The 72089-nt window shown below is 41.4% G+C and overlaps 3 protein-coding genes across 3 annotated transcripts in view; 2 read left to right on the top strand and 1 right to left on the bottom strand.

Moving 5' to 3' along the window:
* Nucleotides 1-13457: 13457 nt before the first annotated feature.
* Nucleotides 13458-31575, top strand: LOC131721947 (macrosialin-like). Its single transcript, XM_059015329.1, has 6 exons — nt 13458-13638; nt 17967-18463; nt 19252-19371; nt 21508-21571; nt 26356-26523; nt 29460-31575. The coding sequence occupies exons 1-6, from the start codon at nt 13587-13589 to the stop codon at nt 29597-29599; spliced, it is 1041 nt and encodes a 346-aa protein (XP_058871312.1). The 5' UTR covers nt 13458-13586; the 3' UTR covers nt 29600-31575.
* A 1186-nt stretch (nt 31576-32761) lies between these two features.
* LOC117404597 (mannose-P-dolichol utilization defect 1 protein) lies at nt 32762-43736 on the top strand. Its single transcript, XM_059015330.1, has 7 exons — nt 32762-32940; nt 34438-34503; nt 35669-35801; nt 36784-36869; nt 38947-39065; nt 40521-40631; nt 40718-43736. Exons 1-7 carry the CDS (start codon nt 32850-32852, stop codon nt 40838-40840), a joined length of 729 nt encoding a protein of 242 aa, XP_058871313.1. The 5' UTR covers nt 32762-32849; the 3' UTR covers nt 40841-43736.
* A 26146-nt stretch (nt 43737-69882) lies between these two features.
* The window catches only part of LOC117967912 (transcription factor Sox-19b-like), an 11242-nt gene continuing 9035 nt past the window's right edge, over nt 69883-72089 (bottom strand). The window contains exon 2 of the mRNA XM_059015448.1: nt 69883-71790. Within this exon, the coding sequence (XP_058871431.1) occupies nt 71544-71790 (247 nt within the window). The 3' untranslated portion in view covers nt 69883-71543. The remainder of the gene's footprint in view (nt 71791-72089) is intronic.

Below are 72089 nucleotides of genomic sequence, written 5' to 3'. Positions count from 1 at the left end.
AGATTTCACATTTTAAAATGAAAATAAACGTTTGCTATCAGGTGATTCTTTCACAACCGCGCATTTGAGATAGTTTGTAGTTGGAATTATTTTGTCAGCTACAATCATTTTAAACACCGAAGAGAATGTTTAAAAAGAAATTTCTGTTTTGTGAATGAACAGATTCCATCTGACAAAACCTTCCACTTTTATATTCTTCACAGTGTTTGTACCCTTATATACCCTTAGTTATTTATCCAAAAAAAAAAAAAAAAAAGATTTGACATTGGAGTAACTAGATATACAGAGAAAACTGCTTAAACTTTGTATAACAACAGCGCCATCTACTGCATAGAGCATTGAACTGATTTCATGGATGTTTGAGAAGGAAGCTGTGAACCACACCTTTGTGCTTTTCTCCCAGGCGGACCATTGGAATAACCAGACAATCGAGGAGTTTTTTTCAGGGAAGTACCAGCGTAGAACTCAAGACAGGTGTTGAGAAAGTGTGGTGGCCTCTGTCACGCTTTCAACAGCCAAAACAGAAACCATTGACAGCAGGTTTCCTCATAAGGAAGGTATATTGAAAACTAATGCAAGGGTGATTGTAGAAGTCACAGTTTTGTTATTTTTCTGCTGAGTCACATGGTCCCTGACAGCAGAACCCATGACACACAGCACAGGACAGGAAGCACAACCACAGGCCAGTATGGTCATGACTCATCAGGCGCTAAGCAGTTTTTCATCTACTTTATGTAACTGTAGCTAAAAACAGTTCAGTAAAATGTCTCTGCCACACATGCATTCATTATGCAGGCCTCAAATGTGTACTTTTGAAGGAAACATATTCTAGATTATTTCAAAATATGACAACTGGTACTACAGTGAGGAAAAGAAAACTCTGTATGCAGACTGTACTGAGTGGAGTTGTCCCCATCCCTTCGCTGGCTTCTTTCCTGTCAATATATTTATATTTATTGCATTTATATAGTGCTTTTTATACAAAAGTATCACAAAGCACTGTACAGAGCATAGCAGAGAAAAAGAACAAACTGTACACAATATATTTTACTGTAAAGGTTCCCTCACTGATTCACTGTTTTCAATAGTAAAGACAGAGCCCTGATTTAGTCCTTTAAATTTATGTGATCGCAGTTTAAGATAACTGAGTTTGTGTCTGTTTTCTAGCAACACCTCTGTTTGATATTCAATCAGCAATCCAAACGGATACTTTATGGTTCACATCGACCCCTTAGACTAAATAATGACTCATAACTTATAGGCAGATTTTCCAAGCTTTTTGCAGTCACTTTATATAAATACTGAAAATACAACTGGATCTATTGCAGATTAAATTGTAGTGTGTTGGCAGTGAAAGAAAACACAAGGAGTGAAAATAGAAGTTTTAAAATAAGGTAAAAAATAAAAAGCAGTATTTATTGAATACATATGAAATGATAAATGACCGCCTACACACACGGTATCCAAGTTTATGACTAGTTTTGCACTACCTTGGATTATCTTCCCTAGAGTAACATTATTTAGTGCTAATCAGGGTTTGAGAAACCAGTCATTTCATGTTGATTTACCATGTTAACAGCAAGCCTCTTAAGAACATAAGAAAGTTTACAAACGAGAGGAGGCCATTCGGCCCATCTTGCTCGTTTGGTTGTTAGTAGCTTATTGATCCCAGAATCTCATCAAGCAGCTTCTTGAAGGATCCCAGGGTGTCAGCTTCAACAACATTACTGGGGAGTTGGTTCCAGACCCTCACAATTCTCTGTGTGAAAAAGTGCCTCCTATTTTCTGTTCTGAATGCCCCTTTATCTAATCTCCATTTGCGACCCCTGGTCCTTGTATCTTTTTTCAGGTCGAAAAAGACCCCTACCTTTTAGAATTTTGAATGCTTGAATCATCTAGCCCTTTCGCAATGTGTTCGGGTAGAATGTGATACACAACGCGCGAGTGATCATTTCTAAAGCCACTTCCTTCAGAGATTCAGCTTTTAGGAGTCTTATCAGAAAAAGACCCAGTGTTTGAAAAATGCCCTTTTTGCCAGAATAGTCAGTAAGCCTAGTTAAACAGAATATCACTAGATAATTATATATGACAGGATATTGCTAGAGAATGATAGTTAACAGAATATTGTTAGAGAATGATAGATAACAGGATATTGCTAAGGCTGGTCTGCTTGCTTTACAAGGCTTTGGTTAAAATGTGAGACCACTGTGGCTTCCAGCCCCAAGCTTTTGGTTGTTTTACATTCTGTGTCAGATCTTTCCATTGCAGCTTTGAACTGCGGGGAGAGTTTGCAGTGTGAACCGCAAACAGGGGCTTTGTAGACAATTCTGCTATAAATAATGAAATAGCTGCAGTGTCTTCTATGGGTATACACTAGTGTGCAAATGTATTAGAACACCGAGATCTGTTATTTCTATCTTTTATACACCCGCCTGCATGAAAACCTCCCGGTGTGAGAATTTCAATTTCCGCTCAGTAATCAGTGACAGGCTCATGTGTGAAACTGTTAGACCACTTTGTGCTTTAATTAGGCATCTTAAACAGCTTCTAAAAAGTCAAGTATGTTACCATTTATGGCTGTGTTCCTTTTCTCTTACTATTTTATAATTGCATGTGTGGTCTATTAAAGTCATCTATTAAATGAAATCACTAATGTGCCTATTTTTACAATTTGGTTTGATTTCATATGCACAACAATTCAAAACAACAGAAGCATGGGCTGTTCTAATAAACGCGCACACTCCTGTAAGCATGCTTGCTACTTTTCAATGTTTATTGTTCAGGGGCTCACAAAATACCATAATACTGGGGTTCTTCATTGGAACCCCTTGTTAATTATACAGCAGATTTCTGCTTTCAGTTCATGAGTCATCATAGTAAACATGTAGTTTTATTTTAAAACATGATATCTGGTAATATACTTGGTTAAAGAAATCTGTTTGCAAGCCATTCATAGGGTTGCACCTCATTGGTTACCTGGAAGGTGGAATTGCTCAACCCCCTTCAAGGCCTTCTTTCCCATTAACCAACCAGCTGCTTCCCCTATTGACTGACATGCTTTCAGCCAATAACCCAGAAGACACTGCTGAAGTTAAATGACCCAGGAAATGCAGCCGTTCCTAAAAATAAGACATACAAACTGAGAACTTTCTTTCAACTGGTGTAGTACCAGATATTATGTTTTACAATAGAAATGTGGCAAAACTCCACATTTGAGACCTAAGTAGCTAACGGAAGTGAACAGCAGGGAAGCTTTGAGGAATTATTGTATTATCTACAACTACTTGAAGTGTATCTAGATTCTAAATAAATATTTCCTAGCACAACTTAGACTTTTTATCTCTGTATGAAAAGCTTGGAAAATCTGCCTGTAAGTTTTAAGTCATCTCTTTTCATTCTCTAAGGGGGCTGTATGAACCGCAAACTATCCGTTTGGCAGTGCTGAGCGCAAAACTAAGAAAGGTGTTGCACAGAGCACAGACTGAGCTCAAGTTAGCACAGCCAAGATAGACAGACCCAACTGCACAGAGCACAGACTGGGCTCAAGTTAGCACAGATAGACAGACCCAACTGCACAGAGCACAGACTGAGCTCAAGTTAGCACAGATAGACAGACCCAACTGCACAGAGCACAGACTGAGCTCAAGTTAGCACAGCCAAGATAAACAGACCCCATTGCATGAGCGTCAATGACCTAGACTCTGAAATGTATTCATTTGTTGTATTTTGTGCTATGGATAAAATATGTACATTACTGAAGCATAGAACACATAATGAACCAGCCCCTTATTAAAGCACAGAGAAGATAATGAACCAGCCCCTTCTCAAACTGCTTTGTATCCCCTGGTAAAAGCACAGCAAACTATGAAGCAAATAACAAAGAATATATTGAATGGTAAGATTGCATACTACAAGATAATGTGGTAAACTACAAAATAGTGATCTGATATGTGTGACAGAAATGTGCAGTTCTGCACTGTGTCTTAAACTTCGGTCTGACTGTGGGTTTCCTGTTTCCTGTTTGCAGTCACATGCCTGGGGTCTGCAGAGTTCTCTGAGTCACAGATAAGCTGCTGCTGTATCACCTCACTGAACACTCACTAACCTTTCATCCAAATAAACTTCTAACAAGACCTTTGTTTTTCAACTCTATTCCCAACTCTCCTACTGGAAAGATTCCAAGTCTCCTCCCCACCTAAGCTATAGGTTCGGCTGGCTACACTTTCACCCACAGTCCAAGGCTCAGACCAAAATACTAGGCCGGAACTTAATGTTTATGATATTCTCAGAGTTTCCAGTGTTCATCTTAATAAGTACCTCTCCTTTCAGAGGAAAAAAGTTTAAGTCAGGTGCGCCTTTCTAAAAGCTTTACCTCACATGTTATTTCTTATTTTTACAATTTATAATTGAGTCTCAGTCAATGGCAATTAACTTCCTCACTGAGGGATTTAAAAACCGATCGGAAGCAAATCCTGATGCTGACATTTTTACTGGCGCACTGTAAACTGACACTGAAAATACACAAAACCAGCAAATGCAACAGATTCATCACATGACCTTTCCTTAGACCAAACTTAAGAGCTGCCGCTGTGCATACTGGGAAATGTAGTTCTTTGTCAAGTTTAATCAGAGGTTACATCTTGACCAGGACTACAATCCCACAATTCACAATTTGTAAGGAAACAAGCAAGGTGAAATCAATTATTTTATGTCAAAATGATAAAAGAAAAGGTATGACAAACCATCACAGATAAAACATGAGTGGTTGTATAGCATGTTTAAAGATATATTTACAAGGTTTAGAATACATTATATATAACTGTTTCATGTGAAGACATTTTAAACAGAGCAAACAATATAATACCTGTAAATCTTATCTAATATATATATATATATATATATATATATATATATATATATATATATATATATATTGCCATCACATGAAAAATACAAATTAAAAGTTGAATTACAATTGAATTTGATTTTTTTTAATGGTCATTTATTTGAAGCTGTTGGAGAAGAATATTTATTGAACGTTCCTTGGAGATACTTCAGTTCTACACAGTGACTCCCTAAAGTTGCATGAAGGAATTAGTCACCATTAAAAAGACGCCAGTCACAGGAAGAGCTGTGATTGGTGCACCAATGTGAGCCAATGACACGAGCTTCTGGAAGTTTTATTTAAAAAAGATAAATGGCAAACATGTTTAGTTTAATGTCTGGATAACTATATATTTAAAAAAATGTGCTGAGGAAGAGCTAGTGTCTAAAAAAACAAAAACATTCAGAATTGTATTTTCTACAAGGACTCCCAGAAGCAGCCCTGTCTGTCGTCTGAGTTCCTTCAACAGGAAGAGCAGCCTGGAAAAAGAGTGTGAGAAACCTTCACCAGTTTTATGACTTACAAATGCTATGAAAAAATACCATTACAAATCAAATACACGTTTAACCCAATGTGTGCCTCTTTCACACAGGGAAATGCAAGATCTCTAAAGCGATGGTAATACATAATAGATAAGATGCACTGGAATTATTTGTTAGCAATATGTTAGATATATGTACTTTAAAGGCATGCTCATCAAGGTCATAAAATCAATTGTTACCTTAATGTGTGCCTCTTTCATATAGGAAAATGAGGTTCTCGAAGTGAGGGTAAAGCATATTGTATTTACTGGGTTATTCTATTAGCTATATGAACTTTAACTCAAGTGTACATGTCAGCTTCACCATAACAGAAGTGGATAAAATGCCCAATGGTTTCAGGAACTCCCACCCAAAAGGAAGCCATTGAAAGCTGTACAGAATGGCCAGTTACTTGTAATTCTCTCTCGCTAGTTTTTAGGAAGTTATAAGTTGCACTTTCATCATATGATCCATCCAAAAGTTGTGTCTTCGACACATTTTGTAAAACATAAGACTGTGTCATCTGCTTCGTATCTGACTCCCACCAAGGTCAGTATCCAGCTATCAGTTAACTTAAAGTGAATGCAGTCAACCAAGTAATCCCATGACTCTTAGCTGTGCATATTCTTTATATTATTATTATTATTATTATTATTATTTATTTCTTAGCAGACGCCCTTATCCAGGGCGACTTACAATCGTAAGCAAATACATTTCAAGTGTTACAATACAAGTAATACAATAAGAGCAAGAACTACAATAACTTTTGTTCAAGCAACAAGTGTGACAAACCACAATTCAATAATACAGCAGATAATAGTGATAGATACATCAGGATATGATTAAATAGTGATAGTTACATCAGGATGTGATTAAATACAAAGTACTACAGGTTAAACACTTGGCAGATTACAGTATTCTGAAGTACAGGATTAAATGCAGTAAAATAGGGGGCAGATAAGAGCAAAATAAAGCACATTTACATGAAGGGTGATAGTGTCCCAGGATACAAACAGAGGAGTTCTACAGGTGCTCTTTGAAGAGGTGAGTCTTGAGGAGGCGCCGGAATGTGGTCAGGGACTGGGCAGTCCTGACATCTGTAGGAAGGTCATTCCACCACTGCGGAGCAAGGGTGGAGAAGGAGCGGGCTCTGGAGGCAGGGGAGCGTAGCGGAGGTAGAGCTAGTCTTCTAGTGCAGGCGGAGCGGAGAGGTCGAGTGGGGGTGTAGGGAGAGATGAGGGTCTGGAGGTAGCTGGGTGCAGTCTGGTCAAGGCATCTGTAGGCTAGTACAAGAGTCTTGAACTGGATGCAAGCGGTGATCGATTATATACAGGTCTCAAGTGTTTCACAGGTTATTGCAATCATGTATTTGCATTTTAAAACTTTAGACCGGGTACCACTTTAGGTTAAAGGAGGTTTTCAGTATCCATGTCTTATTCAAAGGAAATCTGTAGCACAAGTGTGTTTTTCCCTTGTGTGGCTCCTGCTAAGAGCATTATTTGTCAGGCTTGCTAACTATTCCAGCAACAAATGGCTTCTAAAAAGACTTCCCAAGCGTGATTGTGGAGATGTAAGGTGGGGAAGCATTTTTGCGTTGCGCTCTTCACGGAAGCCCATGGGTGAAGCAGTGTGCACTGAAGCTTGTGCAACATCGATATGCTTCCCCACCTCACCCCTCCATATTTTAGTCAGTAGTCAGTATGCTTGGTAAATAATTCCTGTCTGTGCCATGTTGCTGGTCATTACTGGGAATTCCACAGGAGCATGGGCTGGGCAGCTCATGCAGGTTACAACACCAGCAGCCATTCCGAGAGCCCCGTGAAATTATATTTTTCAGGATTTTTTTGTTATTTAGTTGTATTTCTTTTTATTACATTTACATTCATAAAATACATGTTATTACATTTAGATTAATAAAATAACTCAAATGACCATATACAAATATTATTATTATTATTATTATTATTATTATTATTATTTATTTCTTAGCAGACGCCCTTATCCAGGGCGACTTACAATTGTTACAAGATATCACATTATACATTATTTCACATTATACAGATATCACATTATTTTTACATACAATTACCCATTTATACAGTTGGGTTTTTACTGGAGCAATCTAGGTAAAGTACCTTGCTCAAGGGTACAACAGCAGTGTCCCCCATCTGGGATTGAACCCACAACCCTCCGGTCAAGAGTCCAGAGCCCTAACCACTACTCCACAAATCCTTTGATTTTGTTTATTTTCGTTTTACCCATTGGTTTTGTTTTATTTCCGGTTGTTTCATATTTATGAAAAACACAGGATTACCCAGTTCATTAAGTGGTACTGAAAACTGCTCATTCGAGAAATCATATTTTAAGTTTGAAAATGCCAGAAATTGGTTTTAAACTTAGTCCTGCAATTTCAACGACTGCATCTATGCAAAACGGGTCCACTTTGAATGTTACATGTAATGGGGTGTGTGATTTATTCAGTTTTAGGTAACAATATGTGCTGTAATCCATTTGGGAGGCTTGCATATTTGAATTAGCATTTATTTAATCATTAAAAAGGTAAAAACCAGAGAGGTATGGTACGGCTTATTTAAAACATGGCAAACCATGAGAAACCACGGGAAAAAACAGGAAAATTACTGTTGTAAACCTTTCTAATGGATAGCTGGTCTGCACACTTTGAATCATTCAGTAACTGTATTGTTCTGCTGACAAACCTGTCTCTTGTAACCTTTTGTGTCCCAGAAATAGTGCTGTCAAATTGATATTGGGCAGCAGTGTGGAGTAGTGGTTAGGGCTCTGGCCTCTTGACCAGAAGGTTGTGGGTTCAATCCCCAGTGGGGGACACTGCTGTTGTACCCTTGAGCAAGGTACTTTACCTAGAGTGCTCCAGTAAAAACCCAACTGTATAAATGGGTAATTGTATGTAAAAATAATGTGATATCTGTATAATGTGAAATAATGTATAATGTGATAACTTGTAACAATTGTAAGTCGCCCTGGATAAGGGCGTCTGCTAAGAAATAAATAATAATAATAATAATATGAAAGTACTCAAACTGCCTTGAATAATGCTGAGCAGCTTCCCCCACCAGAGAACGAGATAAGAACTCACATACCAGCAGTCTGAACCACAATAGATGCTGTGAATAACCAAGTGACTGAGTGTAGTGACTCCGACCAACAAAACAGGAACAGAAAAAAAGAGGCTGTTCGACCCATCGTGGCTTCTTCTATTATATTAGTCATTAAATTAACATTGGAGACAGTAAGAAAGACTTCTAGTCGAAACATTTGTCATTGTACCAAGGAGTGCCAACCCAGGCTTTCAAATCCTTGGGCCAGATATTCAAAGATTTTGCAAATGTATGCAACGAATCTGCTTGCATTGTGAATATTTGCATATATTTACAGGTCTGTAAAATTCAAAATAGCAAAGTAGGATACTACGCTATTAAAGAAGTCTGATCTCATCTAATGATACAAAACACAGTGCTAGAGTAATTGTATAGTTTCCAAGATGTTTTATACTGTTTTCTGTCACACATTGAATTGTTTTCACCCATCCTCTGATAATGCAATGCTGTTTCAACTGTTCCAAAGGATATAGATGATATTAAAAACATATTATGATTTGAAATTTGAGTTGAAGAAATAATCTGCCAAATCCAGTGGTGGAGGACCGGCCTCAGAGCAGATCTCTTTAACAGAGAACGGGCGTCCCAACAATTCCCAGAGAGGCTGTGGAAGGCATTGGAGGCCATGACATTATTGGGAGGGCCTTGGGCACAGCTAAACCATCAGTGCCACCAAAATCTGTTTCTACTGGACCAGTATCTGAAACCGAGAAGCTAAACTTACCTGGGACATCAGCATCCTCCAGTATCTGAAACCGAGAAGCTAAATTTATCTGGGACATCAGCATCCTTCAGTGTGTGAAACTGAGAAGCTAAACTTACCTGGGACATCAGCATCCTCCAGTATGTGAAACTGAGAAGCTAAACTTACCTGGGACATCAGCATCCTCCAGTATCTGACACTGAGAAGCTAAACTTACCTGGGACATCAGCATCCTTCAGTATGTGATACTGAGAAGCTAAACTTACCTGGGACATCAGCATCCTCCAGTATCTGACACTGAGAAGCTAAACTTACCTGGGACATCAGCATCCTTCAGTATCTGACACTGAGAAGCTAAACTTACCTGGGACATCAGCATCCTCCAGTATCTGACACTGAGAAGCTAAACTTACCTGGGACATCAGCATCCTCCAGTATCTGACACTGAGAAGCTAAACTTACCTGGGACATCAGCATCCTCCAGTATCTGACACTGAGAAGCTAAACTTACCTGGGACATCAGCATCCTCCAGTATGTGACACTGAGAAGCTAAACTTACCTGGGACATCAGCGTCCTTCAGTATGTGAAACTGAGAAGCTAAACTTACCTGGGACATCAGCATCCTCCAGTATGTGAAACTGAGAAGCTAAACTTACCTGGGACATCAGCATCCTCCAGTATCTGACACTGAGAAGCTAAACTTACCTGGGACATCAGCGTCCTTCAGTATGTGAAACTGAGAAGCTAAACTTACCTGGGACATCAGCATCCTCCAGTATGTTAAACTGAGAAGCTAAACTTACCTGGGACATCAGCATCCTTCAGTATGTGAAACTGAGAAGCTAAACTTACCTGGGACATCAGCATCCTCCAGTATGTGAAACTGAGAAGCTAAACTTACTTGGGACATCAGCATCCTCCAGTATCTGAAACTGAGAAGCTAAACTTACCTGGGACATCAGCATCCTTCAGTATCTGAAACTGAGAAGCTAAACTTACCTGGGACATCAGCATCCTCCAGTATGTGAAACTGAGAAGCTAAACTTACCTGGGACATCAGCATCCTTCAGTATCTGAAACTGAGAAGCTAAACTTACCTGGGACATCAGCATCCTCCAGTATGTGAAACTGAGAAGCTAAACTTACCTGGGACATCAGCATCCTCCAGTATGTGAAACTGAGAAGCTAAACTTACCTGGGACATCAGCATCCTTCAGTATCTGAAACTGAGAAGCTAAACTTACCTGGGACATCAGCATCCTTCAGTATGTGAAACTGAGAAGATAAACTTACCTGGGACATCAGCATCCACTGTTGGAGCTGCATATATGAAGACACATTTATACATATTTAATAATGAAATTGTATATGTAGTGACAGTATGTATTCGTATTTTTTTTTTCAGTTCTAGCATTGGCAGGGATTGTGTTCACATGACCAGATCTCAGTTTGTCATATCCAACAAGTTTCAGTTCTGCGATATAGAAACTTAACAACTCCACCTGTCCCTCCCCTGGCATCAAAGTGAAACTTTTACTGATATCTGAAACCCGCTGGCACACTGCCAGATGACAGGGCCTGCAGCTAACAAAATAATTCAACAAATCTAGCCTGTCCTGCACTTCCATTCATTATATACAGTAGGGTTCTAATGTACAGTTTTGAAGCAGACACACGTTATAGTAAACATATCTTTTTAATGTTCAGAACATCTGGCTTTACACTTACACTTTAGGCCAGGAAATCTCAGTTTGCAAGCCATTCAATTCCTGTCATTAACCAATCAGATGCTTCCCCTACTGACTGACATGCTTTCAGCCAATAACCCAGGAGACGCTGCTGAGGTGAAATGACATAGGAAGTGCAAGTGTAACAGATATCCTGAGAATAAGGCATAGAAACCAAGGACTTTCTTTAATCTAAAGTAGTATAAGTTATCATAAAAAATGATAATAACATGGTTGCTATAACATATTTCTTACAAGACTGCACAGTGAGACCTATGTAGCTTATGGAAGTGTTAAACAGGTCAGATTTGAAGAATTATTGTGTCATTGGATTAATTTAGAGCTGGGTAAATACAAAGCCAAATGGAAAAATAGATGTAATGCTCAACCAAAGAATATGAACTTATCATTAGGTTGTGGATAAACTCAATCAATCTAGAATTAATGCTCAGAACACGTCATAGGTTTTATTCAAGGCTATATTATAAGTTGTATGTAAAACTAGAAGTCAAGCAGACCAGCGTTTGGGCTCTAGTGCCTTCATCAGGGTTATTGAAACTAGAAGAGACTGAGTAAAGCAGACCAGCGTTTGGGCTCTAGTGCCTTCATTAGTGTTACTGAAACTAGAAGAGACTTAGTCAAGCAGACCAGCGTTTGGGCTCTAGTGCCTTCATTAGTGTTACTGAAACTAGAAGAGACTGAGTCAAGCAGACCAGCGTTTGGGCTCTAGTGCCTTCATTAGTGTTACTGAAACTAGAAGAGACTTAGTCAAGCAGACCAGCGTTTGGGCTCTAGTGCCTTCATTAGTGTTACTGAAACTAGAAGAGACTGAGTCAAGCAGACCAGCATTTGGGCTCTAGTGCCTTCATTAGTGTTACTGAAACTAGAAGAGACTGAGTCAAGCAGACCAGCGTTTGGGCTCCAGTGCCTTCAGTGTTATTGAAACTAGAAGACACTGAGTCAAGCAGACCAGCGTTTGGGCTCCAGTGCCTTCAGTGTTATTGAAACTAGAAGACACTGAGTCAAGCAGACCAGCGTTTGGGCTCCAGTGCCTTCATCAGTGTTACTGAAACTAGAAGAGACTGAGTCAAGCAGACCAGCGTTTGGGTTCTAGTGCCTTCATCAGTGTTACTGAAACTAAGCATGTCAGTAATCAACAGTATATACAGAATGTTGTAGGATAAGAATTAGAAATTAAATGTTATTCTCAGATATGTGCAAAAATGTAAGAGTGACATACAGATGGACAGACAGACAGACACCTTCCTATAGCCTGAGAACCTGCTATTCTCAATAACTGTATATGGATTAACAGTCTGCAGTACACTAATCACAATGTAAAATGCATGGCAACATGTTGGCTCTAACAGCATTAAGTGTTTTTTGTATGTCGGAGACAGCAATACGAATGTCAAAGTACAAACTGTTCTTTTTTTCTCTGTGATTCAGTGCTAGAGGTTTGATTCAGTGACACTGTTTCAGTGCTAGAGGTTTGATTCAGTGGCAGTGTTTCAGTGCTAGAGGTTTGATTCAGTGGCAGTGTTTCAGTGCTAGAGGTTTGATTCAGTGACACTGTTTCAGTGCTAGAGGTTTGATTCAATGGCAGTGTTTCAGTGCTAGAGGTTTGATTCAGTGGCAGTGTTTCAGTGCTAGAGGTTTGATTCAATGGCAGTGTTTCAGTGCTAGAGGTTTGATTGAGTGGCAGTGTTTCAGTGCTAGAGGTTTGATTCAGTGACACTGTTTCAGTGCTAGAGGTTTGATTCAGTGGCAGTGTTTCAGTGCTAGAGGTTTGATTCAGTGACACTGTTTCAGTGCTAGAGGTTTGATTCAATGGCAGTGTTTCAGTGCTAGAGGTTTGATTCAGTGGCAGTGTTTCAGTGCTAGAGGTTTGATTCAGTGACAGTGTTTCAGTGCTAGAGGTTTGATTCAGTGACACTGTTTCAGTGCTAGAGGTTTGATTCAGTGACACTGTTTCAGTGCTAGAGGTTTGATTCAGTGGCAGTGTTTCAGTGCTAGAGGTTTGATTCAGTGACACTGTTTCAGTGCTAGAGGTTTGATTCAATGGCAGTGTTTCAGTGCTAGAGGTTTGATTCAGTGGCAGTGTTTCAGTGCTAGAGGTTTGATTCAGTGACACTGTTTCAGTGCTAGAGGTTTGATTCAATGGCAGTGTTTCAGTGCTAGAGGTTTGATTCAGTGGCAGTGTTTCAGTGCTAGAGGTTTGATTCAATGGCAGTGTTTCAGTGCTAGAGGTTTGATTCAGTGGCAGTGTTTCAGTGCTAGAGGTTTGATTCAGTGACACTGTTTCAGTGCTAGAGGTTTGATTCAGTGACACTGTTTCAGTGCTAGAGTTTTGGTACAGTGACAGTGTTTCACATTGCTAGAGGTTTGATTCAGTGACAGTATTTCACAATACTAGAGGTTTCACTTTGACTCATAGAAAACCGCTGAGACACAACGTTTGAGAGGCACTCGTCAGCTGCTTTAGCAACAGCAGTTTCATTTCCTCAGCTCAGTTGCTCCCCTCAGATTCAGAGACAAAGACAGACTTTGACAGTGGAATATTAACAGTTATCAAATTCAAATTGGTTAATAAGTGGATTGTTCTTTTAAAATGAAGACTACAGGAACCATGCTTCTCTTTCTAGCACTGGCAGCTATTGTTGGCAAGTATTTTATTAAATTAAATTAAAATTATTTCTTTTTTACATGGGTAAAATTGAGTCAAAGATGGCTGCGCTATGTAAACGTTTACTGTAGTGAAACCACAGCAAAAGCACGATGAAGCCCAGAGAGGTATGATAAGGCATATTAATAAACATGGCAAACCAGGGGAAACTGTGGTAAATGTGTAGTATAACCATGGGAAACGCAGGGGGAATCTGAAAAATTACTGTGCAAATTTATCATGGTAACAAGTTATTTCTTAGACATTTCACCCATAACTATTAAACACTGACTGGTGCTGAATTTAGAAATAAGAAAAGAAATGTAATACATTGAATGAGAAACATTTACACTTGAAAACTTTGAAGACACTGAAAAAGACTACTATTTGAAATATTTGTCATTAAATGTTTCTTAGAAATGGTCTCAAATGCAATCATTTTTTGGGTTCCATTTATATGGTACATTTATTTAAAGTTTTTTTCTTGTTGATGTTTCTAGTTTTACAAAGGAGATTGCTAAAGTCATTTTAGAAATAGCTTTGGTAAATCCAGGTTGTGGTGACATGTCATAAATAAAACACATCAGAACGAGGTTTCTAAAAGTCATTAGGCTAAAGAGCAAGTTACGACACTGTGAAAGAAAAATATACTGGCCAGTGCTGAATTTGTTCCTCATTTTTTGGTGCGTTTTAGTTTTATGGAACAATTTGCTCTCTTTAACGGGCACATAAGGACCTTTTTATTTTATTGTGTTACATTTTGACCACTTTTTAAAACTTTTAAATTGCATTCCCTGCCTCAAGATGGCTTCCCATGTACCCTCATGGACCTCTCAGAACTACATTTCCCATCATCCTGGTAAATCCATCTCAGTTACATATGTGAGCAGGAGGTTGATGGGAAATGTAGTTCTGAGAGGTCCATGCGGGTACATGGGAAGCCATCTTGAGGCAGGGAATGCAATTTAAAAGTTTTAAAAAGTGGTCAAAATGTAAAAAAAAAAATTGAAACAATACACACACCTTACGTAAACAGTTTTAGCAACACATGGGAACATGTAACACAATAGTAGTGGCCTAATTCACTAACCTCTCATCGCTTGTTAGAGAAGGAAACTACTTATACAATTCTTAATAAACTCAAATGACATATATAATATGAACACGACATTGCAATGGTAGTCTAAGGTTGATAAACACAACTGCATATACACTGGCCAATCCTATTGGGTCCTGATCACAGCTTTGACATGACTCCACAAGGTGCTGGAAGGTGTCTCGATGGATCAGTCATTAATAACGGTACGATTTTGTCACGGTAAAAATATGTAAAGAAATCATGGCACTGTCACAGCTTAAAATAGACCATTTATGGAATGATCACGGCAAATATTTGAATCGATATTCATTAATATAATATATCGTAATATTTAATTTTCGGACAACCGGAACAGGATTACGTTTACCTTTTTTATTCCATGACCGATGTAGTAATAATAATAATAATAATAATAATAATAATAATAATAATACCATTCTTTATGTAGCGTTATCACAAGACTAAGTATGAGCACTTGAAATGTAATTTTTGTAATAAAGGATCTGGTTGTAAATTGAGAATTGTACTTCAATATCCTTGTCGTTAATGTCTGTTTAAACACAGCTGTGCTATTGGTGTTACAAGACGTACCGTTCATTAAAAGTTTACCTTTGATGGGGCGTGCGTCACCCCTGAGCACATTGTTCTGATAAGAAGGATCGTTCTGCATCTGCAGTTACAGGTGCTGTTGCATTCTGGGTATTGTTGCAATTCTCCATAGCGAGCCCATCCTCCATTAGGTTTTGCATTATCAAGGGTATGCAGAGATAAGTTATCTACACAAAAGGCTTCGGTTTGAAAACTGTGCTTCTCTTTCAAAGCTGCTCCCTCCACATTGAGACCCACTGAATGAATGGGTGTGCGTGGTGGAGAAAGTGTATGCCACTATTTTGTTAGCTACAATTACTTTATGTGTTAGGTTAACCAGGACTTTTTTAACAGTACACACTGGGACTGAATTGAAAGCGATTTGAAATCAAACTAGTTCATTTCCACCAGCAGCAGATCCATTTCAATTGTGACTGTCTGTCTGTCTGTCTGTCTGTCAGTCTGTCAGCCCCAGTTAGGACTGCAGGCTGGCATAACTCGATCTCTCCACACTGATGGTGAAAGTTACCCAATGTGTATCAAATGGCACTTCCATTGAGATCAATGTAGCTAATGGAAGGGCAAAACAGGAATTATTTTGTTAACTGTGGTCACTTTAAGACAATGCAATGTTAATAACTAACAGTCTAGTTTCACCTTTGCCCTTGATATTTCTGTTCTGGCTGGGACACACTGTGGCTTTGAGTTCAGTTATTTGGAGTCATTTTGCAACGTGTTCAGTTGAGGACCATGACATGTACCAACAGTATGTTGAGATTAGTATAGAATAAGAATGAGCAATTTGATAAGCAATTCTCTGGATATGTGATATATAGATGGATGGATGGATGGACAGACACCGCTCTAGATCCCCAGAATCTGTCATAATCAATTATTTATGCTAAATAATGTTAATACCAAAATGCATGGCAATTTGGATAAGTGGTTCTCCACATCTATGCAGACTGGACAGACAGACAGACAGACAGACAGACACCTCCATAAGTTATTACATTCTGGGGATATACGGGTGTCTGTTTGTCTGTACAGCCATCTGTATGTCACACTTATATTTATTAATCATGTTAATACAAAGCTTCATGATAATTGGATAAGCAGTTCTCTAGTCATATGTAAATTTGTGACGTGCACGCGTATGACAGCCTCCACTATATCCATCAAAATAGTTATTAAAACTCAGAAGTGTGTGCACAACAATATCCGGTCAGGTTTTTGTCTCAGATCTCCAGTTTTTAAAGAAAAACATGTTATTGGAAACATGTCTTTTTTATGGCATTTTATTCAATAGTACTCTCACGTAATAATTGTCAAAGCTCCATTTGTTAATAGTGTGCTAGAAACTGTATCATACCTGCTACAGAACAACCCCCTAATCCAATGTAAATGATTAACCTTCATCCAATGCAAATGCTCCACTAGTAATAAACAGATAAAACCAGATAACATAGCAGTAAAAGTTTCCTGAAACAGTGGGTGGTTCCCACTGATGAACATTGTGAATGTGGCCAGATCCAAGCGATGAAACACCTACTACAGCTGAAGCCTACGCCTTGCTCAAGGACAGACCTGGTGGAATCGTCTGACACTGGCCAGCGGCGCATCTAACAACGATGCTCAAATCTGATGTGAAGACTAGAAGAAAAAGACTATTATCATCACTCTCGCCATGTTGACCTTCTCTTATTTCCACCTGCATTTCAAACCAAACATGCATGAATAACAAAATAAAGAACTCCTCTTTAAAGCCCCATCCTGTTACAATCTCAAAACAATACTCTTTAAAGAGTAAGTAGCGGGGTTGCGAAAAATATAGCGTCATATGTCCCCACGTGTTGCTAGAACTGTTGAAATAATGTACCTGGAATTTTTCTTTTCATTGTTAACATCCTGACCATTTTATACTTTATAATTTTCAAGTCTGTTTTAAAGCACTTACTCTTACCAACTCATCTAATGATAAAGACTGAGTAAGTGGCGATGAACTCAACTTAGGAGTTAACTACCTGAGTTTTAATTGTACGTCCCACACTCTTTGTAGCTAAAGGCAAAATAACCTCGAAAAGAATGGCAAGATGATCAGAGATATTAACTAAACCACGAGAAATGACTAAATCTAAAGTTTACAGTCCAAGAGTCCGATTTGTTACATGACCTTAATGCTGGTCTCCTTAGGCTGTGCCTTCTCTCAGGCAAAGTTAAAATAAAGCTCTTGACATCTGCTGGTGTTGCAAAGTGATGCTGGGTACCGTTAACCAAAATCTTCAGGATCACTGGGTAGAGCAGTGTGTATTGCATTCCTTTTTCCTGGAGAGCATTGCTTCACATTCAGTCCTGCCGTTCTCTGGAGCAGCCCTCAGCACAGTGTCCCGTGTAACTGTGTACTGTAGAAATCACCCCTCTGCCCCAGGCCTTGGGCCGAGCGACATGGCTTGTAAGCAGAGATTTCTTTAAAGCCATGTGTCATGATTTAAATTTCTATAACACGTGTTTCTTTCAAAACTGCATATTTGAGACCTGTATAAGGAATTGAATTGTAGGGCAGGGAAGATTTATGGAGTTATCTTAGTTGTCACTGGAACGTGATTTATCATTTTTAAAATGTCTTTCTATTTTTACAGCTCTCTGTGCATCTGAGGAAGAAAACCCAAGTTGGCCACATCATAAAAAAGCAGCCACGATGTCACCAGCTAAAGAATTTACCAGTCCTACCCAAAGCACCACTATACCAGTGACCAATCACACAACCCATGCACCAACCACCAATCACACAATCCCAATGACCAACCTTACAACTGCCGCACCAATCACAAACCACACAACCCACGCACCAATCACAAACCACACAACCCACGCACCAATCACAAATCACACAACACCAGCAATCACCAATCACACAACCCCAATGACCAATCATACTACCCATGCACCAATCACCAACCACACCACTCCAATGATCACCAATCACACCACAGCTACTACACCCGCTCCAAAGCCAACTCCCCCTGCAGTCCTGGAAGTGGGTGATTACAGTGTGAAGGAAGGGAAGGTTGTGTGTGTCAGAGCTAGGTTGGCGATACAGTTGAAAATTCAATACAACGTTACTGGAGGAAAACAGGTAGGAAAAGAAACTGATCAGTGTGGGAAACAGCAAAAATGCCTCAAAATGGGGATCTTTTGTGTTCATAAAATTTTGCCTAAAAGTGACTGACAAAAATAAAATATTTACTGTAATATTTGCTTATATTAGATTTTACATGTTTTCTACATCCATTTTTAATGTGAGTGCCACTATGACATCTTTAAACGGTATCCTTTTTTAATATGTCAAAGCTCCTGACCGCTTAGCCAAATCACCTTAAAGTGATTGTAGCTCAAAGATAATTCCACTAGCTTCCATTAGCTTCATAGGTCTCAAATGTGCAGTTTTGAAAGAAACACATGTTATAGCAAACTTGTATTTTCATTTTAAAACAGCCATCTAGTACTACACTAGGTTAAAGAAAGTTCTCAGTTTGTTTGCCTTGACCCCAGCAGTGTCTTCTGGGTCATGTTACTGGCTGAAATGTCATGGCTTGTTAACCTAGTGTAGTACCGGGATGTCGTGTTTTAAAATGAAAATACCTGTTTGCTAAAAACATGTTTTTCTTTCAAAACTGCACATTTGAGACCCATATAAAGAATGGATGTGCCTAGCTACTTTAACACATATCAAAAAGCACATATCACATGGTATTTGAGTAATTGTACAAAGAACCAATCAGAATGATTGCAAACATGGAAAGGTCCTGTTTTGAGGGTAATGGTCTGTGTCTAGGATACTACTTGAAATGAGTCTGGCTTTTATTTCCTAGGAAATCTTTTAAAAAACAAAATGAATAAAGATATTCTCTTTTTTTTTTTTAGTCATGGGGCACGTTTATTGTCCAGCCGAACAAAACCGCAGCTTCAGGCAAATGCCAAGATAAACAAGCCACACTTAAACTGAACTTCAAGGAGGGGTCAATCACCTTCTTATTCCAAAAGGTAAGAAAATAATAAAGCACAACACCCCACAGTAAAAGCACAGCAAAGTGTAAGAAAGCACAGAGAGGTGTGGTAAAGCATAGGGAAGCATTGTAAAGCACAGAGAGGTGTGGTAAAGCATAGGGAAGCACTGTAAAGCACAGAGAGGTGTGGTAAAGCATAGGGAAGCATTGTAAAGCACAGAGAGGTGTGGTAAAGCATAGGGAAGCATTGTAAAGCACAGAGAGGTCTGGTAAAGCATAGGGAAGCATTGTAAAGCACAGAGAGGTCTGGTAAAGCATAGGGAAGCACTGTAAAGCACAGAGAGGTCTGGTAAAGCATAGAGAAGCATTGTAAAGCACAGAGAGGTCTGGTAAAGCATAGGGAAGCATTGTAAAGCACAGAGAGGTCTGGTAAAGCATAGGGAAGCATTGTAAAGCACAGAGAGGTCTGGTAAAGCATAGGGGAGCATTGTAAATCACAGAGAGGTCTGATAAAGCATAGGGAAGAATTGTAAAGCACAGAGAGGTTTGGTAAAGCATAGGGAAGCATTGTAAAGCACAGAGAGGTCTGGTAAAGCATAAGGAAGCATTGTAAAGCACAGAGAGGTATGGTAAAGCATAGGGAAGCATTGTAATGCACAGAGAGGTCTGGTAAAGCAAAGGGAAGCACTGTAAAGCACAGAGAGGTCTGGTAAAGCATAGGGAAGCATTGTAAAGCACAGAGAGGTCTGGTAAAGCATAGGGAAGCACTGTAAAGCACAGAGAGGTCTGGTAAAGCATAGGGAAGCATTGTAAAGCACAGAGAGGTGTGGTAAAGCATAGGGAAGCATTGTAAAGCACAGAGAGGTATGGTACGTAATAAAAAAACAAACCATGGTAAACTATGGTAAATGCATCGTATTACTATGGGAAAAGCACAGGGTAAACCTGACTGCGGTAAACACAAGGTATAGTAGCAGGATCACACCGGAACCCAGATCTGTTACTTTTTGTCTTATCACTTCCTGTACAGCGGGTCACATGCATAAATACCATTATATTTTAAAAAGCAAAACTATTCTAATGAAAAAGCTTTTGATACAGCTAGATAGAGTTTTGCGTAGGCTACAAAACTGTCCCTGAGGGTCTCCCCTGGTAAAGGCACGGCCGCGTGGTGTGCAGGGGGAGTCGCACAGTCAGGGGAGCGCAGGGGTCCCCGAGGGTCCATCCGGGCCCGGTAGCTCACATCCACTGTGGAGCTCCTGGGTGCAAAGAGCTGATTATCTTGGGGACTGAACTGGTTCTCGAGCTATTGTGGGGAGTTGCTCCAGTGAGGGAGTGGAATTGGACTAAAATGGGGGGTAAAATAAATGTTTTTTAAAAAGAAACAAAACAATATACTATAAAAAGAATATTAGTAAAGATTAGGCATCTGTCTGAAGTAAAAACAACAGTGAGAATTTATTTTGTATACTTCCTCTTAACTAAATATTCTGCAATTTATTCTGAAATTGTAGCACATTAACTTAGACCACAAACCTTGATACGAAATTGAATCTGCCAACTGGGGAAGTTATTTGTCATATATTTATTTAAAATATATAATAGCTTTCCTGTCATGCAAAACCTTTATTTAAAAATAAAAATGGGAACAAAATATTCTCACCAAAACACAGGTGCAAAAATACAGTTTCAACAGTTAAAGCTGAGGGACTGGGAGGGAGGGAAGCAGTGTGGCTCTAGTGGAGCTGAGGAGGGACTGGGAGGGAGGGAAGCAGTGTGACTAGTGTAGAGCGGAGGGGCTGGGAGGGAGGGAAGCAGTGTGGCTCTAGTGTTGAAAGCTGAGGGGCTAGGAGGGAGGGAGGGAAGCAGTGTGGCTCTAGTGTTGAGAGCTGAGGGACTGGGAGGGAGGGAGGGAAGCAGTGTGGTTCTAGTGGTTAGAGCTGAGGAGGGACTGGGAGGGAGGGAAGCAGTGTGGCTCTAGTGTTGAGAGCTGAGGGACTGGGAGGGAGGGAAGCAGTGTGGCTCTAGTGTCGAAAGCTGAGGGGATGGGAGGGAGTGAAGCAGTGTGGCTCTAGTGTAGAGCGGAGGGGCTGGGAGGGAGGGAAGCAGTGTGGCTCTAGTGGTTGAATAGAAGTAGAGGGACTCCTAACTAACATTTTTTTTGTCACTGCAGGACAATAACAATGTGTTTGTGAAATTCATCAAGGCTGAAGTCAATTACACATTTACAAATACAGGTACGTCTCAGCATTCAATATGAAAGGGATTGCAAATCTCTATAAAAAAAAAAATATCTTCATGCTAAAAGAAAGTTTCACTGACAAACATTTCAGCTAGAAGTCTTTCTTAGTGTCATCAAAGTACATTCTAAGGCCAACATTTCGATGAGAAGTCTTTCTCAGTGACTGATGTTGAAATGGTTTTGTATTCAATCCTTATACAATCTTGGAGACTGCAGCCCGGATTGATACAGTGTGAATGTTCTCTTACTGCTCACATTAAGAGGAGTGTGTGTGTGATAATTATCCACAAATGGGACTTTAAGCTTGCAGAGGTGAGAGTGACTAGTTAGTCATGCAGGCAACATTGGAATGTACTGAAAATGTTGGTAGAAGAGGGGTATAGTGTGAGGTGGGAATAGTGTGTGGTACAGGGGGGATAGTGTGTGATACAGGGAGATAATGTGAGGTGGAGATAGTGTGTGGTACAGAGGGGATAGTGTGAGGTGGGAATAGTGTGTGATACAGGGAGATAATGTGAGGTGGGGATAGTGTGTGGTACAGGGGGGGATAGTGTGAGGTGGGGATAGTGTGTGGTACAGAGGGGATAGTGTGAGGTGGGAATAGTGTGTGGTACAGGGGGGATAGTGTGAGGTGGGGATAGTGTGTGGTACAGGGGGATAGTGTGAGGTGGGAATAGTGTGTGGTACAGGGGGATAGTGTGAGGTGGGGATAGTGTGTGGTACAGGGGGATAGTGTGAGGTGGGAATAGTGTGTGGTACAGAGGGGATAGTGTGAGGTGGGGATAGTGTGTGGTAGAGGGGGGATAGTGTGAGGTGGGAATAGTGTGTGGTACAGGGGGGATAGTGTGAGGTGGGAATAGTGTGTGGTACAGGGGGATAGTGTGAGGTGGGAATAGTGTGTGGTACAGAGGGGATAGTGTGAGGTGGGAATAGTGTGTGGTACAGAGGGGATAGTGTGAGGTGGGAATAGTGTGTGGTACAGAGGGGATAGTGTGAGGTGGGAATAGTGTGTGGTACAGGGGGATAGTGTGAGGTGGGGATAGTGTGTGGTAGAGGGGGGATAGTGTGAGGTGGGGATAGTGTGTGGTACAGGGGGATAGTGTGAGGTGGGGATAGTGTGTGGTACAGAGGGGATAGTGTGAGGTGGGAATAGTGTGTGGTACAGGGGGATAGTGTGAGGTGGGAATAGTGTGTGGTAGAGGGGGGATAGTGTGAGGTGGGAATAGTGTGTGGTACAGAGGGGATAGTGTGAGGAGGGAATAGTGTGTGGTACAGGGGGGATAGTGTGAGGTGGGGATAGTGTGTGGTACAGAGAGGATAGTGTGAGGTGGGGATAGTGTGTGGTACAGGGGGATAGTGTGAGGTGGGAATAGTGTGTGGTAGAGGGGGGATAGTGTGAGGTGGGAATAGTGTGTGGTACAGAGGGGATAGTGTGAGGTGGGAATAGTGTGTGGTACAGGGAGATAGTGTGAGGTGGGAATAGTGTGTGGTACAGGGGGATAGTGTGAGGTGGGGATAGTGTGTGGTACAGGGGGGATAGTGTGAGGTGGGAATAGTGTGTGGTACAGAGGGGATAGTGTGAGGTGGGAATAGTGTGTGGTACAGGGGGGATAGTGTGAGGTGGGGATAGTGTGTGGTACAGAGGGGATAGTGTGAGGTGGGAATAGTGTGTGGTACAGGGGGATAGTGTGAGGTGGGAATAGTGTGTGGTATAGGGGGATAGTGTGAGGTGGGGATAGTGTGTGGTACAGAGGGGATAGTGTGAGGTGGGGATAGTGTGAGGTGGGGATAGTGTGTGGTACAGGGGGATAGTGTGAGGTTGGAATAGTGTGTGGTACAGGGAGATAGTGTGAGGTGGGGATAGTGTGTGGTACAGTGGGGATAGTGTGAGGTGGGGATAGTGTGTGGTACAGGGGGATAGTGTGAGGTGGGAATAGTGTGTGGTACAGGGGGATAGTGTGAGGTGGGAATAGTGTGTGGTACAGGGGGGGATAGTGTGAGTTGGGGATAGTGTGTGGTACAGGGGGGATAGTGTGAGGTGGGGATAGTGTGTGGTACAGGGGGATAGTGTGAGGTGGGAATAGTGTGTGGTACAGGGGGATAGTGTGAGGTGGGAATAGTGTGTGGTACAGGGGGGGATAGTGTGAGGTGGGGATAGTGTGTGGTACAGGGGGATAGTGTGAGGTGGGGATAGTGTGTGGTACAGGGGGATAGTGTGAGGTGGGAATAGTGTGTGGTACAGGGGGATAGTGTGAGGTGGGGATAGTGTGTGGTACAGGGAGATAGTGTGAGGTGGGAATAGTGTGTGGTACAGGGGGGGATAGTGTGAGGTGGGGATAGTGTGTGGTACAGGGGGATAGTGTGAGGTGGGGATAGTGTGTGGTACAGGGGGGATAGTGTGAGGTGGGGATAGTGTGTGGTACAGGGGGATAGTGTGAGGTGGGGATAGTGTGTGGTACAGGGGGGATAGTGTGAGGTGGGGATAGTGTGTGGTACAGGGAGATAGTGTGAGGTGGGAATAGTGTGTGGTACAGGGGGATAGTGTGAGGTGGGAATAGTGTGTGGTACAGGGGGATAGTGTGAGGTGGGAATAGTGTGTGGTAGAGGGGGGATAGTGTGAGGTGGGAATAGTGTGTGGTACAGAGGGGATAGTGTGAGGTGGGAATAGTGTGTGGTACAGGGAGATAGTGTGAGGTGGGAATAGTGTGTGGTACAGGGGGATAGTGTGAGGTGGGGATAGTGTGTGGTACAGGGGGGATAGTGTGAGGTGGGAATAGTGTGTGGTACAGAGGGGATAGTGTGAGGTGGGAATAGTGTGTGGTACAGGGGGGATAGTGTGAGGTGGGGATAGTGTGTGGTACAGAGGGGATAGTGTGAGGTGGGAATAGTGTGTGGTACAGGGGGATAGTGTGAGGTGGGAATAGTGTGTGGTATAGGGGGATAGTGTGAGGTGGGGATAGTGTGTGGTACAGAGGGGATAGTGTGAGGTGGGGATAGTGTGAGGTGGGGATAGTGTGTGGTACAGGGGGATAGTGTGAGGTTGGAATAGTGTGTGGTACAGGGAGATAGTGTGAGGTGGGGATAGTGTGTGGTACAGTGGGGATAGTGTGAGGTGGGGATAGTGTGTGGTACAGGGGGATAGTGTGAGGTGGGAATAGTGTGTGGTACAGGGGGATAGTGTGAGGTGGGAATAGTGTGTGGTACAGGGGGGGATAGTGTGAGTTGGGGATAGTGTGTGGTACAGGGGGGATAGTGTGAGGTGGGGATAGTGTGTGGTACAGGGGGATAGTGTGAGGTGGGAATAGTGTGTGGTACAGGGGGATAGTGTGAGGTGGGAATAGTGTGTGGTACAGGGGGGGATAGTGTGAGGTGGGGATAGTGTGTGGTACAGGGGGATAGTGTGAGGTGGGGATAGTGTGTGGTACAGGGGGATAGTGTGAGGTGGGAATAGTGTGTGGTACAGGGGGATAGTGTGAGGTGGGGATAGTGTGTGGTACAGGGAGATAGTGTGAGGTGGGAATAGTGTGTGGTACAGGGGGGGATAGTGTGAGGTGGGGATAGTGTGTGGTACAGGGGGATAGTGTGAGGTGGGGATAGTGTGTGGTACAGGGGGGATAGTGTGAGGTGGGGATAGTGTGTGGTACAGGGGGATAGTGTGAGGTGGGGATAGTGTGTGGTACAGGGGGGATAGTGTGAGGTGGGGATAGTGTGTGGTACAGGGAGATAGTGTGAGGTGGGAATAGTGTGTGGTACAGGGGGATAGTGTGAGGTGGGAATAGTGTGTGGTACAGGGGGATAGTGTGAGGTGGGGATAGTGTGTGGTACAGGGAGATAGTGTGAGGTGGGGATAGTGTGTGGTACAGGGGGGATAGTGTGAGGTGGGGATAGTGTGTGGTACAGGGGGATAGTGTGAGGTGGGAATAGTGTGTGGTACAGGGGGATAGTGTGAGGTTGGAATAGTGTGTGGTACAGGGAGATAGTGTGAGGTGGGGATAGTGTGTGGTACAGGGGGGATAGTGTGAGGTGGGGATAGTGTGTGGTACAGGGGGATAGTGTGAGGTGGGAATAGTGTGTGGTACAGGGGGATAGTGTGAGGTGGGAATAGTGTGTGGTACAGGGGGGGATAGTGTGAGGTGGGGATAGTGTGTGGTACAGGGGGATAGTGTGAGGTGGGGATAGTGTGTGGTACAGGGGGATAGTGTGAGGTGGGGATAGTGTGTGGTACAGGGGGGATAGTGTGAGGTGGGGATAGTGTGTGGTACAGGAGGATAGTGTGAGGTGGGGATAGTGTGTGGTACAGGGGGATAGTGTGAGGTGGGCATAGTGTGTGGTACAGGGGGGATAGTGTGAGGTGGGGATAGTGTGTGGTACAGGGGGATAGTGTGAGGTGGGAATAGTGTGTGGTACAGGGGGATAGTGTGAGGTGGGAATAGTGTGTGGTACAGGGGGGGATAGTGTGAGGTGGGGATAGTGTGTGGTACAGGGGGATAGTGTGAGGTGGGGATAGTGTGTGGTACAGGGGGGATAGTGTGAGGTGGGGATAGTGTGTGGTACAGGAGGATAGTGTGAGGTGGGGATAGTGTGTGGTACAGGGGGGATAGTGTGAGGTGGGGATAGAGTATAAATTCACACTGCCAGAACACATCTTGTTATCATTGAGTTGTACTTAATAATTGGAAAGCATCATTTTGTGTTTGGCAATGTAAAACATGCATTCTGACATATCTGGGCTGGCTGGGTTGTGTGTCTCTGACTGTGTGATGTCATTTCCTGTCACAGAGTCTCACTTCTCGGCTTCCAATAACTCTCTGTCTGTGTTCGGGGCTGGGATTGGACGCTCATACAGCTGCAAGAACCAATCGGTGATGATCAATTCCGGATTCTACCTGGAGACCAGCCAGCAACAGGTTCAGGCCTTTAACATCACCAAGGGAGACTTCGGACCAGGTATTAGAGTTTCCAGTGCATATTGAACAAGAATATCAGTAACATCTACCCATCCCCCATCGCCACGGCTGCAAATTCAACTAGCGCTATCAGTATGAGGAAGGTTGATGGCCATAATGTATACCAGCAGTATGTAGAGAATATGACATGGTAATGACATGCTTAAAGTAATTATAACAAAAGAATGCCATACATCAATCAATCAATCAATATTCATTTTATATAGCGCCTTTCATAGAGGACCACCATCAAAAAGTGCTTTACAAGACAAATTAAAAACCAATGCATAATTATTATTATTATTATTACTATTATTATTTATTTCTTAGCAGACACCCTTATCCAGGGCGACTTACAATCGTAAGCAAATACATTTCAAGTGTTACAATACAAGTAATACAATAAGAGCAAGAAATACAATAACTTTTGTTCAAGCAAAGTACAAGTGTGACAAACCACAACTCAATAATACAGCAGATAATAGTGATAGTTACATCAGGATGTGATTAAATACAAAGTACTACAGGTTAAACACTTGGCAGATTACAGTATTCTGAAGTACAGGATTAAATGCAGTAAAATAGGGGGCAGATAAGAGCAAAATAAAGCACATTTACATGAAGGGTGATAGTGTCCCAGGATACAAACAGAGGAGTTCTACAGGTGCTCTTTGAAGAGGTGAGTCTTAAGGAGGCGCCGGAATGTGGTCAGGGACTGGGCAGTCCTGACATCTGTAGGAAGGTCGTTCCACCACTGCGGAGCAAGGGTGGAGAAGGAGCGGGCTCGGGAGGCAGGGGAGCGTAGCGGAGGTAGAGCTAGTCTTCTAGTGCAGGCGGAGCGGAGAGGTCGAGTGGGGGTGTAGGGAGAGATGAGGGTCTGGAGGTAGCTGGGTGCAGTCTGGTCAAGGCATCTGTAGGCTAGTACAAGAGTCTTGAACTGGATGCAAGCGGTGATCGGGAGCCAGTGGAGCGAGCGGAGTAGTGAAGTAGCGTGGGCGAAGCGAGGCAGAGAGAACACCAGGCGGGCAACAGAGTTCTGGATGAGCTGGAGCGGACGGGTGGCGGACGCAGGGAGGCCAGCCAATACATTAAATACAGTGAAAAACGTGATACATTAAATACAAGGCTAGGATGTGAGAATTCTAAAACATTGTGGATGCGTCTGTCATATAGAATCATAAGAAGATACAGTGAAAGATCAGGAGTAGCAGAGACACAAAGCTAATAACAGAGATCAGGCTTAAAGAGCATGGAAAGCAAGAGAGAACACATCTACCCATGCTGCACTTCCACAAGCTACATAGATCTCAAATGTGCAGTTTTAAAAGGAACACATGTATTTTCATTTAAGACGTGATTTCTGGTACTAAACTAAGTCAAAGGAAGCTCTTGGTTGCTGTGCCTTATTCTTAGGTGATCTGTTTGCACTTGCACTCCCTGGCTCATTTCACCTCAGTAGGCGTCTTCTGGGTTAAAGCATGTTACTGGCTGAAAGCATGCCCATCAATAGGGGAAGCAGCTGATTGGCTATTGACAGAAAAGAAGCCAGTGAAGGGGTGGGGACAAATTCACCCTCCAGGTCAAAGTGCAAGACAGAGTTTCTTGATCATGTTTTAAATGAAAATACATGTCTGCTATAACATGTGTTTCTTTCAAAACTGCACATTTGAGACCTATACAATGACTATATGTGCAACTATTCTGTTAGCTACAGTAACTTTTATCACAATGTTCTGCTATCAGTATGATGCTTGTTATTTCGGAGTTTCCATCCTTCCTTGGTTAATTGCCATGTCTTTGAGTTGAGTATTCTTCAGTATTGTGCAGTATAATTACGGCTTCGATTTTAACCGATAAAACCCGATAAAACGCCCTAGATAGAAATAAAATGATATTGATGGATAGACAATAAACACCTGAAAAACTGTGAAATGGTTAATCAATTCACGTTGACTTTACCCTTTCCCCATTAAAAAATAAAATCTAGTACAAAAATAATAATAAATACATTTCCCAGTGCTGCTGGGCAATGTCCCGCCCTCCTGACTTGCATCTATCATTGATTCGTTCTGAATACTTTAAACCTGCCCCAACTACTGAGTGACAGCACATTCCTACATTTCTATTGGAGACTCCGCTTGCAAGATTTAAAATGAGATTACAATCAGGGTGGAAGCTTGTTAGCGGGATTTCAAGCTGTATTATAGTTAAGATACAGAGGAATTAAAACAGAATTGTGGCGAAATGTACAATAATGCCTACACACAAAAACCCCACAAGAATGTGCCCGTGACCGTAGGGATTTCGTTGTGGAAGACAGCAAAGGAAAGAAGGTTCAACTTATATGTGCAAGTACTGTTGAGTTACTATACATATTTTACAGAAAAAAAAAACGCTGAAGCATTTTGGAAAGTAACCAAAAACACTAATTTCATACAGTATATCAAAAACGAAAGCCCCGAAAAAAAACGATTTACATAAAACTCGAAAATAGCTAAAAAATAAGCACCGAAAAATACAATTAATAAAACCTGAAAAACAGAAGCCCTAAATACAATGTAGGAAGCCACACATTTCAGGAATGTATTTATATACATGGAAATATGACAAATATAAACATACTGTCGATTTCTTAAAATAAAGTGTCCTATTACCAAGGCAACAAGGAATATCATTTAGTTGTATTATGTTTGAGGGGCTCTGTTGCTCTTATGGTATATATCTTGGAGAACAGACGTCCACGTTCTAATCATGTGACCTTTCAACGCCATCCATATACAGCAGGCTAATCTTCAAAAACTTGAATATCATAACTCTGTGATTAGTATGCAGATTCTACAGGTGATTAGTTGATTTGTCAGACATCATTCATGATCTATAGGAAATGCATGTGTTCTTTTTTTTACTTTCTTCATTAACCCTTTGCTGTGTTTCTAGCTGACTTCTGTCCTGCAGACAAACCCAATTACACCATAGCCATTGCAGTGGGTGTGGTCTTAGCCATCCTGATTGTCATCGTCATCATCGCTTACCTCATCAGCAGGAGGCGGGGCCAAGCTGGATACCAGACTCTATAAGAAGGATGCCACCTTGTGTTCATGAGTGGCAACTACAGTCAAATACAGTGAAACCTCTATAATATTAAAAAGAGTTGTACAATTGTAAGGATAATATTACACAAAGTTTTGTCTGACTGGCAGTGATTCAAATCAAATCAAATTGTATTTATAGCGTGCCTTTCATACATACAAAGCAACGAAATCCATTTCTATAAGGATCCAATCCAAGTGCAATCTGTTTCTATAAGGATTCCAAGATCCACAAAACTGGCAACAGTTAGACAATAACATTAAAAAACAGCCTAACAAAGAATATGTTGAAAATAGCAATTGATAAGAGATTGACAAAAGCAGCTGAGTGATCTCAAAACTGTGTCAAGTCAGGTCTTAAAGATCCCAGTGATTCAGCATCATCAACATGTGTCCCCTGGTCCAGGCTTCTGTGTTTAAAGTATTGCTGGTGGTTTTTCAACTCCTGTTAAGATTTTAAAGACTTCAATCAAGTCTAATTCTTCTTTGTTCTAAATAAATAGGTTTCCTCAATCTTCACCGTTCATTCCTTTTAGCCCCGGGATTAGTCTGGTTGCTCTTCGCCGGACTCTGGGTCGTTGTTTGTTTTTTTTTGTAAATTCTGTTTTGATGATTTAAGCTTTGTGAATCATTTCCTTTCGAATTGCAACTTTGCAACTGCAGTGAAATGAAATCTTTTTTTGGGGGATAATTACTGTGTCACTGTAAATTGAATTAGAATTCAGGGTCACACTTTACATTAGATGTCTCTAATTACTGTTGATTTACATAGTAGTTATTTAGTAAACACATGTGTGCTTATACATCATTACAATGTTATTATGCATAGTTACAATGTACTTAATATGCAAATCTTTTTGCACAATATATATAAGTACACAATCAGAAAAGGGGTTAGGTTTAGAGTTAGGGTTATAGCATGCAAAAAGATTTACACATTAATTACATTGTAACTATGCATAATAACATTGTAATAACATGCATTTACTAAATATGTCAATGCAAAGTAATTAAAAACACTTTGTTACTGAATTCAGTTATATTTCATTTTGTATTTGCTTTTTTTTTATTTTTTAGTAAATAGCCCAGTTGCTGTCAATGGGACCTTTGTGATGTTTGTTTCTCCAAGTTGAACCGTATCGTTTTATCACAAGATAACAGGATTTGGAATCTCAATTAAAGTGAATGGAGCGATTCTTATATAATCCAATGTAATGTATAGAAATATGTTATGGATATTGATTGTAAAGGGATAATTGGTATGGGTATGAAATATCCACCCTTATAAAAGCTTCCCATAGTAAAAACACAGCAAAGTGTAATACAGCATATTGAAAGCATGGTAAAGGATTAGCCATGTAAATCACAGAGAGGTACGGTCAAGCATAACTCAAACCATGGTAAACTATGGTAAATAAATAGTATTACTATGGGAAAAGTATGCACAATGACCATGCACATTTACTGTGGTAAACTTGTATAAGTATTTTTCTTGTTTAGATTTTAATTAATTTTCTGGTTTCATTCATCACAGCCTGGTGGCCTCTATGGAGCTCTCTGAATCTAAATTCTTATCTGGTACACCAGAGTGTAACCATTAACCTGCCCCCCGGCAACACTCTGCCCCTTAGTTTTTTTTTCATTACTTTGTATTCTGCTTTTTAAAAGTTGCTCAATGCATGTATTAGCCCTTATAAAAGTTTCCCACAGTAAAAAGTGTAATAAAGCACAGTGAATGCACAGTAAAGCACTGGTAAGCACAGAGGTATGGTAAAGCATATTGAAAAAACATGGCAAAGCATGGTAAACTAATGCAAAGTATAACCATGGGAAAACTGCAGAAATACTGTGCAAATAGACCATGTTAAATGTTTATAAGGGACAATACTGTGTATAATTATGTACATGCATGTTTTGTTTCTTGCTTTTGAATAATAAAATGTTCTCAGTGTGTTTATCAATTATTAGCTGTCTGGCAGTGCATTGGTTGAAAATGGTAAATGCATGGTATAACCATGGGGAAGGTGCAGAGGTATCGTGCAACATTACTGTGGTAAACAGAAATGATCTGTAAGTTACATCACAGGACCCTGTGAAAACAAAGACAATAAAGAAATAAAAAAACAACAGAAATCCCATGCAGACCCCACTCACAGGTAACAGTGCTATTCAGTATTGAGGCAGGCAAATGACATTCAGCACTCTACAACCCAAGAGGAAGCAACACTACCCAGCTGTTTTTACTTCCCTTTGAAGGAGTGCTAACCAAAGAATGTTCTTCTCTCTTATTAGCACTAGCAACTTTAAGCAAAACTAAATCAGCCATTTTATTGACAGTGAAAATTCAAGTAGGAAGTGCAGATCATATATATATATATATATATATATATATATATATATATATATATATAGATAGATAGATAGATAGATAGATAGATAGATAGATAGATAGATAGATAGATAAAGTGACCATGGCTCCGTGTTTGCTGGACAGTTTGGGATAGTTCAGGCTTTTCAACTCACAACCCAATGCATTCTGGTAAGTGTAGTCCTGCTTCTCTTACCCAAGACAGGTAAAACTTACCAGAATGCACTGGGTTGTGTTGAAAAACGTGAACTGTCCCGGTGACCATGGAGCCATATGGTCACCTTTATATATATATATATAAAGAGAGAGAGAGAGAGAGAGAGAGAGAGAGAGAGAGAGAGAGAGAGAGAGAGAGAGAGAGAGAGAGAGAGAGAGAGAGAGAGAGAGAGAGAGAGAGAGAGAGATTAGAAAGTAGAAAGTAAGTTTACAACATCAATGATATTGTTTCTAATCACCTGCATATTGATGTCTATCTTCTGTACTGACTTCATCAACAGTTTATATGCCACGTATACCAATAAAGACCATTTGAATTGACTTGAGAGCTGAGAAGGAGGGTAGGAAAGGGGGAGAGTGTGAGGAGGGGTCTTTTTAAATAAGGGTTAATCGCGGGTTTTAGTTTTTTTTTCTTTTAAGTTTCATAAATGGTTTGCAAATGTTTTACAATTATATTTGTATTCTATCATATTTGTTCATACCAAGGAAATGTCGGGTTTAAGAAAAGAAGCCATTAAATTCAACAAAGAAGAAAAAAAAAAAACTAAAGTCACGGAACCTTTTTCTGTTGCACCATGTTTCCTATACCGTTTCCTCATCGGACAGTGAAGCCACGGGAAGTTGTTGTTTCCCAATACCAAAGTGGATGCCCTTATGATGGAGCCCTTCAGAGAATTGTTGGTGAAGTTTCTCATTCCAGAAAAATGTTTCGATGAGTTTTTTGTCAACTTCAACCTTCTGGACGGTGAGTTGTAATTGAAATGCATTGACACGGAATTATTCGGCGTGTGTTTAGTTATATCGGGGGGGGGGGGGGGGGAGTCTCGGAAACACGGAAGGGTATTTGTTTTAGCAAATTCTGCAAGTTAAACTAACAGCACACCTTGTCGTTTATATATTTGGTTTTAAAAAATAAAAAATTCTGTTTAAAAATATTTCCCAAATTCATTTAGTAGCTTTTGTCTGATGACTTTATGTGCTGGTCTGAATTTGAAATACTTAAACAAAAGTAAAGATATAATTCTAATGTTTATATCGACTCAAACCGTGCATCTTTACTGTAAATCGTAGCTTGATATTGCATTTGAATTACGAACTTGTGTGTGTGTGTTTTCAACCTGATATTGGAATATTTAGTGGTCCCGCCCAATGTGAATGTCAATTGGCCAGCTTGTCAATTGTCTGCTCTCTGGTTGGTTTTTGAGTTTGGCAATCAATTGGTTTCGGTCATCTCGGCACTTCCGTGTTGAGGGCGCTGTCTGATTGGCTCGTTCAGATATGTGTAATCAGCATTATGTTTTGGGACTACTGTACTGTCACGACTTTAGGTAAATGTTACAAGTGTATTTTTTTTCAGAATATTTTGGTTGAATTACTAAAATATTGATTCGTCTTAAATAGTGAGAGCCAGCGCCATCTGGTGTCCCTTTATTGTGCCTGCAATACACATTCTGTGCTCAAGCTGCTCAGTAAAATAGAGCCAATTTCCCCAAATCATTACGTATGTAAGTCGAGTAAAACGTTAGACGTCTGTGGGCTTTTTGTTTCCAGACTTATGTTTCCATGGACACCGTGAATCGCGATGGACCAATCAGTATCGAGCTTACAAGCGATGATGATGATGATGAAGGAATTTTCTGTGACTTAAGTTGAATCTCTGTCAGCAGCTTAAATTCCTCTTCACTGATTTAATTGCGTATTTTTATATTTTACAGCATAATGTATATCAAACACACAAAATGTCTAACCCACTAATGCATGTCGTTTTGCTAAAGCTACCAAAGCCAGGACAATTGGTAAAATTAGCTAACATAATTCAGGGATGGAAATAAGACTCCTATTGCATAGCAGTTTCAGCCATTCCAGGTTTTATTACAAGCTTGATTAGCCAGAGTGTATAGGTAACAAGCTCAGGTGTGTCTTACTAAACTCATAGTAAAATCAGGAATAGAGCAAACTGCTATGCAGTGGGAGTCTTATTTCCATCGCTGTAATTCGACAAAATCATATTCATTCAATAATCAGAAGCACTCGGAATGATTACAAACTTCATACAAAAATAAAAGGGGGACAATTGGAAGCTCTTTACTCTTAGTATTATGATGTAAAGTTGTCTAGTGTAGAATTGAAAACCTGCTTTGAATTTTCTCTGGTGTAAAGTGGCCCTCTGAGAGCCTAACAGCCCTTCTGTGCAGTGCAGGGCTTGTGTGCGGTCTGTTAAGTCTTCTTTTTAACCCTGCAGTGCCCTGCTTGAAGATCCTTCTTAGTAAAGGACTGGGAATCGGCATCATCGCAGGCTCTGTGATGGGTGAGTATCCTCTACTGATGGTATGTCCGATGACGCTCCCTCACCACAGCAACTCCCCACAACAGCTCAGGAGAACTGCAGGTCAGCGGGGCTCCTCCGATCCCCAGTCGCCTCTTTACACCCGGGAGCTCCACAGCAGATGTGAGCTACCGCCCCCTGGAGGACAAAGGCCAGCCCTGCAGGTGTCTGCTTCAACTCACCGGGCGTCTGGCCAGCAGGGGCCGCTGTAGCGCAGTGTGGTGCAACAGTCCCTTCAATAATAAGATTATAGACAATAATTTGTCACTAAATTAATTGTCAAGAAATAAAAAAAAAAAAACATAATTCAATGAGAAGTTTTTTAAGTTTCTTTTTTCTAGTCTTAATATTTGTTATTAAATTGGCATTTCAAAATTTAGCGCTGTTGAGTGCTTAATAGTTATCGATGATTAAATAATGAATTCAATTTCACAGTAATTGATTATTGTTCAAGCTGATGGCAGACCCTCAGATACTGTCTCTCTCTGTGTATCAGCGCTGATCTGTCTCTGTCTCTCTCTCTCTCTGTGTATCAGTGCTGATCTCTGTCTCTGTGTATCAGTGCTGATCTCTGTCTCTGTGTCAGTGCTGATCTCTGTCTGGGTGCATCAGCACAGATCTCTGTCTCTCTCTGTGTCAGTGCTGATCTCTGTCTCTGTGTCAGTGCTGATCTCTGTCTCTGTGTCAGTGCTGATCTCTGTCTGGGTGCATCAGCACAGATCTCTGTCTCTCTCTCTGTGTCAGTGCTGATCTCTGTCTGGGTGCATCAGCACAGATCTCTGTCTCTCTCTCTCTGTGTATCAGTGCTGATCTCTGTCTCTGTCTCTCTCTCTCTCTCTCTGTGTATCAGTGCTGATCTCTCTCTCTGTGTCAGTGCTGATCTCTGTCTGGGTGCATCAGCACAGATCTCTGTCTCTCTCTCTGTGTATCAGTGCTGATCTCTGTCTCTGTGTCAGTGCTGATCTCTGTCTGGGTGCATCAGCACAGATCTCTGTCTCTCTCTCTGTGTATCAGTGCTGATCTCTGTCTCTGTGTCAGTGCTGATCTCTGTCTGGGTGCATCAGCACCGATCTCTGTCTCTCTCTCTGTGTCAGTGCTGATCTCTCTGTGTGTATCTCTCTCTGTCTCTCCTCTTTGACCCGTGCAGTGAAGCTGCCTCAGATCTTCAAGCTCTTGGGAGCCAAGAGTGCTGAGGGGCTGAGTTTCAACTCCATCCTGCTTGAACTGCTGGCTATCACAGGAACCATGGCCTACAGCATCGCAAACAGCTTCCCCTTCAGGTAACCGCTTGTGAATTCAATGCAATCGCAGTAAAACCTCTCGAATCGCTTTGGACCTGAAAACTGTGGTGGATTATAGAGTATGCTGGTTTACAGGGGTACTGTACAATACACTACCAAACAAAAAACTATTTCAACGCTTTAAAAAAAACTCTATTATAGTACATACAGTAGGAGTACTCTCCAGGGATGCCCTGTAATTCAAGGATTAGCAGGGATTTTACTGCAGATGTACCACAGCCACGGGACGTGTGTATTTACGCAACGTACTTGATCCTAATGACTTGCACAGTCAGATTGCCATTGATTTCAATCAGACCAGGTGATTGTTTAACATGTCATTGTATCTTTTGAACGCTAGAGGGCGAAACTAGAAATCTTATATAAAACTATAGATATTGGAATTTATAGTGTCTGAATAAATATTGGATGTAAGTGAAGGAATTTATAAATGGGAGTTTGTGTGTGTTATTGCTGGCTGTTTTTTCACTGTTTTTACAGTGTGTGTGTGTGTTTGTCTCAGTGGCAGTGCTGTGTTTCCACTATGTGTGTTTGTCTCAGTGGCAGTGCTGTGTTTTCACTATGTGTGTGTGTCTCAGTGGCAGTGCTGCGTTCTCACTGTGTGTGTGTGTGTGTGTCTCAGTGGCAGTGCTGCGTTCTCACTGCGTGTGTGTGTGTCTCAGTGGCAGTGCTGTGTTCTCACTGTGTGTGTCTCAGTGGCAGTGCTGCGTTCTCACTGCGTGTGTGTGTGTGTCTCAGTGGCAGTGCTGTGTTCTCACTGTGTGTGTCTCAGTGGCAGTGCTGTGTTCTCACTGTGTGTCTCAGTGGCAGTGCTGCGTTCTCACTGTGTGTGTGTGTGTGTGTCTCAGTGGCAGTGCTGCGTTCTCACTGCGTGTGTGTGTGTCTCAGTGGCAGTGCTGTGTTCTCACTGTGTGTGTTTCAGTGGCACTGCTGTGTTCTCACTGTGTGTGTTTCCTGGCAGTGCGTGGGGAGAGGCACTCTTCCTGATGCTTCAGACGGTTGTCATTGGCTTCCTGATCCAGCACTACAGGGGGAATGCTCTGCGAGGTATTTACAGCTCAGCCCTCGCTCCCCACATTAACCTCCTTGTGTATTGATCCCTGCAGCCTGTATCTCGAGGGTACCAGCACATCATAACCATTGATCAGATCCGAGAGGCCACATTTTATACACAGTCATGTACTCTCAATGCGGCCTCTAATTATACCTAATACACAGCATGACAAGTGCTTTGGATTCACTTATCTGCTGTTTATATGATTGCTAATAGGCTTGTACAGCATGCAGCCTTATAAGCAGGAGTTCACATAACTGCGAACCAATAAAGAAAAATGCAGACTTCCATATTGTTCTTTAAGGTGCAAAGGCAGGAAAGCATTTTTCATAAAGGCAGCGAGGGTGCTCCCGCTTGCCAGGTGAGCCATACCTGCCTAACCTCAGACTGGCGGTCTCTGGGCTCTGTCTGCGATCTCCAGACGGTTTCCAGTTTAACTACAGTCCCTCCCTGCTAGTGCTATCATTGGCTGCTTCATCTTTTTATTAAAAAATGGAGAGCGATAGGTGGAACCACTCCAGTTCATAAGATCAATAATTGTCTTTTAATTGGCTCTTGAAACAACCAATGATAGCAGGGATTCTATTAAGCCATCCATTCACAGAAGAGGGATGCAGTTCTGGGCGTGGCATTGAGGAAGCTCGTCATTGATCCCTTGCTTCCCAAGCTGAGTGGGGGTGAGACGAGGTGTCTGTTTGAAAGCTGTTACATTTAATACAAAAAATACATTTTCTAAACCATTTTCACCCTCAGTTATATCCTTATATAAATAAAACACTCATAAAGTGACTGTGGCAGGGCAAATCCTGAAGAAGATGTGTTGGTGGCTGGCAGGGATAGGGTTAATTTCCGTCCCTGCCAGGTAAATGCTCGCACAGACACAGGTGTAATTAGTTTAATTTGATTACCTGTTTAATTGTGATTTTAATTGGTGTCACCTGCCTGGGATTAGCAGACAGGTATATAAGAGGACCTACATGTTTGTTCAAGGCAGTCTCCGGTCTGTGTGAACAGAGGCTGTCGCAGTGAAAAGACTGTGGTGTAGAAAGTAGTGTGTAAACCTTTTTTTCGTTTATGTTTGGTGACTGGTAAACAGCTTCACTGTCCAGTTTTGTTAGTTTAAGGATTGTGAAAAGTTTTAGTTAGTACTCCATGTGTGAGTTAGGTTTTGATTTCTTTTATTTTCTGTAATTTAAAAATAAAAACACACGCAAGGGCTTATAAACTTCAAATCTTGCGTCTGGGTCGGTGAAAAGAGGCTACAAACCTTTTAAAAATAGTGAAGTCTTTCACAGTGATGAAGTGTTTGGGGTTTTGCTTTTGAATCCCCAGGGCGGCAATATGGTGGTAGGATATTGAAATAAACCGAGAATGCGAGATGATTTGTAAAATTGTAATAATCAGCAATCCGGACTCCTACTCAAACATCAAGAAACTATTATTGTGGTCTCTGACATGGCCAGCCCAATTGTTTGAACTGTTGGAGGTGAAGCTAGACAGGGATGAAGACCCCTAATTTTGGTGCGTCCCAAACCATTTCTGCTGGTACTATGTTAAAAGTTATGTGAACCCCTGCTTATAAGTTATTCCTGTTTACATCTACAGCTTGTTATTTTGCCGAACAATGCAACAACAGTAGACTACTGTTTACTAAAAGAAACTTCATAAATTCAATGACAAACGTTTCAACTAGAAGTCTTTCTCACTTTTAATACGCTTTTAGTATTGTAATAGCTGTGGATGTCATAATATTCATGAATCATCATGTTATTGATGTTAATTGAGATCCTTCTGTACTCAAAAGTGAAAAATAGGACAAACCAATTGCCAGTGAAGAAGGTACTCAAGATCCATTCTGTGATGTGCTGCTAATGGGAGCCTTTGTGATGGTGATCCAAACTGTGCTGTGTTCCGACATTGTTTGTAAAATGTGTCATATACATGGCAAAGCAGAATTATTCCTGAAATTCCTGTTTGCTTTGTCATTTTTAATTGAGGGTTACCTAACAATTAAAGAGCAGCCTGCTTTTCCTGTCTGTACTAATGCTTCCCTCTCTCCTCTTCTCTTAGGTCTTGGGTTTATAGCAGTTTATTTAGCCTTGGTCTCCTTGTTGCTGTCGCCCCTTACCCCCAGGTCTGTTGTCACGACGATGCAAGCCACAAATATGCCAGCCGTTGTAATCAGCCGGGTATGTGCTAATGCTAACCTCAGCTGTAACCACTAGAGCCACTCTGCCTCCCTCCCTCCCAGTCCCTCCTCATCTCTAACCACTAGAGCCACTCTGCCTCCCTCCCTCCCAGTCCCTCCTCATCTCTAACCACTAGAGCCACACTGCTTCCCTCCCTCCCAGTCCCTCCTCAGTTCCACTAGAGCCACTCTGCCTCCCTCCCTCCCAGTCCCTCCTCATCTCTAACCACTAGAGCCACACTGCTTCCCTCCCTCCCAGTCCCTCCTCATCTCTAACCACTAGAGCCACACTGCTTCCCTCCCTCCCAGTCCCTCCTCAGCTCCACTAGAGCCACACTGCTTCCCTCCCTCCCAGTCCCTCCTCAGCTCCACTAGAGCCACACTGCTTCCCTCCCTCCCAGTCCCTCCTCAGCTCCACTAGAGCCACACTGCTTCCCTCCCTCCCAGTCCCTCCTCATCTCTAACCACTAGAGCCACACTGCTTCCCTCCCTCCCAGTCCCTCCTCAGCTCTAACCACTAGAGCCACACTGCTTCCCTCCCTCCCAGTCCCTCCTCAGTTCCACTAGAGCCACACTGCTTCCCTCCCTCCCAGTCCCTCCTCAGCTCCACTAGAGCCACACTGCTTCCCTCCCTCCCAGTCCCTCCTCAGCTCCACTAGAGCCACACTGCTTCCCTCCCTCCCAGTCCCTCCTCAGCTCCACTAGAGCCACACTGCTTCCCTCCCTCCCAGTCCCTCCTCAGCTCCACTAGAGCCACACTGCTTCCCTCTCTCCCAGTCCCTCCTCAGCTCCACTAGAGCCACACTACTTCCCTCCCTCCCAGTCCCTCCTCAGCTCTAACCACTAGAGCCACACTGCTTCCCTCCCTCCCAGCCCCTCCTCAGCTCTAACCACTAGAGCCACAATGCTTCCCTCCCTCCCAGTCCCTCCTCAGCTCTAACCACTAGAGCCACACTGCTTCCCTCCCTCCCAGTCCCTCCTCAGCTCCACTAGAGCCACACTGCTTCCCTCCCTCCCAGTCCCTCCTCAGCTCTAACCACTAGAGCCACTCTGCTTCCCTCCCTCCCAGTCCCTCCAGCTCTAACCACTAGAGCCACACTGCCTCCCTCCCTCCCAGTCCCTCCTCAGCTCCACTAGAGCCACACTGCTTCCCTCCCTCCCAGTCCCTCCTCATCTCTAACCACTAGAGCCACACTGCCTCCCTCCCTCCCAGTCCCTCCTCAGCTCCACTAGAGCCACACTGATTCCCTCCCTCCCAGTCCCTCCTCATCTCTAACCACTAGAGCCACACTGCCTCCCTCCCTCCCAGTCCCTCCTCAGCTCCACTAGAGCCACACTGCTTCCCTCCCTCCCAGTCCCTCCTCATCTCTAACCACTAGAGCCACACTGCCTCCATCCCTCCCAGCCTCTCAGCTCTCATTCTGTTGGTGATGTTGGTTCTTTTGTGTCGTTGCAGTTGATCCAGGCTGGCACTAACTTTCGCAATGGGCACACAGGCCAGCTGTCTGCTATCACAGTGTTTCTGCTGTTCGCAGGATCCCTGGCCAGAATATTCACCTCTGTGCAGGTAAACCCGAGGGCTCTGCTTTTCTCTTATTTAAACTCTCTCCAAGGTTCTTTTGGTAACGCTCCAACGTTCCTGTGTGTTGCTAGGAAACGGGTGACCCCCTAATGGCGCTGACGTACGTGGTGTCTTCATGTTGTAACGGGATCATCGCGGCCCAGCTGCTCTACTACTGGAACGCCAGGCCAGACGACGAGAAGAAGCGCCAGTGAAAGCAGCGCGGAGTGGAAACAGAAACCGAACAGACTGGAGGAGTAAGAAAGCGGGCTCGAACACCAGCAGCCTCCCCGTGTTCTTACAAGACTCTTACTAAGACTTCCTACGTTTCATATTCCATTTACTTTGTGTCTGTCCCTTTTATCTTTTAGTGATCCCTCTCAGTGGGTTATGTTTCTCCAGTGCCGAGCTTTTTCTCTAAATCTGGCTTTCCTGCCTTGCTGAGCTTGTCTGGACAATCCTAAGTGCCAGGACTGAGCAGCCGTCCTTGTTCCATACAATGTGATGACTCGGCTCTGCCAGCCCCACCTGCTCTACATTGAAAGACACACGATTTGAACGGAGAGAGGCAGGCTGTTTGGTCCTGGTACTTCGGATTCTCCAGAGAAGCTCAAAGCAGCTCAAAGAAGGGAATGGCAGCTTTAAAACAAGAACAGTACTGGAGCAACAGAGCCCAGACCCACTCTGAATGATTGCAAACACCATCAAATAGAAAAGGAAATAGGGGAAAATAGCAACTAAACTCAGAGTGTGAAACTGGGACTGCTTATTGCTTTCAAATCTCAAATAGGGAATCTAAAGGGACATTTTTTTTTTCAGAAAGATAAACAATAATTTGGAGTCCTGGGTTTCAAAACGGCCCTTAAAGTCGATAATTTCAATGATCAGGAGTCAGGAGTTTGATGCTAAATGCATTGTTCCTCCCTTACAGCTCCTATTAGTAATCCTACAGACTCACAGACTTATTCATGCTGTGATATGAGAATCGGTTCATTCAGAGCAGATTGATCTGATTGTTCAAACTCCCAGCACCTGCCTGGTCGTTGCAATAATATACCTGAACACGGAGCTGGATTTCTGAACCGCAGAACTAGCGGGAGTAAGAATAGGCTTGTGAGAATAGTAGAGGCTGCTGAGAGAGAGGGAGGGTTTTTAGAGACTTGCTCAATAACCTTTTCAAAAATAACATTCCTAACGTTAACTTTGGTTGCTACTGAAGATTATAGCAGTCCGAGTAAAAACGAAAATTTTAAACTGCTCCGCAGTCCTGTTCAATCACTAAACTACGGTTCTATGTATCCCTGTCTGCAGCAGGTCTAACTAGAAGCAAGGGTTCGACAAATTCCTTAGTTGTGATTCCCTGAGATGTTTGTCAACTAGTCTTTCTACAGGCTTTTTTTTTCCTGAATAGACTGTGAAAATGTGACAGTCCAGTTTGTTTACATTCCCAGGAATAGGCACACACATTCTCCTACAGATTGCACAGGAAATGCTGTTGCACCGGAATGCAACAACAGTGTTTAATTCAAGAGAGTTGTGTTTCAAATATCGCCCCACATTTAAAAAGGAGGGCCAGTGATAGTGTTGCTAATTCTAATCAGGTAGATTTTAAAATATTAGTTAGTGCTCTTTTTAATTGTAGCTCACAAAAATAATGACCTGTTGCGTAAGCTACGTAGGTCTCAAATGTGTTTTCATTTTAAAACATCCGGTAGGCCAACTACTGTTAAAGAAACTTCTCAGTTTCCATACCACCTTCTCAGGACGCATGTTACACTTACTGCGTCGTTTTACCCAGCAAGTCGGTCAATAGGAGAAGCAGCTGATTGGTTAATGACAGGAAAGAAGCCTTTTAAGCGGTGCGGGCAATTTCACCCTGCAGGTGACCAAGGAAGTGTAACACTATGTGAAAGCATGGCTTGCAAACAGAGATTTCTTCAACCAAGTGTAGTACCAGATAACATGTTTTAAGACTAAAATACATTCTTTTAAAAGTCCACAGTTGAGACCGATGGAAGGGTGCAGGTAAGATTTATGGAGTTACTTCGTTAGCTACAGTACAGCCTCTTTCAGGGGAACGCTGCACTCCCTGTTGTCTGTTTTTACTTGTTTTGAGTGCTGTGAAGAGGTTTGAGTTTTGAAATTACAGAGAGGGACCTACAAGGGATCAGTGTGACCAACATATTAGATACATGACTGACAGGGTGATTCATAAGAAAAAAAAACATTATTATAGACCATGAATGTTGTTGACTAGGTTCTGCGTGTTGGTTTGTCCATTTCAAGTATTCGCCACTAAAAATGAACCGTTTTTCTGCCACATTGCTTTAATCCAGGGGTTCTCAAACCCGGTCCTGGGGACCCCCTGTGTCTTCTGGTTTTTATTCCAACTGAGCTCTCAATCACTTAACCCTTACTTGAATTAACAATTTGTTTAATTAGTCCTTTTTAATTGTTTTCATCTCCTAAAAAGCTGCAGAGTTCAAGTGGTTATGCAACTATTTAAGATCTGAAAATAATTAAAAATGTCTAATTAAGAAAAATAGGAGACTGTGTGGTCCAGTGGTTAAAGAAAAGGGCTTGTAACCAGGAGGTCCCCGGTTCAAATCCCACCTCAGCCTCATTGTGTGACCCTGAGCAAGTCACTTCACCTCCTTGTGCTCCGTCTTTCGGGTGAGACGTAGTTGTAAGTGACTCTACAGCTGATGCATAGTTCACACACCCTAGTCTCTGTAAGTTGCCTTGGATAAAGGCGTCTGCTAAATAAACAAATAATAATAATTAAGCGTATAGTTAAGTAATTGAGAGCTCAGTTGGAATAAAAACCAAAAGGCACGGGTTCCCTGGGACCTAGTTTGAGAATTCCAGCTTTAATCTATATCAAGAAACCGTTACCTACATCAATACATCCATCAGATACACTTAAATAACATTCTACTATAAAACATATTCACAAACACATGGCTGTCTGTCTGCTTTTAAACCTGAAATGAAATGTTACCATTTATGAATCGCCCTGTCTATCACTGTACTTTTGCCTTGTTGTTTTGTGTGTCTGTCTGTGCAATTCAAGAACTTGAAAGTTTTAATAAAAAATAAAATTTAAATAAAGGTGACACTCTATTGGGTTTTTATGAATTCTGGAAATCGGTGTGTCTGAATGCCTGTATTCTCATACAGTACTGAATATACTTTCAGAATAGCCCTTGTTTGGAGCATTTTTCATCTAAGGCTGATATTCACTCCTTGCCCACACGAGGGAGCCATTAGCCAACTAAAATGTAGATGGTGCTCTTCTGAATGCAGATCAGGGCATTGCTTTTCTGATGAGGAAGAAAAAAGTGTACCTTCTGTACACACGAGGCAGTAATGCCATTCAAATCAGAAAATAGGAGGCACTTTTTTACACAGAATTGTGAGGGTGTGGAACCAACTCCCCAGTAATGTTGAAGCTGACACCCTGGGATCCTTCAAGAAGCTGCTTGATGAGATTCTGGGATCAATAAGCTACTAACAACCAAACGAGCAAGATGGGCTGAATCACCTCCTCTCGTTTGTAAACTTTCTTATGTTCTTATTTTTATTGTTGGTTACACATCGAAATATTCTCTGAAGATCCGGCTCTCGAACCCACTCCCCTCCTCTGACGCTATTTTCTAGCGAGATGATCTGAAAAGCGCGTTTGTGGGAGGCTTGACTTGCACTGCTGCAGCACTTTCTGATTTTATACATTAGCCATAGTCCTTTTAGAAATGTAACTAAAAGTAACTTATTTTTTCTCATAAAATGTAATCTGTTACCACATTTTGTTACCTGTCTGAAAAGGAACCATTACATGTGAAAAATGTAAATGATTACAGTAATGTTCAGCATGCTGAATTTTCAGTTCCAGTGCTTGAGGTTTATTAGACTAATCAATTATTTTTTACTTTCATTGTGACCTGTTACATCTGAACTATCCGAATAATTACTAGTTCAGACGATCCACATTTCCACCTGCCCCATGAAACCAGTGTGTAAAACTCATCTCGTTCCCAGTATCACACTGGGGCCGGTTCCACCTGCAGTCTACAATCCAATCTGCATTCATTACACACAAGTCAAACCTGTATGCATCACAAGTCTGTATATTTGTTATAAATTAGTGAATTCAACCACCTCTAATATTTCCCTTACAGTATAATATTTTCATATTATTATTATTTATTTCTTAGCAGACGCCCTTATCCAGGGCGACTTACAATTGTTACAAGATATCACATTATTTCACATTATACAGATATCACATTATTTTACATACAATTACCCATTTATACAGTTGGGTTTTTACTGGAGCAATCTAAGTAAAGTACCTTGCTCAAGGGTACAACAGCAGTGTCCCCCACTGGGGATTGAACCCACAACCCTCCGGTCCAGAGTCCAGAGCCCTAACCACAACTCCACACTGCTGCCTTCATAGCACTCACACTCTGCCTACATATTGATTTAAAACCCGCCTCTCTCGTCCTTCTCATTGGACGCTTGTTAGGTAACTTCCACCATCAGGACGTAGAGATCGAGTTCTGCCAGCCCGCAATGTTAACTGGGCCAGACAGACTGTCCCAATTGAACTGGATCTGCTGCTGATGGAAATGAACAAGTCTGATTTCAGCTCAGTCTCTGGTTGTTAAGTGACATTTGCTTTTAATTTCTCCAAGCCATTAGTACTTTTTAAGTAGTTTTATAAGTTGATACTAGTTCAAAGATGGTGGTCACATTTTAAAAAGTAGCACAAGCGGGTCTACATGGGATTCAAGACACACGGAAACAATGCGAATGCAGCAACAGACAAGCTCTGCAGATATCCCCCCTGTGTTCGTTCCATTACAGGCAAAACAACTTCCAGAGGAAATATTTCATTTTTTTGATGTCAGTTCCTATCTTTAGACCCTTGTCCTTTAAAAATGAGGGTACCTGTGCTAACAATTGGAGACGTATGCCATTTTTTATATGTAGGATTGATGTAGTTTTTTTAAAAAAAACTATTTTTCAATTTTGATCAGGTATCTGAATCATTTTTAGTTCCACTTAAATGTAATGTAGGATAAAATGCAGCAGAATATAATCGCACTTCAAACGAAGTTTTGCAGAAACTCTTTTCGTTTTACTTTTCCGGGAAAGGGTGAAAGGTGAAATGTGGTTGATTAGTTTTTTTCTCTCTCTCTCTCTTTCTTTCATTCTTTGAATACAGGCCTTTTATTTCCCTGAAACGCTCTCCCAGCTCTCCTTTCTTTGCCTGACACCCTAACCCTGCCCCTTTCCATTGAGTCCTCCACTGCCGTGGTAACGGAATTACCAAACTCAGCCCTTCCTAAAGCCATGGATTCAATATTATCCCACCAAAATACACTGCTTCCCACACTCCCAGACCCAGAGTTCAAACCACTAGGGCCACACAGCTCCCAAATCCCTCAGCTCTAACCACTAGAGCCACGCTGCTTCCCTCCTTCCCAGTCCCTCATCTCTCAACACTACAACACACTGGTTCCCTCCCTCCCAGTCTCTCCTCAGCTCTAACCACTAGAGCCACACTGCTTCCCTCCTTCCCAGTCCCTCATCTCTCAACACTACAACACACTGGTTCCCTCCCTCCCAGTCTCTCCTCAGCTCTAACCACTAGAGCCACACTGCTTCCCTCCCTCCCAGTCCCTCAGCTCTAACCACTAGAGCCACACTGCTTCCCTCCCTCCCAGTCTCTCAGCTCTAACCACTAGAGCCACACTGCTTCCCTCCCTCCCAGTCCCTCAGCTCTAACCACTAGAGCCACACTGCTTCCCTCCCTCCCAGTCCCTCCTCAGCTCCACTAGAGCCACACTGCTTCCCTCCCTCCCAGTCCCTCAGCTCTAACCACTAGAGCCACACTGCTTCCCTCCTTCCCAGTCCCTCATCTCTCAACACTACAACACACTGGTTCCTTTCCTCCCAGTCTCTCCTCAACTCTAACCACTAGAGCCACACTGCTTCCCTCCCTCCCAGTCCCTCCTCAGCTCTAACCACTAGAGCCACACTGCTTCCCTACTTTCCAGTCCCTCATCTCTCAACACTACAACCACGCTGCCTCCCTCCCTCCCTCCCAGTCCCTCAACTCTAACCACTAGAGCCACCCTGCTTCCATCCCTCCCAGTTCCTCAGCTACTTTGCGTGTGGCCACAATTAAAAACAATTTCTGTATCACTTTCATGTTTAGATTTGTTCTACTCAGCGACCTGCATTTCCTATCTGTTATCTGTGATCTGAGTTGTGACTGCATGGAAAGAGCTAAGGGCTGTTTTCATTGCTGTTATGTTATGTTATGTTATGTTGTGATTTATGATTGTTAATTGTTATTACACGGTATATTAAAGTAATTGTAGTTAACAATATAGTTCCATACATTCTCTGCCATGCACATCCATGCAGTATAGAGGTGTCTGGATTTCAGTTATTTCCTTCCCAAGTTCTAATTTCTCTCCCACTTCCTCATTCTAGTATCTCCTTGGTTACCTGCAGCCTCCCTGGATCTCTCAGTGACATCACGCTAAAAGTACAATCAGATTCCATCAGTTACTATGTGATACAATGCAGACTGGACAACCAATTAGATTGTGTGAACATGGTGTTCTGAGAATTACATTGAACTAAGCAGGGGTTCCACTTCTGAAAACTTCAGCGAGGGGTCTAACTCCAGGTAGCCATGGAGATACTGGAATAAGAAGGTGCAACGCCTACAAAAATAGTAAACTGTTAGTGCTCTTGTGGTTTATTTTTTACCAGAAGCCCTCAATGGAATTACAGCCTTATTATGTCCAGTTATCTTCTTATTAGTGTTACAACGATGTGGGGCCCAATTAACTGTAACACAGGAAGTGAAATGTCACACAGTGATTTTGATAACATTGTGAAAATACTAGATAATATATTTTAGTTAGCAGTCCTTTGCAGAGGGCAATGATAAGTATTACATGGTTATAAGAGATATACGTACTGGGCAGTGAGGGGTTAACTGTCTCGGCTCTGACATCCTGAGGGGCGGAGCGGATTTATCTCACCTGGACCTCCCACGATGCACCAGCCTTCCATTGCCAGGAATGTGCCCAGCGAGTGACAGGCAAAACAAAACAAGAAGCTCGACACAACAGAGACTCAGACCCAGGAATGCCACAGCTCCAGCCTCTCAGCTCCAGGACTTTACCTGAACTGGGTTTCTCTGAGCGTGTGTGTGTGTGTGTGTGTGTGTGTGTGTGTGTGTGTCTCACCAAGCATCTGAGGTAAAAGAGCTTCTTTTTATCTTCTGTAAATAATTCCAGAAATCTTACCTGTTGTGCACTAGCATTCATTACACAGGTCTCGAATGTGCAGTTTTGAAAGAAAAAATAAATCTGGCTCTACACTTGCTGAAAGAAATCTCAGTTTGCAGGCTACGTTAGTGCTGCACTTCCTGTCACCCAGAGGGCGAATCCCTTTACTGCCTTTTCTGTCATTAACCAATCATCTGCTTCCCCTGTTGACTATCATGCTTTCAGCCAGTGACCCAGAAGACAGTGCTGAAATGACCTAGGTAGTGTAAGTGTAACAGATATCCTCAAAATAAGGCATAGAAATCAGATATCCTGTTTCAAACAGAAAAGACCTGTTTGGTAACATGTGTTTCTTTTAAAACTGCACATTTGAGACATATGAGTTAAAGGAAGTGTAAAACAGGAAGGTGAAGTGCTCTCTCACCCCCCCAAGAGAAAGGGTGCTCCCTCCAGTCCAGGGCAGGCTCAAGGCATAGAGACTCGATGTTTAGTGTAAAACTCTATTACATGTATAACTTCTCGGGTTCTTTTTGGGAGCTGATGTATACCCTAGGTTCCTCTTCTGAACTCCCTCATTGAATTTCCTTCCTGGTGTTAAAGCAGAAGTTTCACTCGTGTCGTTCCTTTTTGAGATACCTTTGGAACCTTGCTTCTCCAACTCATTTCATTCAAGGTGACGGAATACAAACCACAAACTGCAGAGAAAATCACACAGGCAGAATGGAGATGAAATAGTTGTGTTCTGTATATAACTGTTGACTGCATTGTACTGTTAAATATATGATTTGGTATTGTCCTGGTGTGTGGCATGTTCTCCTGGTCTTCCCTTGATTACTCCGGAAGCATTCACTGCGGATCCACCCAGCAATCCTGAAGCCTGATGCTTCATTTCAAGATGATCATGCATCCACCCTTGTAAAAGTTTCCCCTAGTAAAAGCATAGCAAAGTGTAATGAAGCATTGTGATGTAAAGCATTGGAAAGCATCATAAAGCACAAAGATGTATGGCAAAGCAAGTTACAAAACATGGCAATCCATTGTAAACTATGGTAAAAGTATAACCATTGAAAAAATGATAAAATACGAATCCACCCAAGTAAACTTTTATAAGGGCATCCACCTTGCCAGAATTGCAGATAGTTTGAGGAGCACGACAGAGACTTCTTCCACGGACACCACAAAGATCTCAAATCAACTGTGTGAGCGATTCATCATCACGATCCTCTGCCTGCCTCTCTGCTCTGAATAGTCATGACTGAATGGATTGAGAGACGCCTTCCAGCACCTTGTGGAGTCCGGGCCATGTCAATGCTGTGATCGGGGGACAACCTATTAGGTAGAGGTATTTTATGTAGGAAAACCTCTGAAATGTATACATTTAAGATAAGATTAACTAACTTTGTTAGCTATATTTTAAGCATTTAAAAAATCTATTAGTAAGTTCACTGTAATGATTAGGGAGTGGTTAACAGGTAGAAAACAGAAAGTACTGATTAGAGGAGAAACCGCAAAATGGAGTGAGGTAACCATTGGTGTACCACAGGGATCAGTATTAGGTCCTCTGCTATTCCTAATCTACATTAATGATTTAGATTCTGGTATAGTAAGCAAACTCGTTAAATTTGCAGACGACACAAAAATAGGAGGAGTGGCAAACACTGTTGAAGCAGCAAAGGTCATTCAAAATGATCTAGACAGCATTCAGAATTGGGCAGACACATGGCAAATGAAATTTAATAGAGAAAAGTGTAAAGTATTGCATGCGGGCAACAAAAATGTGCATTATAAATATCATATGGGAGATAGTGAAATTGAAGAAGGGAACTATGAAAAAGACCTAGGAGTTTATGTTGACTCAGAAATGTCTTCATCTAGACAATGTGGGGAAGCTATAAAAAAGGCTAACAAGATGCTTGGATATATTGTGAGAAGTGTTGAATTTAAATCAAGGGAAGTAATGTTAAAACTCTACAATGCATTAGTAAGACCTCACCTAGAATATTGTGTTCAGTTCTGGTCACCTCGTTACAAAAAGGATATTGCTGCTCTAGAAAGAGTGCAAAGAAGCGCAACCAGAATTACCCCGGGTTTAAAAGGCATGTCGTATGCAGACAGGCTAAAAGAATTGAATCTATTCAGTCTTGAACAAAGAAGACTACGCGGTGATCTGATTCAAACATTCAAAATACTAAAAGGTATTGACAATGTCAACCCAGGGGACTTCTTTGACCTGAAAAAAGAAACAAGCACCAGGGGTCACAAATGGAGATTAGATAAAGGGGCATTCAGAACAGAAAATAGGAGGCACTTTTTTACACAGAGAATTGTGAGGGTCTGGAACCAACTCCCCAATAATGTTGTTGAAGCTGACACCCTGGGATCCTTCAAGAAGCTGCGTGATGCGATTCTGGGATCAATAAGCTACTAACAACCAAACGAGCAAGATGGGCTGAATGGCCTCCTCTCGTTTGTAAACTTTCTTATGTTCTTATGTTCTTATGAGTTAATACTAGCAGTTTTATAACACTGACATCAGCATGTTTACCTCTCCAGTACAGAGCTCACTCTTCAGTTGAACAGTGAGATGTTTGTCTTTGAAGCGTATGGTTTGCGGTTCAATTTCAGCCCTTCCCTCTCCATTTCATTCAACAGGCTGAACTGCCAATTACAGCACGTAAACACAAGGGGGGGGGGAGGGGGCAGTGAAAAATTGAGTTGAAAATTGACAAACTTCCACCAAAAATAAAGAGAGCATCTTCAACTTTTCCCATTGAACCAAGTCATTGCAGCTAATAAAATAGTTCCATACATTTTCGTTGCCATGCACATCCATTCACTATATAAAGGTGAATTCAATTTTTTATTGGTAATTTTTTGGAAGCTGTTATATACTTATCGATCGCTCCTTGCAGATACTTCAAAGCTATATATATATATATATATATATATATATATATATACACACACACACACACACACACACACACACACACACACACACACACATATATATATATATACACATATGAAAGTAAGTTTACCACATCAGGGCACCATATCAATCACCCTGTATATAACCTATCTAGCTGAAGAGGCCTACAAGCCACAGTGTCTCGCACCCACTGTGAAATGTGGTGGAGGATCGGTGATGATCTGGGGGTGCTTCAGCAAGGCTGGAATCGGGCAGCTTTGGCATGAATCAAGCCAAGTACAAGGTTGTCCTGGAAGAAAACTTGCTTCCTTCTACTCTGACAATGTTCCCCAACTCTGAGGATTGGTTTTTCCAGCAGGACAATGCTCCATGCCACACAGCCAGGTCAATCAAGGTGTGGATGGAGGACCACCAGATCAAGACCCTGTCATGGCCAGCCCAATCTCCAGACCTGAACCCCATTGAAAACCTCTGGAATGTGATCAAGAGGAAGACGGATGGTCACAAGCCATCAAACAAAGCCGAGCTGCTTGAATTTTTGCGCCAGGAGTGGCATAAAGTCACCCAACATCAATGTGAAAGACTGGTGGAGAGCATGCCAAGACGCATGAAAGCTGTGCTTGAACATCAGGGTTATTCCACCAAATATTGATTTCTGAACTCTTCCTAAGTTAAAACATTAGTATTGTGTTGTTTAAAAATGAATATGAACTTATTTTCTTTGCATTATTCGAGGTCTGACAACACTGCATCTTTTTTGTTATTTTGACCAGTTGTCATTTTCTGCAAATAAATGCTCTAAATGGCAATATTTTTATTTGGAATTTGGGAGAAATGTTGTCAGTAGTTTATAGAATAAAACAAAAATGTTCATTTTACCCAAACACATACCTAGAAATAGTAAAACCAGAGAAACTGATAATTTTGCAGTGGTCTCTTAATTTTTTCCAGAGCTGTATATATATATATATATACACATATGAAAGTAAGTTTACCACATCAGGGCACCATATCAATCACCCTGTATATAACCTATCTAGCAAAGATGGCCCTCAAGCGATCCTCTCCCTGCAGCCCCGGTTCACACTGAAGTCCCTGGTGCTGCTCTTGTTATTCACATATGGACAGGGTCCTCTTGCCAAACTGGTTTAAAACAGACAGCCAGGCAAGTCAAGGCTTGTCAGCAGCTGCAATCCCCATCTTCCTGTTTTTCTCTGCAAACTGCAGTTGAGGCTGTAAGGTTAAGAGAACCAGCAAGTTTCCAGTGTAATAAAACACAGTGAAAGCATGGTGAAGCATAGGGAAGCATTGTAAAGCACAGAGAGGTATGGTAAAGCATAGGGAAGCATTGTAAAGCACAGAGAGGCATGGTAAAGCATAGGGAAGCATTGTAAAACACAGAGAGGTCTGGTAAAGCATAGGGAAGCACTGTAATACACAGAGAGATATGGTAAAGCATAGGGAAGCATTGTAAAGCACAGAGAGGTGTGGTAAAGCATAGGGAAGCATTGTAAAGCACAGAGAGGTATGGTAAAGCATAATACAAAATACAGCAAACCATGGTAAATACATAGTATAGCCTGCAAAACTGTGGTAAACTTTTAAAGGGGAATTCAACCAAAAAAATAGGGGCTATATTTGCAGAACTTGTCCATTGTCTCATTCTTATTGTTTCCAGGGCTTTCCAATCCCATGTAGACCCTCATTTTAAAGTTCCTACTTTTGAATCAATTATTTTATGTTGTTTCTCATTATGAGATGTGATCTATTGAAAGCTTCACTCACGCTAAAAAATAAATGCAAAGTAGAGACATTTTAGAAATACTAAAAGAAGAGCAATAATGACAAAAAGACGTCAGTGTCAGTGTGTTCAATGTTGAGGTTTGGTTCATTCTCTTATATCAATCAATCAATCAATCAATCAATCAATCAATCAATCAATCAATCAATCAAGCAATCAATCTTTATTTTATATAGCACCTTTCATAGTGGACCACCATCACAAAGCACTTTACAAGATAGTGAGGAACAATGTATAATACATTAAATACAAACAGTAAAAAACAATGCAAATACATTAAAAACAGGCATAATACATTAAATACAAGGCTGGATGTGGATTCTAGATATTGTGGATGCGTGTGTCATGCAGAATCATACGAATAAGATGGGGTGAAAAACCTGAAATAGCAATTTACACAACTGCTAACAGATATCAGGCTTAAAGACCATTGAAAGTAAAAGAGAACAAGTGGGTCGTGAGAGTTGATTTGAAGCGAGCGACTGTGGGAGCTCCACGCACTAATCACTGTGATGAGGAGGACTCACTCTACTTACAGCAGGCCGTAGGCAAGGAAAAGTCAAACATTTTGTAAGAAAGTGTGGAGTTCTGGTCATCATAGTACCAAAGGGACACTGTGGCCCTGGAGAGAGTCCAGCAATGAGCAACCAGACTAATCCCAGGGCTTACAGGACTGAGCTACGAAGATTCAGGGAACTTATTTATTTAGAAAATTTAGGGGGTCCTTGATTGGTCTTTAAACCCAAACCAATACTTTAACCACAGCACAGAAACCAGGACCAGAGGCACACAGGTGGAAATGAAGTGGACTTAGGACAGAGGGAAGGCTTCTGGTAGTTTGAGTCCTTGTAGGAAAAGCAATTCTGAGCGTTCTGACAATGACTCTTCCTGTGTGTATTTCTCTTCACTGACAGCTTCAAATAAATTACGATTTGAAAAAAAATCTAATTTACCTTTAACATAACATGTGGGTTTTTCATATAATGAGGACATGTCTCCTCGCTCTCTCTCTCTAGTTTACCTTGCGTGACTGCTCTTGCACGTTCATAGCTCATTAATGTCTCTGTCACTCACTGTTTCAGCTGTGCAAACGCCTGTGAAATCACTGCCATGACTCAGACTGCTCAGGTAATGTATCTCACCTGCTGTCACAGAGGCCACCCCGCTCACCACTCACCTGACTGGGCAGGCACTGACAGAGTGGAGTAGTGGTCAGGGCTCTGGACTCTTGACCGGAGGGTCGTGGGTTCAATCCCAGGTGTATATCCCAGTTATTACTCATGTGGGTCCCAGTTATTACTCATGTGGGTACCTGGAGAGACTCCCCACTACCTGTCTGTGCTGCAAAGTCTAGGTAGAACATGTCTCACTTAAGATTGCTGTAGTGTAGAAACTTATTTCCCTGGTTTTGTGTTGCAAACGTAACATTATTTAAATGTCGTTTTTTTGCAATGCTTAGTAATAATAGATTTGAAAACTTGATACTGCATATTAGATAATTATTAAAGCATAAAAAAAATAGTCCCATAAATGTTATCGGCATGCATTTCCATTCCTTATATAGGTTTCGAATGTGCAGTTCTGAAAGAAACGCATATTTTTAGCAAACACGTGCATGTTCATTTTAAAACATCTGGTACTACACTAGGTTAATGAAAGCTGTTTGCACTTCCTGGGTCATCTGGAGAGGCTAATACATTTTAATAACAAGTTTCATGACAACTGGATAAGATCTTCTCCAGATATATGGATACATTTGAAGTGTGACACCTATACATAACATCACCTCCACTATTTCTCCTTTGCAGGATTAGCATGCATGAGACATGTGTGTGTGTATATATATATATATATATATATATCTTTAAAAGAACTCCCAGATGATTGGCTCACATTGGAGCACCAATCACTGTTCTTCCTGAGATTGACATGTTTTCAATGTTAGTCCCTTCATGCGATCCCTCGAAGTGTAGCCTTGAAGTATCTGCAAGGAGCGATCGAGAAATATTCTTCACTAAGAGCTTCATATAAATTACCATTCAAAAAATCGAATTCACCTTGACCATGATGTGTGCATTTTCATATAGGAAAGCCTGAGATCTACAAAATGATGTCAATGCATATTAGCGAAGCTCTGAGGTATTTTGTCAGCACTGTGTAATGTAATCGAGCACACTGGAGGCAATGTTGTTGTTGCAGTGCTAAGATTCAAACCCACACACACATGTTGGCGTGCTGAGGAGCCTGGTCACCTGATGTGTGGGTTCTGCTTGGCTGCGTCAGGTAGCCAGTCTTGCGCTACTGTGAGCCACACCTAACCAGGGTGTGCTAAACTGGATGGACCAGTCTGGCAGAAACACCTTCCCAAGAGGTCCCCACGCAGGGAAAACACTGCCACACACGCACACGCATGTTAATTACAAACCCTGTCTGTCAACACAGCGCTGGGGTTAACATTCCTGTCAGCATTTCAGAAAGCTGTTTTGTGAATCAGGGTGTCACAAAGACGGCCAGAGTGGGTGGCGTCAGACCAGAAAAGGAATACACAGAGACGGTGATGGTGATGAGCTGAGTGCAATGGCTGCACTCAGCGTTTATTAACAAATAAAAAGGTTTTAAACGGTACACAAAACAGGACACGGCACTTGCGCCAAAATAAAGAGACAGACAAAACGGACTAACACTAAACAAACGGTGCACAGAGACAAACAAACACGGTGAGAACAAACAACTATTATATTTACTTCTAATGATTTTAACTCTCCTCTCTCTCACCCGTTCTCCTCTTCCGAACACCCACCCCCGACTGCAAGAAATGTGCGTCTATATATACTATTGTGCTGGGATTCAATTACTAATTAATTATTCACTTGAATCCCAGCACGTGAATTAATTACGTGCAACCCCGTGCTCACATATTACATTTAACCAGCACGTGAAGTGATTTGTGCTCTCCTCGTGCCTAAATACAAATATACACTTTTTAAATACACGTGAAACACAGACCCGTTTATATCCCGTGTACCAATGACTATACACCAACATTAACACACGCACGCATACATACATACACAGAACACACAAATGCACACAGGGGCGGGGCACTTTGCCACACAGGGCTTAAAGTAATTTGAGCTAACAAGATAGTCCTATGCAATTGTTGACCATTTTAAAACGTAATATCTAGTACTACACTAGTTTAAGAATTCTCTGTTTGCAAGTTAGACTTTTAGTCTTACACGTCCTGGGTCAGCTGCAGAGTGAAATTGTCCCCACCCCCTTCACTGGCTTCTTTCCTATCAATAACCAATCAGCTGCTTCCCCTATTGACTGACACACTTTCAGCCAGTAGCATGACCCAGAAGCCACTGCTGGGGTGACCCAGGAAGTAAAGCAGTAACAGACTTCCTAAAAAGGCAAGGCCAACAAACGGAGAAAACGTTGTTTAGTACCGGATGTTTTTGATTGGAAATACATGTCTGCTGTGATGTGTGTCTTTCAAAACTACACATTTGAGAGCTGTGTAGCTAATGGAAGTGTAAAACAAGTTAGATTCATTTAATTACTTTAATGATTCATTTTGGCTGGGGTTAGATTTAAGCCCCAGGGAATGTGACCTGTCTACTACCAGAGGGTGGGCTGTGATTGGCCGCTCCTGGGGTAGGTGTGTCTATGAGGTAATTGCACAAGGTAATTGGAGTTAATGAAACATTTCCCGGGAGACGCCCTGTAATGTCATGAGGGAGCGTCAAATTGGGAAGAAATGAGATTCTAGAAGAAAGTTGTGTCAACAAACAGCTAGTGCCTTCATCAGGGTTATTGAAGAGACTGAGTCAAGCAGACCAGCATTTGGGCTCTAGTGCCTTCATCAGTGTTATTATTGAAACTAGAAGAGACCGAGTCAAGCAGACCAGTATTTGGGCTCTAGTGCCTTCATCAGTGTTATTGAAACTAAATTGAGTCAAGCAGACCAACGTCTGGGCTCTAGTGCCTTCATCAGCGTTATTGAAACTAGAAGAGACTGAGTCAAGCAGACCAGCGTTTGGGCTCTAGTGCCTTCATCAGTGTTATTGAAACTAGAAGAGGCTAAGTCAAGCAGACCAGTGTTTGGGCTCTAGTGCCTTCATCAGGGCTACTGAAACTAGAAGAGACTGAGTCAAGCAGACCAGCATTTGGGCTCTAGTGCCTTCATCAGTGTTATTGAAACTAGAAGAGACTGAGTCAAGCAGACCAGCGTTTGGGCTCTAGTGCCTTCATCAGTGTTATTGAAACTAGAAGAGGCTAAGTCAAGCAGACCAGTGTTTGGGCTCTAGTGCCTTCATCAGGGCTACTGAAACTAGAAGAGACTGAGTCAAGCAGACCAGCATTTGGGCTCTAGTGCCTTCATCAGTGTTATTGAAACTAGAAGAGGCTAAGTCAAGCAGACCAGCGTTTGGGCTCCAGTGCCTTCATCAGTGTTATTGAAACTAGAAGAGGCTAAGTCAAGCAGACCAGCGTTTGGGCTCTAGTGCCATCATCAGTGTTATTGAAACTAGAAGAGACTGAGTCAAGCAGACCAGCATTTGGGCTCTAGTGCCTTCATCAGTGTTATTGAAACTAGAAGAGACTGAGTCAGGCAGACCAGCGTTTGGGCTCCAGTGCCTTCATCAGTGTTATTGAAACTAGAAGAGACTGAGTCAAGCAGACCAGCGTTTGGGTTCTAGTGCCTTCATCAGTTTAACTGAGCTCAGTTCTTTTAAAAAAATAAATATTTAGAATGCTTCATTTATTTTTTTAATTTCTGGAAAAATAAATATTTTTAAAAAATAAGTCTAAAAAAAAAAAGAAACATTCCGAATGGTTTTTCCTACAAGGACTCAAGAAGCCGTCGTCTGTGTTCCTTCAACAGGAAGAGCAGCCTGGAACAGAGAGCGAGAGACCTTCACCAGTTGTATTAATTATAAATACTGTGAAAGAAATACCACTGAAAATTACAAATCAAATACACGTGTAACATAATGTGTGTCTTCTTGACTGTTACTGAGTGCTTTATAATTATGGATTGTTTTTTTTTTGTCATTGTGTAAGTGGGGGACAGTTATTTCACAATATACTCCTCAAATACATTCGGATCAGAATTTACGCAATCAAGCAGTTTGACCTTTTCAAAAACTCCCACTTATTATACCTGGGTGTTGGCAACATATTTGAGAGGTGGAGAAACACCTTCACATATTTTTCTATTACAAATGCACACTATTATTATTCCCACTAGCAACTGTAGTAACCCCCCCCACATTAAAGTAACCGAGGCTTTGATCATTTCTCTTCTCTCTTATTAGAACCACAACAAGCTAAATTGAAAGTTCAAGTGCTCTTATTGTATTTATTATTATTATTATTTATTTCTTAGCAGACGCCCTTATCCAGGGCGACTTACAATTGTTACAACATATCACATTATACATTATTTCACATTATACAGATATCACATTATTTTTACATACAATTACCCATTTATACAGTTGGGTTTTTACTGGAGCAATCTAGGTAAAGTACCTTGCTCAAGGGTACAACAGCAGTGTCCCCCACTGGGGATTGAACCCACGACCCTCCGGTCAAGAGTCCAGAACCCTAACCACTACTCCACACTGCTGCTTGTATTGTAACACTTGAAATGTATTTGCTTACCATTGTAAGTCGCCCTGGATAAGGTCGTCTGCTAAATAAATAAATAAATAAATAAATAAATAAATAAATAAATAAATAATAATAATAATAATAATAATAATAATAATAATAATAATAATAATAGTAAGAGATGAGAAAATGCGCTGTAAAGCTTTGGCTAGCATTCCTTTAAAGGGCACCAGTGATAATGTTGCTACTGCTAACAGGTGGGTTTTAAAGCCTTGGGTATACTCCTTTAAGCGGAGGGGCCTGTGGTAATGAGACGGGATTTGTTGACAATGTTTTTTTTTCACCACAGGGTCTGTCTTCCTTGTTTCAGTCTTTCAAATCTTGTCCCTCTAATACGGCTCGTGGAATTGTAGTTCATTTTCTAGAAAATAGGCATCGAGATCAGAGAAGGGAGCCAGTTTGAGGTTTCTTTCATAAAAAGAGAGGATCCCTCTGTTCAGGTTAAGTTCTCTCTTTGATCTGCTTAAGAACCGGTTGCAAGATAAATTCCTTGAATTGTATGAATTGCTTCAAATCAACATATAGCACAAGAGCCTGTATTTTAACCTACGAGTCTGTATTTTAATAAAACTAGGGCTTCTGTTTTTTGCTGTTTTACCTCAACCTTTCTACTCTCCTTTAAAATTGATACCTGTTAAGCCTTTCGTGTATCTCAATCACAACTGAGAAGCGTGTTAATAGTAACATTGATTTCATTGTAGCTTTAATAGAGGTTAGTCGCTTATTAACATGTTGGGATCTCGTTTTCTGCTTGCAAATGAAAAATGAAGGCTTGGCCCTTCCTCCCTCCCCCTCCCCCTAATCCACCCGCTCCCCCTCCTTCTCCCTCTCCCTCTCTCCCTTTTTAAAATGCTTTACCAGACCTCTCTGTGTTTTACAATGCTTCCCTATGCTTTACCATACCTCTCTGTGCTTTACAATGCTCCCCTATGCTTTACCATACCTCTCTGTGCTTTACAATGCTTCCCTATGCTTTACCATATCTCTCTGTGCTTCACAATGCTTCCCTGTGCTTTACCATACCTCTCTGTGCTTTACAATGCTTCCCTATGCTTTACCATACCTCTCTGTGCTTTACAATGCTTCCCTGTGCTTTACCATACCTCTCTGTGCTTTACAATGCTTCCCTGTGCTTTACCATACCTCTCTGTGCTTTACAATGCTTCCCTATGCTTTACCATACCTCTCTGTGCTTTACAATGCTTCCCTATGCTTTACCACACCTCTCTGTGCTTTACAATGCTTCCCTGTGCTTTACCATACCTCTCTGTGCTTTACAATGCTTCCCTATGCTTTACCATACCTCTCTGCACTTTACAATGCTTCCCTATGCTTTACCAGACCTCTCTGTGCTTTACAATGCTTCCCTGTGCTTTACCAGACCTCTCTGTGCTTTACAATGCTTCCCTATGCTTTACCAGACCTCTCTGTGCTTTACAATGCTTCCCTATGCTTTACCAGACCTCTCTGTGCTTTACAATGCTTCCCTATGCTTTACCAGACCTCTCTGTGCTTTACAATGCTTCCCTATGCTTTACCAGACCTCTATGTGCTTTACAATGCTTCCCTATGCTTTATTACACTTTGTTGTGCTTTTACTAGGGAAAACTTTTATAAGGGTTAGTTTCCCATGGTTTATCATGTTTTTTAATATGCGTTACCATACCTCTCTGTGCTTTACAATGCTTCCCTACGGTTTACAGTGCTTTCACTGTGCTTTATTACACTTGTGCTGTTAATGTGGGAAACTTGTATAAGGGTTAGTTTGTTTATATGATTTGAGCATGCTTTACTGTAGCTCTTTCCCATGAGACGCCTCCCCCTCCCTCTCTCTCCCTCTCGTGTGCACCTGGCTCCTCTTCCCCTGCGTGCTCCGAGGGAGCGGCTGTTTCAGACTCCGCGAGTAAACACACCGTTTCCATGGCGACGCACAGCTGCCCCCAGTCGCTGTGCTAGTCTTTTTTGTTTTATTTGCTGATTGCATATTAAGAGCGAGACTAACACGAGGCAGCTGCTCTGAAGCTCAATCCCAGAGATATTTACACTTGACTGGACCAGATCTGAACACAGCTAACAAAATCAATGCAGAAATCCTACCTGCCCTGCAACTTCCATTCGCTCTCGCTGTGCAGCTTGAAAGAAAACACCTGGTCCTCCACCTGGTTAAAGAAATCTCTGTTTGCAAGCTTTCTGATGGTGGGGGAAATTGGCCCCACCTCCTTAACAGCTTCTTTCCTGTCTATAACCAACCAGCTATGTTCCTCTATTGCCTGACATGCTTTCAGCCAGTAACATGACTGCTGAGACCTACAAAGTGCAAGTGTAACAGATGTCATGTGAGTAAACTGTGGACTTTTCTTTAACCTAGTGTAGTCCCTGATACAGTGAGATTATCATCACTCACCCCTACCCACTCTCTGTCTCCTGATGAGTTAGCTGACAGATATAACCACTTTATAACAGCCACGTTTGATATTGCGCCTCCAGTTAAAACTTGAACAGTCACTTTTGAGCAAACTGCACCGCGGCTTAACAGTGCCCTATACAAAGTGAAAAGGGAATGTCCCAAATTGGAACGTAGGTGGAGGACGAATAAATTGCATTCACTATGACATTTGGTAACAACATCTATTAAAGTAAGCAAGCTCTGAAAACAGCCAGGCGTTGCTATTGCTCGAATCTTAGTGATGTTAATGAATAAAAAAACTCTGAATGTATTAATGTCAAGGATCTAATTCCTCGGGATTGTTCTTGTTTGAATACTTTTCTTTGATTGCACTGAATGTTTTGAATGAAATTTGGGTGAAATCTGTCAGCTGTTAGTTAGATCTAATATCAACTAGATTCCTTAAAGATGCATTTGGTTCTTATTTGTGTAATGACAATCTTGCTATAATAAATAGATCTCGTTCACCTGGAATAATTCCTTTAAAACTGCTTTGTAAGCCTCTACTCAAAAAATCGAATTTAACCGACAGGCGCTATATAAATTAATACATTGAAACGGATTGAAATAATGTTTCTTTCTTTCAAAACTGCAGATTTCAGACTCATGTAGCTAATGGGAGTGCATAAGATTTAAGGAGCTATTTTGTGAACTACAATTACTTTAAAGATATACTGCAAGATAATGTGTTTATTTATTTTATTTAATTTAGAGTACCTAACTATTTTGCCCCTGATTTCTTCCCTAATTTAGAATGTCCAATTACATTTCCTCATAGAAGAAATTCCCCACAACAAGGTCAATGGTCGTCCTCCAATAGCCTTATAAACTATTGTTCCCTACAGTGCTGGAGAGCTGAGAGTGGAGTGTTATAGACTTGGGACTCCCTTGATAAATAATAATTTGGTCAGATAATGTGCTGAGTAAATATGGTTGTAGACCCAGGTGAGCTCAGGGCTTGCTTTGTTTTCATTTTTGTCCCCACTCAAACACTGTTTGCCTCCCATTGCTTTTTCACAAGCTCCTGAACAAATTTAACTTGCGCATTCTTTCCGTGGCCAAGTCACATTTGCGGTCGCATGGCCTGTTTACCCCACTCCCGGTTGCTATGGCTACAGCAGAGGCCTAACCACCCAGGCCTGACTGCCCGTTGCTAGGAGACTGGCCTTTGTACACCAGAAAATCTCTTCCCACCCCACTTGCCAGCCCCCAGCCCCTAAACTTTGGAGGGAACAGAAGTAGAGGACCCTACCGGGTGTCTAAATCTTTTTATCAACTTTTTAGTGATTTTAATTTATTCAATACAATACAGTGTAGAGAACTTAGTACTCTACTGGGGATCTGAGAGACTAGATCAAAAAAATTCAGAGAAACATTTCAGCTAGTGCCTTCATCAGTGTTCCTGAAAATAGAAGAAACCAAACACAAAGTAATTGGCATTAATGAAAAATTTTCCAGAAGAGACCCCGTCATGTGATGAGGGAGCTTCAATTTGGGCAGCAATGAGATTCTGGAAGAGGTCATGTCGACAAACAGCTAGTGCCTTCATCAGTGTGATTGAACCTAGAAAGAAACTGAGTCAAGCAGATAAGCGTTTCAGCTGGTGCCTTCATCTGTGTTATCACTAGCTGAAATATTTGTTTCAATAACACTGATGAAGGCACTAGGTATTGCTGGTTGAAGATTGCACCTGTTTTGGCTGTGGCTTGTTTTGTCAGCAGTGACTAGAGTGGCTGTCACTAAGGGGGGGAGCAGTGGGGGGGGGGATTCCGATGTGGGACAGTTGAATGGACTGGTTCGCATGAGAAGAGGCCTGAGCTGCTATCCCAGATTCAAGCTTCCTAAAAAGGGGAGGGATTTCGATAAATGAGACTGAAAACCGCAGGAGCATCCTGAAACATTTCCATAAATGAGTCTGAAAACCACAGGAGCTCCTGAAACATTTCTAACCCAGGTGTCAGTTTCTCGTTTCATTACTTTAGAAAAAAAATCAAGAACACACGATTTTTAAAAAAAAATATCTACGTTAGGATAGTTGTATGTGTAAATGAATGTGTCGCCAGGTGAAAAAAAAAGATGTAAACGAAAATGGAAACAGCAACCAGAAGTTAAAAAGTGTAATTAATTCTCACTTGCGACTTCAGTCATAAGGCGATATATTAGAGGTGAAAAATCGTTTTCAGTTTTGAACAAAATTGTAACTAGTTATAGTAGCCTATAAGTTAGCTAGTTACAAATAGTTACTTCTCAGGCTCCCATTTCAGCTTGATTATGAGGACTCTATATGTGCATGCCCTGGTTTAACTATTGTACCACATGTTTTAAACATGGTGTAATAGTGCTCCCCCTAGTGGCTGGTGAGTTAAAAACATTGACATCAGCATACTTACTTCTTAGCTATAGAGCTCCTCAGCTGAATGGCAAGACGTTCGTGTTTGAACTTTGTGGTTTGCGGTTCCCGTCCAGCATTTGCCTTTCCATTCAATTCAATGGGCTGAGATGACAAGCCAGTGCAACAAGAGAATTAGAGGTTCTGGAATTTTTATGAATACTAAAATCTGATTTATCAAAGCAGCTCTGCAACACTGTGAAATATAAGTTGAGGTGCTACAAAGGAAAGCAGCTTCAATGTTTTAAAAGTAACAAGCCGTGTCGGGGAGTAATATGTTCCTATAAACTGCAGTGGTTGCTTTTTCAAACAGGTAAAAACATGTGGCAAAGAATTACATTTGTAACGTGGTTATAGTTTATGGCTAGTGCATAATATGGAAAATATTTCAGCCGTGCAAAAACTGAAAGCACTTTTCATATCTCGCAAGACATCAGAGGAGTGAACGAATTGGTTCGATTGCTGGATCTTCAAAGAATATTTGGAGCTGCAGCCTGACTAATCTAACAACAACAACAAAAATCTCAGTGAAATGTAACTATTTTTTTCAAAGTAATACGTTACTGTAACTCGTAATTACTTTTTAGAAGTAACTTCCCCAACTGTAGCATAGACCCCTCAGATAGGCAGATTGTCTAGTTCTTGTAGTTAAAGACATTTCTGAGATAAAATAAAAACTTGGAACTATAGTTAGGAAACTCTTTCGAGGGGATTTCCAAATGAAAGTTCCACTGAGAAGCCCTTTCCTCCCCTCCCCTCCCCCTGCCTCTGCTTGAACCAAGCGATTAGCCACATTGAGACACATTTCCATTTGAATGGGCGGGCAATGGAAGGGTTAAATCCGCTGAACAAGGGGGCTGCTGCTGGAGAATGGAGGGCTAATTTTCCGCTCTGCGGGGGGGCCGTGAAAGTGGACAAAAGACTCCGGGGGAGGCGTTGCACGTGGGATGAATTTACTGTGTGCACCTGCAAGTTGTATAGGGACCAAAAAAAAAACCTGAAACGACCAATTAGAAGCAGAGGTCTAGGCTTAGCTAGCTGACAAGGGCAGCCTTCCAAGAAAACACACACTCTCTCGCTCTCCTCATTTGTAAAATCTTCAGTTCTGGCAACTTTTAATCCCCCCAGACACAGATCTTCTTCACTGAGACTTCCACACAGGCCTCGATTAGCACTCGTCTTGGATTGCTTTACCTAAAATCATCCTCAGTCAGTCCAGTGCTAATCAGGAAAAATGTTTTCGAGAGAAGCAGGTCAAACTCACAAACTCAAAACTGTCAGAATATGCAAAACTACAATCTACTCTGCTTCAATACAGTCTCGTGTAGATAACACAGTGCTGTACTGGGGATCTGAGAGCCAGCTAATTCAATACAGTCTAGTGTAGAGAACTCAGTGCTGTACTGGGGATCTGAGAGCCAGCTAATTCAGTACAGCCTAGTATAGAGAACTCAGTGCTGTACTGGGGATCTGAGAGCCAGCTAATTCAATACAGCCTAGTGTAGAGAACTCAGTGCTGTACAGGGGATCTGAGAGCCAGCTAATTCAATACAGTCTAGTGTAGAGAACTCAGTGCTGTACTGGGGATCTGAGAGTCAGCTAATTCAATACAGTCTAGTATAGAGAACTCAGTGCTGTACTGGGGATCTGAGAGCCAGCTAATTCAATACAGCCTAGTGTAGAGAACTCAGTGCTGTACTGGGGATCTGAGAGCCAGCTAATTCAATACAGTCTAGTATAGAGAACTCAGTGCTGTACTGGGGATCTGAGAGTCAGCTAATTCAATACAGTCTAGTGTAGAGAACTCAGTGCTGTACTGGGGATCTGAGAGCCAGCTAATTCAATACAGTCTAGTATAGAGAACTCAGTGCTGTACTGGGGATCTGAGAGCCAGCTAATTCAATACAGTCTAGTATAGAGAACTCAGTGCTGTACTGGGGATCTGAGAGCCAGCTAATTCAATACAGTCTAGTGTAGAGAACTCAGTGCTGTAATGGGGATCTGAGAGCCAGCTAATTCAATACAGTCTAGTGTAGAGAACTCAGTGCTGTACAGGGGATCTGAGAGCCAGCTAATTCAATACAGTCTAGTGTAGAGAACTCAGTGCTGTACTGGGGATCTGAGAGCCAGCTAATTCAATACAGTCTAGTATAGAGAACTCAGTGCTGTACTGGGGATCTGAGAGCCAGCTAATTCAATACAGTCTAGTGTAGAGAACTCAGTGCTGTAATGGGGATCTGAGAGCCAGCTAATTCAATACAGTCTAGTGTAGAGAACTCAGTGCTGTACTGGGGATCTGAGAGCCAGCTAATTCAATACAGTCTAGTATAGAGAACTCAGTGCTGTACTGGGGATCTGAGAGTCAGCTAATTCAATACAGTCTAGTATAGAGATCTCAGTGCTGTACTGGGGATCTGAGAGCCAGCTAATTCAATACAGTCTAGTATAGAGAACTCAGTGCTGTACTGGGGGTCTGAGAGCCAGCTAATTCAGTACAGTCTAGTATAGAGAACCCTGCCAATAAGACACCAAATGGAACACCATAAAAGCATTTCAAAGCATGAACGATGCATGAATGATCCCAGGAACGGCTTCATGCATGTCTTCTTCAACATTGCCAGCGTGATGCTAGAATAATGGAAGGGATGCACAGATCAAGAAGTTTTGTGCAAGGCATGCATGAAATCATAGTTCATAGTTTCTTGGCTCTTATTACTACACTGACCCTCCCTTTAAAGGAGTGCTCTCACCTCTAAATAACTCCAGTAACATTACGATTGGTCCATTTTTAATGGAGTGCTAACTGAGGCTTTGAAATCAAAAACTTTATTAAAAAAGTGGCACAGAACATGAACAATTGTCTAGCTCTGCTATTGGTTGGGATGTTTAAGCCTATATTATGACAGGTTAGCACTGTAAAGGGGACCTGCGATAATGTTGATAGCACTAATAACAGGTAATACATATCAACTGTAAAGGCTTGGGTAGCCTGCATTTAAACAGGGGCATTGGTAATATTGCTGGTGCTAATGGGAGGGAAGAACATGCTTTTCAATGCCTGTATTGCTAGTGCTAATAAATTGATTTGTCTGAGAAAACTGTAAGTATGGTTGACGATGCCAATATTTATTCGTGACTTTAAAAATAGCAGAAACTGACAGCAATACACCACGCCACTGAATTTTTTTTAAAGAAAAAAATATTTTGAAATTCTGGGTAAGGTGGAGATGACGCGCACGGAAGGTATTCTCTGAGTGTCTGATTAAAATCACACAGACGCAGCCTTTATTCGCTTTGCTGGAATCTGTCTATCGACCTCCCACTTCGAGAGCAGGGAGCGTGGAGAGAGAGAGAGAGAGAGAGAGAGAGAGAGAGAGAGAGAGAGAGAGAGAGAGAGAGAGAGAGAGATTTAAAAAAATATCCAGGGGCTTAAAAGAACGCACTATAATTTTTCTAAGACAAAGAAAAATAAGGTGGGACATAACTGAGGTCTTAAAGGGATTGACAAAGTTTAACCCTAACCAATACTTCAAGCGCAGCACAGAAACCAGGACCAGGGGACACAGTTGGAGATTAAGTGGACTTAGGACAGGAGACACTTCTTCAGACAGAGAGTGGGGGGGTATGGAATGGGTTACCTAGTCATATTGTTGATGCTAAATCACTGGGTTATTTAAGATCAGACTTGTTTCGAGATCATTCAGCTACTAGAAAGATGGGCCATCATAGATGGGCCAAATGTTCATTAATGTTCTTAAATTTAATGTTCTTAAATAATATTCAAGGGGGTTCGGTAGAATTGCCCTGACACCTCTTAAATATCTTAGTACTCATGAATAAATAACCAGCCCCTCAACAGATTTGAATGGCATCGACACCCCAAACGGTTTCCATGCAGAATGAATGGCTGGGTTCAAGACACTGAGAAAGACTTCTCGTTGAAACATTTGTCTTGAACTTATTAAGTTTCTTTTAGACATTGTTTTGATTTTTTATTCACAGCTCGTGCTCTTGTGGTTTGCATGTCACCAGAAACCTTCAAAAAGGAATTACAGCCTTATTATATAAATATATTTTACACAAAGTATTAATGTATTTTAAAAAGTTTCTGAAAAATTATAAATATGAAAGAGCTTTGAAAAATTATAGCGTAAAAAGTTGTCAGGATGTTAACAATGAAAAGATCAATTACAGGTACGTTATTCAAACAGTTGTAGCAACAGGTGGGGACATGAAATGCTGTATTTTTTTGGATCCCTGCCACTTTAAACTTTAAACCTAACTCTAACCCTTTTATGATCCAATTGTGTACTTACATCTATCGTGCAAAAAGATTGACACATTAGGTATAACTATGCATAATAACATTGTAATGATGTGTAAGCGCACATGTATTTACTAAGTAACTACTATGTAAATGCACAGTAATTGCATGTAACGTGTTACCTGTAAGTGATACAGAATTGCATTCCCCAGCTCATCTCAATCCCTTCATGTTGAGCTTCATGAAAATCTATCTTCATTTACATAGGAGGCTGTGTGGTCCAGTGGTTAAAGAAACGAGCTTGTAATCAGTAGGTCCCTGGTTCAAATCCCACCTCAACCACTGACTCACTGTGTGACCCCGAGCAAGTCACTTAACCTCCTTGTGCTCCGTCTTTCGGGTGAGACGTAATTGTAAGTGACTCTGCAGCTGATGCATAGTTCACACACCCTAGTCTCTGTAAGTCGCCTTGGATAAAGGTGTCTGCTAAATAAACAAATAATAATGATAATACTAAGGTCTTGCTTTCAGCTAGGAGAACAAGAGGAACTAGACAACATCCTGCTTTCTTCTGTCAAGAGAGGGGATTTCGTTTTTCATGCTGTGTTAGAATGGCTAGCTTTGTACAGCAGAACACCATTCACAGACTTGGGATACCAAGTTTTTTTCCCATAGAACATAGACTCTCCATTCTAAATATACAATCTCTTACCTAACTGCTAACATAACTCTTAGAAAATGCAGCTGTCACTAAAGTGTATAATTGATTCATTCATTGCTGGTGCTGTGCTATTAATTACAACAGCACAGCGAATAAATTGACAGATTATTGGTGTATTTATGATTATTAATTGTTGTGTTTTTTCTTTATATTTAGTTGTTATTTTGGTTTAGCGTAATTACATTTGTATAACTTTTTCTTTAATAAACTGTGTTATGGTTAATTAGTCTTGTTTACCTTATGTTACCCCACGCTGTTCCCAATAGAACTGGAGGTAGCATAATATATTATAGGAATGCTTTACTGAAAAAAACCACTTTGGTAATTAAGGAGGGGCTACCTAATATTTCAGGTGTTAGTTATGAAAATAACTGATTATTCAGATGAGTAATGATAGTGACTTTTCCAATGCAATCACTGTACTGCAAATGTAAATACGGTATATTCAGCAGCACCTGTAATGCATACTGGTAATCTGTTTCAGGTTTGTATTTTTTTGTATTTTTTCATTAAACCTTTTCTGACAGCGGTCATCCGGGGCAGATGCTGTTTTCTGTGCCGCCATCCCTTCTCCCACTTTGTGTAGCATTTCTATAAGTTGTAAGTGTAATTTGTTTAACTACATACTATTAATATGTGCCTTCTTTTATGATTACCCCTCTTAGCAATGCAACCATTGGAATAGCTTCACTGTAATATGAACTTCGTTCCCTGCAAAATAAAATGATGCACAATTCTTAACTCCAAATCAATTCATTTTTAAAGAAAATTCTAATTATTACAAGAGAAGTATTAAACAAAACAGTGGGATCGAAGCTATGGACTGCAAGCTCAGGCTTTATTGATTGAAATGCAGTGATCTTGGCTTGCTGCTGACATTTCAGTGGTGGTATCAGGGACACTTTGGACTCCTCTAGATCTCCGACTTCATAGAGGATTTGTAATTTATAACATAAAACTAAAAAGGCTGGAGTGAAATTCCCAGGAATGTGTTTTTCACAATTGTGGGGAATGACTGATTACCCTTTCCCTGGTTGGGAATAACAAATTTCATTGGCTCTGTGTTATTTGTTGTGATGTAGGACGATAAGCATTTGTTAACACAAATTTTGCAACAGGATTACAGGAGATAAATAAGTCTATGTTTGTCTCATTAAGATGATGATTTGTCCTGGAATTTGACAGTTTATAACCCATCGGACGATGTTTCACTGGCACTGGTTTCAAATCTAGAGTAGTGTAGTATTGGAATTGTCTTTATGCTTTGAGAATTTAGTCAAAAACAGATGAAACTGAAAGGAAAATGGTAGATTTGTCAAAAAACAAAAGTTTTAACTGAAACTTTGTCGTGGAGCATTTTCTTTTCCTTGCAGAAAGTTCTTAGTTTCCATGCCTTACTCTCAAGAAATCTGTGAACCTTGCACTTCCTAGGTTATTTCACTGCAGCGTCTTCTGGCTTAAAGCATGTCAGTCTATAAGGGAAGCAGCTGGGTGGTAATGACAGGAAAAATACCCTGGAGAGCCACCCTCCAAGTAAAATGACCACACAATGTTGTTCGCTATAATGACAATAAGAATATATTTAATGACAAGATCTCTCATCACTGAAAAGGGACCAAAAACGTACCGTGTACAGTAATTTTAAACGTTGTTATAAAATCTGGGTGTTAATGAATTACCAAGAAAATAAAGAAACTCCCGCAGACAGATTTACAAACGTTTTCTTTATTATTATTATTTTTTTGTTTAAAACAGCATAGCCCTTAGTATAAGGGCTTTTTAAAATCTGTACAGCTCAGCTCCGACAATTTACAAGACAAAGAAGAAATATTAACATACTAAAAATAATAATAAAAAAACACAGATAATGTACAATTTCACGACCGTCTCTGCAGTGTAAACATCTTTTTGTGTTTTAATATAAATTACAGTATTTAGACCCGTTTATTTATTTATTTATTTATTTATTTATTTTAATTCCTACTTGAAAAACAGTTTTCTGAGGTTTGGGAACTTAAGGGTTAATTTTGGCTTTTTTTTTTTTTACAAAGAAAAGGGGCTTAATGTTGCCGTAAGAATCATACGAAAATAAAGATACTGCTTTTGCAAGAAAAACCTCTTACTGTTACATTCTGAAATTTGAATGTAGTTACATTTTGCTTCAGCTAATGCCTTGTGTCTACAGCATTACTTATCTGCTGAACACAAATGCATGTTAGTACTGTGTTCTGTTATAAAATTAATTCAGTGGGGCGAAACTTCAGAACATATCTAAACACACAAGCAACATATCCACTTGAGTCAGCTTAGTTTCAGTTCCAGTGAACACTGAGTGGTGTGTGTGGAACAGGACCTGTACAACACACGTCACCAAGTTGCTGTATCACATGCATTAATTAACCATCGCTAACACATTATAATTAAAACTCATTTTAAAAAGTAACTTTTCACTATAATTTACTTTAAACAAATGGATTGCCAAGGATGCTGTATTCTTTCTGCTTGGTGTCCCGGTATTTGTAACAGTTCAGTCCTCTTTTCATTAATCAGATGAGTAATGAAAGTGACTTTTCCAATGCACTCACTGTGTATTCAGCAGCACATGTAATATACTGCATACCGACACAGGTCATCCAAGGTAGGTGCAGTTTTCTGTGCCACCATCCCTTCTCCCACTGTGTAGAATTTCTAGATGTATCCCCATGAAGACATTTTATGTGACAAATCATATTATCTACAACTGAGCTATAAGGAAATGCATCATGTATGTGATATTATCTTGCCTCCTTTGACATTAAATTACATGCCAGCTGTTGTCTAAAAAAGTATGTGATAAGAACTTATGTGGGTGATTTGTTATTACGCAACCACCACCATTACATACTAAAGTGTATTACTGCATACTGAAACTTGTAGGGTGTATAACAGCACTCAGTTAGTGACATCAGTAGTGCAACATTAGTACGAGTGTGGTACTGTGGTGCCACATCAGTACCAGACAGCCAGCCAGTGTGCCAGTGTATCATGACGCTGTCTGTCTGTAGTGTGTAATATCTGTATAATTGTGAACTTGGTTTGATAATGGTTTCTTCAGGGCAATAAAATGACATATTTACCATTATTTCCTTTTAAAAAAAAAAAAAAAGTTTCAGATTTGGGTCTTTCCGTAATTAATATTATTAGTTATTAATATTATTATTATTATTATTATTATTACACACATTAGGTTTTCCTTTAACACAAAAGGAAAAACAATTTCCCCCCCCCCAACAAACAAAAAACAAGTGTTGAAGACTATTTACAAAGCTCCTTCATGCGTTGTGTGTAGAGAGAGAGAGAGAGAGAGAGAGAGAGAGAGAGAGAGTTCCTGTCAGATGTGTGTCAGGGGTACAGTCCCGTTCAGGTAGTGCTGCTGTACGCTGCTGTAGCCCCTCTGTCCTGCGGGGTCCGTCGTGTCGTTGCTGGGGATGTACATGCTGATCATGTCTCTCAGGTCCCCCTGCAGGCTCCCTCGGTGGTGGCTGGGGGCCCCAGTGGGGGAGTGAGACACCGGCTCGGGTTTTACCATTGACATCACAGAGCTGGCCTGCTGGGCATTTCCTCCGTAAGACATGGGGCTGCAGAGAGAAGAAGAGAGGGGTTCAGTTACACTGAAACGCTCACATTATGAGTCCGCTTGTAAAGGAGTTCTAACCTTTAAGAGCTACACAAGGGACAGGTGGATCTAGTCTAAAAACATAAGCCCTAACAATATGTATAAGACTTAATGAATGTGAGCGTTATTCTGGAACAAGACTGCTTTAATATAGGCCTACGCTTCCCCCACTTGGAGAGGCCACCATCACGCAGTCCTCATTATATTTATAAACAAAGCTGAGCATGTTCTTTTCAGCCAGTCGTAATGAGAACGCCATTT

This window comes from Acipenser ruthenus, chromosome 50 (genome assembly GCF_902713425.1).
Source record: "Acipenser ruthenus chromosome 50, fAciRut3.2 maternal haplotype, whole genome shotgun sequence".
In the NCBI taxonomy this organism is placed as follows: domain Eukaryota; kingdom Metazoa; phylum Chordata; class Actinopteri; order Acipenseriformes; family Acipenseridae; genus Acipenser; species Acipenser ruthenus.
The sequence above is the reverse complement of the archived record's forward strand: the minus strand, read 5'-3'. Positions and strand labels throughout refer to the sequence as shown.

What these genes read in the sequence shown, in the direction of transcription:
- LOC131721947 (XM_059015329.1), top strand. Translation starts at nt 13,587, where the DNA reads ATGAAGACTACAGGAACCATGCTTCTCTTTCTAGCACTGGCAGCTATT. An exon ending in TCACCTTCTTATTCCAAAAG is followed by an intron (nt 19,372 to 21,507) that starts GTAAGAAAATAA and finishes TTGTCACTGCAG; the next exon opens with GACAATAACAATGTGTTTGT. An exon ending in TTACACATTTACAAATACAG is followed by an intron (nt 21,572 to 26,355) that starts GTACGTCTCAGC and finishes TTCCTGTCACAG; the next exon opens with AGTCTCACTTCTCGGCTTCC.
- LOC117404597 (XM_059015330.1), top strand. Translation starts at nt 32,850, where the DNA reads ATGATGGAGCCCTTCAGAGAATTGTTGGTGAAGTTTCTCATTCCAGAA. An exon ending in CATCGCAGGCTCTGTGATGG is followed by an intron (nt 34,504 to 35,668) that starts GTGAGTATCCTC and finishes TGACCCGTGCAG; the next exon opens with TGAAGCTGCCTCAGATCTTC. An exon ending in GCAAACAGCTTCCCCTTCAG is followed by an intron (nt 35,802 to 36,783) that starts GTAACCGCTTGT and finishes GTTTCCTGGCAG; the next exon opens with TGCGTGGGGAGAGGCACTCT.